At 46.0% G+C, this 72,089-nt stretch overlaps 13 non-coding genes across 13 annotated transcripts; 11 read left to right on the forward strand and 2 right to left on the reverse strand.

The window, feature by feature from the left end:
• Positions 1 to 24,232: 24,232 nt before the first annotated feature.
• Positions 24,233 to 24,307, reverse strand: Trnas-cga. Its single transcript has one exon. It is a non-coding gene; the product is annotated as a tRNA-Ser (tRNA).
• A 226-nt stretch (positions 24,308 to 24,533) lies between these two features.
• Positions 24,534 to 24,608, reverse strand: Trnas-cga. The gene has a single exon. It is a non-coding gene; the product is annotated as a tRNA-Ser (tRNA).
• Positions 24,609 to 24,758: 150 nt separating this feature from the next.
• Positions 24,759 to 24,833, forward strand: Trnas-cga. The gene has a single exon. It is a non-coding gene; the product is annotated as a tRNA-Ser (tRNA).
• A 226-nt stretch (positions 24,834 to 25,059) lies between these two features.
• Positions 25,060 to 25,134, forward strand: Trnas-cga. The gene has a single exon. It is a non-coding gene; the product is annotated as a tRNA-Ser (tRNA).
• A 226-nt stretch (positions 25,135 to 25,360) lies between these two features.
• Trnas-cga lies at positions 25,361 to 25,435 on the forward strand. Its single transcript has one exon. It is a non-coding gene; the product is annotated as a tRNA-Ser (tRNA).
• Positions 25,436 to 25,962: 527 nt separating this feature from the next.
• Trnas-cga lies at positions 25,963 to 26,037 on the forward strand. Its single transcript has one exon. It is a non-coding gene; the product is annotated as a tRNA-Ser (tRNA).
• Positions 26,038 to 26,263: 226 nt separating this feature from the next.
• On the forward strand, positions 26,264 to 26,338 carry Trnas-cga. Its single transcript has one exon. It is a non-coding gene; the product is annotated as a tRNA-Ser (tRNA).
• A 226-nt stretch (positions 26,339 to 26,564) lies between these two features.
• On the forward strand, positions 26,565 to 26,639 carry Trnas-cga. The gene has a single exon. It is a non-coding gene; the product is annotated as a tRNA-Ser (tRNA).
• Positions 26,640 to 26,865: 226 nt separating this feature from the next.
• Trnas-cga lies at positions 26,866 to 26,940 on the forward strand. Its single transcript has one exon. It is a non-coding gene; the product is annotated as a tRNA-Ser (tRNA).
• A 226-nt stretch (positions 26,941 to 27,166) lies between these two features.
• Positions 27,167 to 27,241, forward strand: Trnas-cga. The gene has a single exon. It is a non-coding gene; the product is annotated as a tRNA-Ser (tRNA).
• Positions 27,242 to 27,467: 226 nt separating this feature from the next.
• Trnas-cga lies at positions 27,468 to 27,542 on the forward strand. Its single transcript has one exon. It is a non-coding gene; the product is annotated as a tRNA-Ser (tRNA).
• Positions 27,543 to 27,768: 226 nt separating this feature from the next.
• Positions 27,769 to 27,843, forward strand: Trnas-cga. Its single transcript has one exon. It is a non-coding gene; the product is annotated as a tRNA-Ser (tRNA).
• A 226-nt stretch (positions 27,844 to 28,069) lies between these two features.
• Positions 28,070 to 28,144, forward strand: Trnas-cga. Its single transcript has one exon. It is a non-coding gene; the product is annotated as a tRNA-Ser (tRNA).
• The last annotated feature ends 43,945 nt before the right edge of the window (positions 28,145 to 72,089 follow it).

A 72,089-nucleotide genomic window follows, 5' to 3' on the forward strand; every position in this document is an offset into this window, starting at 1 on the left:
AAGAAGAAACAAAAGCCTGCAACACGCAGCAAAAGCGAAGAAAAGACCAGTGAAATGGAAACTAACACTGGAAAAGGAAGAGGACGCTGATAATCCATCATATGGGGCAGGAATGTATTAAAAAACTTTGGAAGCCATTTCCAGTAACTTAAAAATTTTCATTTTTGAGGAGCATTTTCTCAAAAACTGCCAACAGTATATCAATGAAATTTATACACAATATTGTTTACTTCTTTTCCTTCATTTTTATAACAAATTGTAAAAAAATATTGTATAATTCAAAAGTTATACAAGAAAAAGTGCAACATTTTAAAGAAAAAATGAACATCCGTTTAAAAAAATTGTAAAACAAAAACCAATAAATATTTCTTAACATGGCATTATAACTTTGTAGAGAAATATTCATTGAACATGTAGTACAAATTTCAGACTAATATGTTTAATCGTTTTAGAAAAAATGTTCCTTCTATTTGCTAAAATTAACATGGAGGAGATGGATCGTTCCGCCCCCCCTTAAGTCAATTCATTTCAACGAGTTTCGGTCGAGCCACGATAGCAGGCGGAATTCGCAAAACCTTCTCGGGGATACAATCATTGCAACAACGTTTACGTCTTTTAAAACCGTCGAACATCAGCAGCAGCAGCACGCAGTGTCTCTATTCTGTATCGGTAAATTACCTAAGATTTTCCTTCTAATACTCATATTTATCACCGGGTTATACAACAATGATTATCACATGTCCGATATTTCCGGCACTAATACTTAAGAAGATAATATTGTCTCCGGCATTCCTGGAATCGCAATGAAAGTGGTACTTGAATTTCTCTCGATAGCTGATTGGTTCTCGTATTTGGTGACAGCTACCTTGCGTCTTTTACATCCTCCACAGGAACATGGACCACTTGCTTTTGCTACCAAGTTATTTGTTGTTGTTCTTCTTCCTATTGTTGTTACCATTCCTCACTTACACAATACATGGTGTTTCTAAAGGTTTGTAGCACTTCTTACTTTCAGGTTACAATTTATAAATAGTACACCAAATGAAAGAGCAACTCAAACAGTTTTTCTTACAAGTTTCAATGTGAGCAGCCTTCGTCATACATCGATAGGAGAGTTCTTCCCGAGGCTTGGAGTAATTGTTGCAACCATGCTATTTCCATAGTCGGGTGGATCAGCTGGTAGCCGTGACACACACACACACACACACACACACACACACACACACACACACAGTATCCTTTACGAGCCCCAAAAGGTAAAACTCCCGGCCAATCCAGCAGTCGGGCACAAAGTCGTTTAATCAATTGCGTACTGAGTTATGCCACTGAGGCGGCGTACAATCTAGCTGCCAAATAAAGTTCTGTGGATCAGCTTCTTCCAATTGCGTAAAGAGCCGTGGTTCTATCGCATGAACACAGGAAACACAAGTTACAGTTGCTTCGCCGAGAAAGTAGGGCCCATAAACTTTCCGCCGGGATACGGCATAAAAACACTCAACTGCAATTGTGCCATCTTGTGGAGGCCCCAGAAACGCAAATTGTGTATGTTCACATTTGCATTCAACAGGGTGACAATTACTCAACTACATGAAATGAAATCGTCATAACTTCTGAACGGTTTGCGTGAGGACGTTCAAATTGCACGGTTGTCCGCGGGGCATGGTGGGAATTGTATGGTTTGGTTTACCGATGAAACCGACTATCATTTGGATGGGTTCGTCAACAAGCAAAACTGGAGCATTTGGGGGGCTGAGAATACCCATTTCCCATCGAGAAGTCTCTTCACCCTCAATGATTGACTGTGTGGTGTGAAATGTCCAGTCACGGAATAATCGGTGCGATATTCCTCGATAACACGGTGAACCGAACGGTACGTGAAGGTTTTGGAAGATGATTTCATTCCCGTTAACCAAAGTCACCTTGACTTCGACAGGAGGTGGTTCATGTAAGACGGAGCTAGCCTCCATCGAAACGGGGAAGTTATTTGATTCCACAAAGGAGCACTTTGAGGGACCGCATTCTGACTCTGGGGTACCCAGGGGCCACTGGCATGGGCCTCGATTGGCCGCCATATTCTCCAGTTTTGAACACATGCGACTCCTTTTTGTGGGGCTATATTAACGACAAAGTGTAAAGCAATAACCCCAAAACCATTTCTGGGCTGAAAACAACCATACAGGTCATCGACAGCATCGATTTTCGGACACTTCAGTGGGTCACGCACAATTTCGCTATTGGTCTGCGCCACATCATCGACAATGACTTAGCCACATGGTTGTTTTAAGCTGGAAATAACACAGCCGCGCGGGACTAGCCGAGCGGTGTAGGGCGTTGCAGTCACAGACTGTGTGGCTGGTCCCGGCGGAGGTTCAAATCCTCCATCGGGCATGGGTGTATGTGTCTGTCCTTAGGATAATTTAAGTAGTGTGTAAGCTTAGGGGGGTTGGGGTTGGGTTCGGTTCGGTTGTTTGGGGAAGGAGACCAGACAGCGAGGTCATCGGTCTCATTGGATTAGGGAAGGATGGGGAAGGAAGTCGGCCGTGCCCTTTCAGAGGAACCATCACGGCATTTGCCTGGAGTGATTTAGGGAAATCACGGAAAACCTAAATCAGGATGGCCGGACGCGGGATTGAACCGTCGTCCTCCCGAATGCGAGTCCAGTGTTAAGCTTAGGGACTGATGACCTTAGCAGTTAAGTCCCATAAGAACTTTACAAAAAACACATAAACAACAAGTGGATTATTTGTTGTTTGTGTGTTATTCCCACGTTTTGCTGAAGATTTGAGATGGTCTGAGGACCTAACAAGTTTGTTATCACAGACGGCGATAAGTACAGTTATTCTACATTTTCTGGATCACTGTTCGATTTGCGACCTTGTCGCAGTTTGTGAAAGGAGTGCAGCAATATTCATTTTGAAACATCCTGTATGCGGCCGATACTGCAACTAATAAGCACAATTTTTTTATTTAAGTTACTCTTGTTTCACTAGTCGTTTTTTCATAACGTTTTGTTCGTTCAGTGGTTGCGTTACATGGAAACAAGTGCCAATTATTCTTAGGCATTGCCAGTGTTCACTCGTACGTAAGAATACAGCGCAAAACTCAAAGCTGTTTCATGCGCTTTCAGACGTAAAATAAATGTGTGGCGATGAAGTGCGGCGACCAACCCAAGTTCACTTTACGAGTCACGGAAATTCTGATTATCTTTCTGTATGCACAACATTCGGGGGTTATATGTGGAAGAGAAACCTTCCGAAATGGTTACTTCATTCTCGAATTTCTTCCAGACGAGGCCGTATATATTCAGCAGCCACGAGAAAGTCGCCCAGGATCTGGGCTCCCGGGGAAAGCTACTTGCTTTCCGCTACCGAAAAGTTTCTTCTCGTTCCTGTTGGGACTTCTTTGGTCCGTCTTTCCTCGTCTTGCCTCTGGAACAAGTCGAAGATGGCGGGTCACTTTAATGAGTTTTTCTTTGTTGGCAATGCACTGTTTCCCAGGGTTGTGTATACTTGGCCCTACTGTTCTCCCGGGCTGTACCTTCCTCGCTCCAGCTGTCTCTGCTACGCATTCTGCTGGAAATTTAGACGGACGCCTCCAACTGGAAACTTCGTCGGCCAACCGACTGGCAGGCGCGGCCGCACAAAGACAGTTTTCACTTCTCCGTAACAGGTGGCCGACGATTCAACTCCCGTCCAAGGTACCCAAAGCTGTTTAAGCACTACTTTGCGTTGTCACTGCCTTCAACTAGAAGCTCGGTCCACGAAGAATCCCCATTGTACTAAGTCCTACACTGCTGCTCATGATGAACGCGTGCACATCTTTTAATCACTTTGAGGACTTCATATCTTTTTGTCTATACACCAAATTTAATTGAGTCGTGGCTCACAATGCTTCTACGTCTTTTCGCAATACATGAGACGAAGAGGCTTGCACAGCACGTTCAAACTAGTCTTCGGACTGAAAGACAAACACCACACAGCCACTATGATGCAGTTCCGCGCACCAGTGTCTCGTCGGCATAGCTGTTGCAACTGACATCCATCTGAACCTACTTATTGAATTCAGACTTTGGCTTCTTTTTGCAGTTTTTACTCCTCATACATCCCTCCATTACCTATTTGACAATTCTTCGATGCCTTGGGATATGTGTTAGCTATCACTTTTTTTTAGGCAAACCGTGGCATAAATTACTTTTTAACGTAATTTGATTTAGTACTTCCTCATTAGTTATTCGATCCCCCCGTATAGCGTTCTCCTAGAGCAACATATTTAGAAAGCTTCTGTTCTCCTCTCGTCCGAAGTGTTTATCGGCCACAAAAATGGTTCAAATGGCTCTGACCATTATCGGACTTCACATCTGAGGTAATCAGTCCCCTAGACTTAGAACTACTTAAACCTAACTAACCTAAGGACATCACACACATCCATGCCCGAGGCAGGATTCGAACCTGCGACCGCAGCAGTCGCGCGGTTCCGCACTGAAGCGCCTAGAACCGCTCGGCCACCCCGGCCGGCTTTATCGTCCACGTTTAATATCTGTACAAAGCTACACTCCAGACAAATACCTACAGAAAGTAGTTCCAAACACTTAAATTTAAAATTTATTTTTAAAAACTCCTGTTAATCAGCAGTCCTTTTGTGGGTATAGACAGTCTGCATTTTATATCTACTCTGCTTCGGCCATGGTCAATTATTTTGGTGACAAATAGCAAAACTAATCTAGTACTTTTCTCCTTTCCAACTCCGCTTTCTTCGGGATCACCTGATCCCATTCGACTGCATTAACTTTTTTTATTTTTTTGTCGTGTTCGTATCTTGAACTCTTTGTCAACAGCTCTTCCAATATTTTGACCTCTCTGACAGAAAGTACACTACTCGCCATTAAAATTGCTACACCACGAAGATGACGTTCTACAGACGCGAAATTTAACCGATAGGAAGAAGATGCTGTCATATGCAAATGATTAGCTTTTCAAAGCATTCACACAAGGTTGGCACCGGTGGCGACACCTACAACGTGCTGACATGAGGAAAGTTTCCAAGCGATTTCTCATACACAAACAGCAGTTGACCGGCGTTGCCTGGTAAAACGTTGTTGTGATGCCTCGTGTAAGGAGGAGAAATGCGTACCATCACGTTTCCGACTTTGATGAAGGTCGGATTGGAGCCTATCGCGATTGCGGTGTTTCGTATCGCGACATTGCTGCTCGCGTTGGTCGAGATCCAATGACTGTTAGCAGAATATGGAATCGGTGGGTTCAGGAGGGTAATACGGAACGCCGTGTTGGATCCCAACGGCCTCGTATCACTAACAGTCGGGATGACAGGGATCTTATCCGCACGGCTGTAACGAATCGTGCAGCCACGTCTCGATCCCTGACTCATCAGATGGGGACGTTTGGAAGACAACAACCATCTCCACGAACACTTCGACGACGTTTGCAGAAGCATGGACTATCAGCTCGGAGACCACGGCCGCGGTTACCCTTGACGCTGCATCACAGACAGGAGCGCCTGCGATGGTGTACTCGACGACGAACCTGGGTGCACGAATGGCAAAACGTTATTTTTTCGGATGAATCCAGGTTGTATTTACAGCATCACGATGGTCGCATCCATATTTGGCGACATCGCGGTGAACGCACAATGGAAGCGTGTATTCGTCATCGCCGTACGTGCCATTGGTTACACGTCTCGGTCACCTCTTGTTCGCATTGACGGCACTTTGAACAGTGGACGTTACATTTCAGATGTGTTACGACCCGTGGCTCTACCCTTCATTCGATCCCTGCGAAACCCTACATTTCAGCAGGATAATGCACGACCGCATGTTGCAGGTCCTGTACGGGCTTTTCTGGATGCAGAAAATGTTCGACTGCTGTCCTGGCCTAGCGGTTCTAGGCGCTCAGTCCGGAACCGCGCGACTGCTACGGTCGCAGGTTCGAATCCTCCCACGGGCATGGATGTGTGTGATGTCCTTAGGTTAGTTAGGTTTAAGTAGTTCTAAGTTCTAGGGGACTGATGACCACAGATGTTAAGTCCCATAGTGCTCAGAGCCATTTGAACCATTTTTGAGCTGCCCTGGCCGGCACAATCTCTAGATCTCTCACCAATTGAAAACGTCTGGTCAATGGTAGCCGAGCAACTGGCTCGTCACAATACGCCAGTCACTACTCTTGATGAACTGTGGTATCGTGTTGAAGCTGCATGGGCAGCTGTACCTTTACACGCCATCCAAGCTCAATGCCCAGGCGTATCAAGGCCGTTATTACGGCCAGAGGTGGTAGTTCTGGGTACTGATTTCTCAGGATCTATGGATCCGAATTGCGTGAAAATGTGATCACATGTGAGTTCTAGTATAATATATTTGTCCAATGAATACCTCTTTATCATCTGCATTTCTTCTTGGTGTAGCCATTTTAATGGCCAGTAGTGTAGTATGCCACAGCCTATATTCGATGTCACCGTGAAATAACCACGTGGCTGCAGCAGCAGCAGCAGGGTAGGGTAAGTAAAGTGCGTCAAGATGACGCGGGAACAGTGCAGTCACTGTCATAATGCACAAACGGAGCGAGTTGTCTGACGTCCAAACCGCCACGATCACTGGCTTTGGGGGGGGGGGAAGCATTTCAGAAACTGCTAAGCTTGTAAACCGATTGTCGCCGTGGTCAAAGTATACCGTGCACGGTAAAACGGTGCCATCCAAAGCCGACGCAACTGTGGTGCACCACGGGCCGTAGATGGCACGGGGGAACGACGGCTGCGGACAGTCGCGCAAATGTTGAGCAACTAACAGTCCAGAAGAACAAAGGGGCCACCGATAGTGACTGTCTGCTCAACGACAGCACAGCGAACGTTACATCGCGTGGGCCTGCACAGCTGGCGTCTGGTCCACGCACCGGAGCTGACAGCCGTCCGTCTGCGACGAAGGCTGGAATATGCACTGGACGTCCACCGCGTGGAGGCAGGTGGCCTTTCCACATGAATCACGTTTATGCTCGATTGGACAGGTCGCCTTGACGGTTAACGGCGAGAAATGTGTTTTTCCAAAGCTGTTTCACAGAGGAAGACTGCACTGTAGTTCCTTCTCTAGATTGTCGTACGGATAACAAAATGGTAGATATCGAAATAGACGACAGAGGGATAGAGAAACAATTAAAATCGCTCAAAATAGGAAAGGCCGCTGGACCTGATGGGATACCAGTTCGATTTTACACGAGTACGCGAAGGAACTTGCCCCCCTTCTTGTAGCGGTGTACCGTAGGTCTCTAGAAGAGCGTAGCGTTCCAAAGGATTGGAAAACGGTACAGGTCATCCCCGTTTTCAAGAAGGGACGTCGAACAGATGTGCAGAACTATTGACCTATATATCTAACGTCGATCAGTTGTAGGATTTTGGAACACGTATTATGTTCGAGTATAATGACTTTTCTGGAGACTAGAAATCTACTCTGTAGCAATCAGCATGGGTTTCGAAAAAGACGGTCGTGTGAAACCCAGCTCGCGCTATTCGTCCACGAGACTCAGAAGGCCATAGACACGGGTTCCCAGGTAGATGCCGTGTTTCTTGACTTCCGCAAGGCGTTTGATACAGTTCCTCACAGTCGTTTAATGAACAAAGTAAGAGCATATGGACTATCAGACCAATTGTGTAATTGGATTGTAGAGTTCCTAGATAACAGGGCGCAGCATGTCATTCTCAATGGAGAGAAGTCTTCCGAAGTACGAGTGATTTCAGGTGTGCAGGGGAGTGTCGTAGTACCGTTGCTATTCACAATATACATAAATGACCTGGTGGATGACATCGGAAGTTCACTGAGGCTTTTTGCGGATGATGCTGTAGTATATTGAGAGGCTGTAACAATGGAAAATTGTACTGAAATGCAGGAGGATCTGCAGCGAATTGACGCATGGTGCAGGGAATGGCAATTGAATCTTAATGTAGACAAGTGTAATGTGCTGCGAATACATAGAAAGATAGATCCCGTATCATCTAGCTACAAAATAGCAGGTCAGCAACTGGAAGCAGTTAATTCCATAAATTATCTGGGAGTAGGCATTAGGAGTGATTTAAAATGGAATGAACATATAAAGTTGATCGTCGGTAAAGCAGATTCCACACTGAGATTCATTGGAAGAATCCTAAGGAAATGCAATCCGAAAGCAAAGGAAGTTGCCACGTTTGTTCGCCCACCGCTTGAATACTGCTCAGCAGTGTGGGATCCGTACCAGATAGGGTCGATAGAAGAGATAGAGAAGATCCAACGGAGAGCAGCGCGCTTCGTTACAGGATCATTTAGTAATCGCGAAAGCGTTACGGAGATGATAGATAAACTCCAGTGGAAGACTCTGCAGGAGAGACGCTCAGTAGCTCGGTACGAGCTTTTGTTAAGGTTTCGAGAACATACCTTCACCGAAGAGTCAAGCAGTATATTGCTCCCTCCTACGTATATCTCGCGAAGAGACCATGAGGATAAAATCAGAGAGATTAGAGCCCACACAGAGGCATACCGACAATCCTCCTTCCCACGAACAATACGAGACTGGAATAGAAGGGAGAACCGACAGAGGTACTCAAGGTACCCTCCGCCACACACCGTCAGGCGTGCGGTAGCGTTCTCGCTTCCCACGCCCGGGTTCGATTCCCGGCGGGGTAAGGGGGTTTTCTCTGCGTCTTGATGACTGGGTGTTGTGTGTTGTCCTTAGGTTAGTTAGGTTTAAGTAGTTCTAAGTTCTAGGCGACTGATGACCATAGATGTTAAGTCCCATAGTGCTCAGAGCCATTTGAACCACACCGTCAGGTGGCTTGCGGAGTATGGATGTAGATGTATATGTAGAAATGAGAGAAAGCAAACAGCTTGCAACAATATAAGCAGCGTAGAGGCCTGCAGGGTGTGTTAGTGGCATTCACTGGGTGACCTCATCATTCTGAAAGGCAGAATGGATCAACACAAGTATGCACCTATTCTTGAGGACCATGTCCAACCCTACATGCAGTTTGGTTTTCCTTCGCACAATGTGAGCCGTGCTGAGTGGATTGTATTTTTTTTTTTTTTTTTTTTGGGGGGGGGGGGGAGGAGACCAAACTGCGAGGTCATCGGTCTCATCGGATTACGGAAGGATGGATAAGAAAGTCGGCCTTGCACTTTTCAAAGGAACCATCCCGGCATTTGCCTGATGAGATTTAAGGAAATCACGGAAAACCAAAATCAGGATGGCCGTCGTCCTCCCGAATGCGAGTCCACAGCCGTGCTGACCCCGGCACATGCATTGCTTTAAAACTTGGCTGTTACTCTGCGTTCGGTTTCCCGCAGTTATTGCGGTTATGCCGTGGTTCCTCCTCTTTCTGCGTGTGGCAGCAGCGGTGTGCATCGATATTTGCACCGTATACCATCTCAGGTCCGGTGTTTATAGTTCCGGCTTGGCGGTGTGCAGCCAGTCGGTCGGTTGTAGCGGATCAGCAAGCAAGTCTCCACGCGGCGCGGTCGGCCGGGCCCGCTGGCGGTCTCTACGCAGTGTCGGAGCGTGTGGGCGCTGTTCCGAGTGCTGCGGGGTTCGTGGCTCACCGCCCCAGGACATGAAAGTTGAGTGGTGATTCAATTACCGAAGCCACGTCTGTTCACATTGTCCCGTTGGTCGGTGGTTCGCTGTTGGTGGTATTCCTGGGAGCAACAGCGAGTGTTCGAGTTGGTGAAGATTTAGCCGCCGTGTGGTGGAACTAACAATATTTGTCGATTTGAAATTCAAGTGCACCAGCGGAATTTTCTGCTTTGTGGCTGTTAGTGTTCCGGTTACCTGCACTGGTCGCTGACGTAAATTCAGGCAGTAGACTATCCTTTCCTCACCTGTCGTCGCTGTCCCACATGGTGTGTAGTTTTTCACAGCTTAATGTATATTTGGTTGTGGGCGGCTGTGTCTGTAACGCTTTGGCTTTGGAATCCTCGTATACTGGTCGGTGGTTAGCAAGTCGTCTCGTTGTTGGGTCCCTGACTGCCTCTTGGTTGTGTTGCCGGCGGATCGAGAGTAGTTGGGCCGACTTCTTGTCTCATGAAGCGAACATTAAGATTTCAAGGGCAGACCGAGCCCCCTGGGAACTTCTGAGCAGCGTTGCCTATACTGCCATTCTTATTGGCGTTTATTTGTTCGTTTGTAATTGCTCATAGCCGATTGTTTGAACTTGTATGCTTGTAATTGTGTTTTTAAAATCAAAGGCTTTCCGCCCGTTTAAAATTTATAGTATCGTTTTTTAAAAGCATCGGCCTTCAGCCGCTTTAAGTTTTAAGGATCTTACTTATCAAGATAAGCTGTGTCCCTTCTGCCTGTTGAAAATTTATTGTAGTTGTGTTGTTCTTAAAATGATGGGCCTTCAGCCGCTTTAAAATGTTGGATTCTTACTTATCGAGTCTTACATCACTTGCGCTTAAATACTATTTAACCTTAAAAGCTTTGGGCCTTCTGCCTTGGAAAATTGGTTGCAGTTTTTTTTTTAAACAAAGGCCTTCAGCCGTTTTGAAGTAAGGTTTCTTATTGATCATAAAGCTTGGGCCTTCTGCCTGTTGAAAGGTTATTGTAGTTATCTTGTTTTAAATTTATGGCCCTTCAGCCGTTTTTAAAAACTTTATCTATCTGACTGGTCAAGTTTTACATCGCTTGCGCTTAAATACTATTTTAGGTTAAAGCCTAGAGCCTTCTGCCTCTAAAAGAAAAAAAAAAGAATAGCAGTTGTATTTAATTCATGGGCCTTCAGCCGTTTTAGCATTAAAGACGTTTTCAGTCGATAGTCAAGCTTAGAAGTTGTGCTGTAATGTTTGGAGAACTAAATAAAGTGTTATGTTTGGAGTGTAACTGACAGCCGCTCATTCTGGCCGCCTTCCACAATTCCTACCACTTGTGCAGTCCTGCGGGTTCAGCACGGCGTTTCACGGTGGTTTCTACAAGCAGGAGAGTGCAAGTGTCACACAGCTCGCTGCTCGCTGTGTCCCTGCGTTGTTCGAAGAGCCCGTGCTCCACTGGTCACCAAACTGCCCGGATTTAAACGCAGCCGACAATCTGTGGGACCACCTGAATCGGTGTTCGCGCCACGGACCCTCGGCCGAGAAACCCAGCGCAGACGGCCGCGGCGCCTGAGTTGACGCCGCTCCACATCCGTGTCGGTACCTGGGAGAACCACATTGACTCTCTACCTGCACGCCTCGCAGCGGTCCGCACTGCACAAGCTGGTGATTCAGGCTACTGGCGGGCGATTACACGAAAGTGACTGGACGGTGTATATAACTTCCTCATATTTCAGCAGTGATAAGCGCTGGGCTGTTGCCTAAAAAAAAGCAGCAGCAGCAGAACCACCACCACCACCACCACCACCACCACCACCACAATGACAACTAGTAGAGACAAAGGTGGAAAAATGGGCCCCTGCTGGTATTATGTGCCCCCTACATATTTGGAAGTACCTGTCATGTTTTCGCTGTCATCAAAAGTTTGAAAGGTTAGTGTTTACTTGAATAAAACTCAAATTTCTAACATGCTATTAGTAAAACTAAGGTAAGGTACGTATTTGGCTTGCTGTTGGGATACCCTTTTACGTTAATTAACGTCGGTTCCGAACCAAACTAACCGTAGGCAAAATCGTTTCTCCCAAGATGGCGATGGTGGATATATGGGCCGCTTTTGCTGCTGGTATTATGGGCCCCGTAAAATCAATCAGATTTTATGGGACCATTTACAAATACTGCAACTCTTTATGTTTCAGATGCCTCGAACACATCTTGTACTCCCAAAAAAATCGACACGGTAATAGTGGGACAAAGCAAATATGGAAAATGCTATTGTAGCTATTAAAGAGAAAAAAATGGGGTTGAAAAAAGCGGTTAAAGTGTACTCTGTCCCTCGTTCTACGCTCCAAAGGCTTTCCACCGGTTTACCACAGGGACTTGAGGACGAACTGGTTAAATATCTTCTCATTATGGAATCCAAATTCTACGGCCTTACCAGAAATGACGTCAGGCGCATGGCCTACCAGCTTTGCACAAGAAATAAAAAAGTTGGTGTTTCTGTCCCTGATGTTGACGACGCTGTATGTCTATTTTGTGAAGGAATTTTTTTCGAAGGACACAAAAGGTGAACTTTGGGTCCAGTGTATAGCCTGCGAGATGTGGGCTCACAACGAATGCGCTGGATGCGAAAAAGATGCTTCTGTGTGTGACTACTGTAAATAGGCTAGGCGTAGGCTGTGAAAATCATCCCACCAGTAGACTAATTAACAATGTTCCGAGTGTATCTTTCTTTCATTATACAGAAAAATTTAATAAAATTATTTTTTTCAAATTTTTGGTTCTTTATATTTCAAATTATCTTGGGGCCCATATTACCAGCACAAATTCTTGACGCAACAGAATGCAGAGTATCAGGAAAAAAATAAAATTTTGTTTTAAATATTAAAACGTTGAACCAAAACATGTAACTATTGCAGGACATACTAGAGAAATGTTTTATGTTAATTTCAGGTGATTATACTAAAAATAAAAGGTGTTATATAAAAAACAGAGTGGGGGCCCATTTATCCACCTTTACCTCTAGTATTAACTTTATAGTATTTTTGATAAGACTATTCACTTGCATTGTCTCGACATACATTGAAATAATTTTCAATTCTATTAATACTAACTAATTATTATCTGTCATATTAAATTTTTTATTTCTTAGTTAACTATGATGTAAATAAATTCTGTATGGGTGAAACCCTGCTCCGCATAAGACAGAACCTGAAGAGCCTAATTTTATTCAGTCAAATAAACATAGAACGTGGGATATTATTACTGAAATATCCCAGTAAAATTTTAAGGGGGCTTCTTGAGAAACGATTCGAAATTTCGTTACAAAAAAATACTGTCCCAAATTCCGTAGTGGACTGCGAAAAGCTCTGCCAGTTTCAGCGCGAACTGCTCTCTGCTGCAGGCCAAGAAGTGATCAGTGAATAACGAGTGTATTCGTGTTACGTGTGCGAGAGAGAGAAAGAGATTGTGGAGATGATCACGTCTGAAAACAGCTGAGCTAACGGATCTGAGAGTCGGTGAAAACAGCGAACGCCAAGGGTGCAACACTGGCTGTGGTTCGCGGCTCGACTGCTCGTAAGTCAGATCGCTCACTGGCGCGCGTGTTCCACTCTGGTGGTAATCCAGCAGCCGGCAACTCGGCCGGGCCACGCAAAGCCGGCGCGGCTCTCCGCGATGCTGAAACTACTAGCAGCGAGTCGCTAGCTGGCGCAGCCCCACTGCGCTCTGGCCTGCTCTACGCACACACTGGGCCCCTACGGTCATCAAGCGCGCCGCACTGCCGCCCGGTCTGTAACCACTGTGGCGGGGGCGAGCAAACACTCCCCTCCCCTCCCCTGCCCCCACCCCCACCACCGTAAAAACAACTGCCGGCGGCGGCACAGGTGCGCGCCGGCCAAGTTGGCCCGCCATCAGCTCACCTCACCTCGCCTCGCCACGCCTCACTCTCGGCCGGCTTTGCACAAAAATTCCGCTCGACAGACTTCATTACTTCGCCCGCCGCTGCTTTCAAATGAAGCGGCAAGCGGTCCCGAGTTTCCACGGCAAACAGCCACGCCCACCCGACCGTCTACCACTGCGGTCCGAAAAGGCGAGCCCGAACGGACCAAAAATTTGCCTTCCCGGTTACCAGAGACTGGTGCTGGCTCTAAAGTCTGTTGACTTTTGCCCATTGTGTAAGTGAATATCAAACACTCAAAATCGACAATGAAAGAACTACCGAAGTGTCTACAACGCTCAAATGTATCGATCTGCCGTTCTGAACTAAAAACGAAATCGAATGAGAGACACACACGCATAAAGGAATTTTACTGAGCCGCATTTTAGTCTGGTATGGTGCGAAAAGTTTGTTATCAAACACCCGACAAAAACATTCCATTTCTACTTTACTGAAACACGGGAAATGTAATTGCTTTCTCGTTCAATGCGAGTTTGACACCCTTTCATTCCGCGGTATAACAAATTTGGTGCTTCTTATTTTGACATTCCAAACCACCATTCAAAACCTTTACTTTTTCTTACGAGCGGCTCGGTCTCCACACTTGGGAGACCGACCACTTAAAGGAATACTGCGCCTAGGATGGTGGTTGGTGGTTTGGGGGAAGAGACCAAACTGCGAGGTCATCGGTCTCATCGGATTAGGGAAGGATGGAGAAGGAAACCGGCCGTGCCCTTTCAAAGGAACCATCCCGGCATTTGCCTGGAGCTATTTAGGGAAATCACGGAAAACCTAAATCAGGATGGCCGGACGCGGGATTGAACCGTCGTCCTCCCGAATTGCGCCTAGGAAACCGGCCATTTATGGCGTTTTATAAAGCGTTACAGACAAGCATTAATTGACGTATCTTCTGGAGTAATACCGGTACGTACTAGAAAAGGGCCGAGCATCAAGATTCATTTTTCACGTTCACTTCAGTTATTTGAAAGATTACGAATTATAAGATGATGATGATGAGAGAAAATATAACAATCCTCCCAAGACAAAATGAGGGGTAAGTTTTTGAGCAATTTCTTTCTCTAGAGCTTCCAAAATCTCTTGCTAATTCAACAAAAATAACGGATTCCCAGAAGAATTACAGCAAACTGCAAAATTGTGGAAGAATTACAGCAAACAGCAAAACCTAACGCACGAAATTACGTCAGTGCGATCCTGTTGGCTCAGCCATTCACGGCAGCAGTTGTTATCTGCGCTGATACTCCTTTCGAAATAAGACAGCACCAGTCAACGGGCCAAGTCGCGAGACGCCCGTACGCTGTTTTCGAGTACGTTGTTTAGTTCAGTTTTCGAGAGATATGTGGCTGGCGCGTCTAAAAAATCGCGGCCACACCTATACCCTTGCGCCGTGTTTTTTAGCACAAACTTAAAATGTTAATCGTTCCCAGGAAACCGACGGCAATTGAAAACGCTAGAAAATTTAAGTAATAACTTAACAGTATTTGATTAAAGACAGCGCCGTCAGTAATACAACTCAACAATATATTTTCTCCATCCTTGGGCTACATAATTCTGGAATTATTAACACATAAAAGAGTTTTCTATACTGCCCGTACCTTTCTTTTTTTTCCGACCACGCAGTTGTAGAGAGCACAAGTTAATCGTTTCTTGTTTCTTCAATTTTATGATCTCTCACAGGAGCCGAAAATACAAATGAAACTCAACAGTACCACCTAATCAGTGAAAAGAACAAGAACAGTAGAAAAGTACAGAGAGGTTAATGGCGAGACTCCGCTGACTATCTCATCTCACATCACGAGACCAGACCAGACCAGACCAGACCAGAACTTTTTTTGACAATCCAGCATGGATCGAAATGTACACGTTCTTTCCTCAGTTTCCTGAGGTGAATTGCGTAACACTTAAGGTAGTCTTTTACACCTATCTCCTCGAATTTCCAAAAAGACAGTGCATTTTGTGTGTATGGTTAAAGCTCCACAGCATATAAGGTACGATAAAAAAATAACAAAGTTTTAGTTCTTCTCAGTTATCTATGCAACTGCATTTATTTTGTCATCTTAAAAGTACTTCCAATGACAAATGACACATTGATGCCAGTGTACCGAAGCGCTTCAGGATGGGAAATTCCTTGTATGGCGTTTAGTTCTCTCTGTAGTGCTGACAATATGTCGTCGTTCCAAGGTCTTTTCAGATTTGTAAATAGGACGAAATCGCTGTGTGTGGTTGCGCTGGGAACGAGGGAGGGGGTGGGGGGAGGGTGCGGGGGGGGGGGGGGCGGCAGTGGGGGAAGGAAGATACCCGTGAGATGGAAGCAAAGTAACCAGTTGTTACTGGTCAAAAATTTACGAGTAAGGAGTGACGTGTGAGCAACTGCATTTCTGCTAATTGATTTGGCGTAAATTCCGCAATTTTTTTCGGGATGCCCGCACAAACGACGAAGAACCTTCGGGTCGCACTCGGTATTCGACATTTCCATTGGAACGGTTGGGATTCAGTTTTGTAGTCATACTCAAACCTCTTTCGTCATTGACGACGTTGAAAAAAATCAACCAACCAGTTACAAAACATAGGTTTATTAGCAGTTGACCAAGGTTTCGATATTTGTAAAAATATCTTCTTCAGAAGGAGTGGGCCTTGTTAAATCACATGGTGGTAAATTACATTAGCTCAAGCCGAGCGGCACTTGTCATATATAAAATCTTTCGTCATTAGTAATGGCTGCTTTCAACAATTCTGGATCGTTGTACATTCATCCAACCACCCACGCGCACTTTCAGCACTGTTTTCAATCGAAAATGAACAACTTTTGTGAAAATTATACTGTCACACGTCTCATATTAGGAAACTGGAAAAGCCCTTTACAAGACCCAGATGAGACGTAAAAATATTCAACATCGTCTCTGACGGTAATTTAGGGAATTCCTGCAAACATTTTTTCCACATTTTCGACCATGCCATATGTTGCTGACATCAAAGGACTTTGAGAGGAAACGTTTGTACCACTAGTAAATACGTTTTGTTTACAAAAGATTTGCCAAAACCACCATTCATTTCTAGCTTGCTACCGAACTTCATTTCGTTCTGAAAGCAATATTTAATGTAAATTACCTGTTTCATCTTACCTCAGAATTATACGTTTCTCAACATTGTAAAACAAGTGCAATATGTTCAACATCCAACAATATGCCGGTACCAATGTCAAAATATATCACGGAAAAGCATATCAACATAACAACAAAAAATTTTGACAACTCTATGTACAAAAATTGCAATTTTTTAAAATTCCCATTTTCAATTAAATGTGGTAGTTTTCCACTACAATTTCCTTCTCCCTTGTCAAGACAGCCACTTTCACGAAGAGCTACGTCCTACGTTCGACTAGGTTGGTAGCAGTGTGTCGAGCACGAGATGTTCTATGTGCGCCGAACAAGCCACTGTGGAACCTTTCCGCCATATTGACGCGGCTTTATTAAATTTAAGCTCTGCTCCCTTTACAATAAATCAATGAACACCATCCGTTCTCGGGTATGGCCGTTCAGCACCAATAATACCTTCCATTTTCCACTTTTCTGGCTCAGGTGCGTATGTAAAATTAAAACTTTCTCGTCCGATACCTCCACTATCTTTAATGAACACAGCACTAAATACTGTGTAAATAATACGTATCATTCTGTCTAAATTGTGCTGTACAAAGACACGGAATAATTATCTTTTGGATCAGGTTTTAAAACTGGTAGAGACCTTTGTGTAGCTGGACAATTCTCTTGAATGTAATACGTGAAGCCAAATGCAATGAAAGGGATGTTTCACAGTGCGGTGGAACGTATCCGTATCCGCATAAAATCAATGGGAGCGTTGACGACAGAAAGCGTATAGAATTTTAAATATCCAATTTACCGAAAGCTCTAGAAATATGACAGAGGAACAAAGTGCGCCATAGGTTTCTACCAACAATAACGACTGTGGAAGAGGGTTGATGTTAAAAGAGGAAACAGACGTTTCCTTCTTATCTTCAGCGGCAGACGCATCATTTAGTCTGGTGACGTGACAGAAAGAAGCATTTACGTAACGGCTATGTAGAGTCATTGTAAAATTTTTTTCAACAGTCACAACGCACAGTTCGGTTCACCTCCCCTGTTTTGATGTTAAATACTTTACTCGTAGTTTGTTATCGTAGTGAGATATAAGACTTACAGGGTACATTTAACGATGTGGAAAAAAAGTCCCCCTTATAAGAAGATACGACTGAACACAGAGTTGTGAGTTGCCTGACCTCAGTTCTTGTACATTATTTTAACAGTATATGGTGTACGGCGATTGACCTCGACGAGATAAGCAAGTCAAATGTGTACACTGGAGTTACACTCCTGGAAATGGAAAAAAGAACACATTGACACCGGTGTGTCAGACCCACCATACTTGCTCCGGACACTGCGAGAGGGCTGTACAAGCAATGATCACACGCACGGCACAGCGGACACACCAGGAACCGCGGTGTTGGCCGTCGAATGGCGCTAGCTGCGCAGCATTTGTGCACCGCCGCCGTCAGTGTCAGCCAGTTTGCCGTGGCATACGGAGCTCCATCGCAGTCTTTAACACTGGTAGCATGCCGCGACAGCGTGGACGTGAACCGTATGTGCAGTTGACGGACTTTAAGCGAGGGCATATAGTGGGCACGCGGGAGGCCGGGTGGACGTACCGCCGAATTGCTCAACACGTGGGGCGTGAAGTCTCCACAGTACATCGATGTTGTCGCCAGTGGTCGGCGGAAGGTGCACGTGCCCGTCGACCTGGGACTGGACCGCAGCGACGCACGGATGCACGCCAAGACCGTAGGATCCTACGCAGTGCCGTAGGGGACCGCACGCCCACTTCCCAGCAAATTAGGGACACTGTTGCTCCTGGGGTATCGGCGAGGACCATTCGCAACCGTCTCCATGAAGCTGGGCTACGGTCCCGCACACCGTTAGGCCGTCTTCCGCTCACGCCCCAACATCGTGCAGCCCGCCTCCAGTGGTGTCGCGACAGGCGTGAATGGAGGGACGAATGGAGACGTGTCGTCTTCAGCGATGAGAGTCGCTTCTGCCTTGGTGCCAATGATGGTCGTATGCGTGTTTGGCGCCGTGCAGGTGAGCGCCACAATCAGGACTGCATACGACCGAGGCACACAGGGCCAACACCCGGCATCACGGTGTGGGGAGCGATCTCCTACACTGGCCGTACACCACTGGTGATCGTCGAGGGGACACTGAATAGTGCACGGTACATCCAAACCGCCATCGAACCCATCGTTCTACCATTCCTAGACCGGCAAGGGAACTTGCTGTTCCAACAGGACAATGCACGTCCGCATGTATCCCGTGCCACCCAACGTCTTCTAGAAGGTGTAAGTCAACTACCCTGGCCAGCAAGATCTCCGGATCTGTCCCCCATTGAGCATGTTTGGGACTGGATGAAGCGTCGTCTCACGCGGTCTGCACGTCCAGCACGAACGCTGGTCCAACTGAGGCGCCAGGTGGAAATGGCATGGCAAGCCGTTCCACATGACTACATCCAGCATCTCTACGATCGTCTCCATGGGAGAATAGCAGCCTGCATTGCTGCGAAAGGTGGATATACACTGTACTAGTACCGACATTGTGCATGCTCTGTTGCCTGTGTCTATGTGCCTGTGGTTCTGTCAGTGTGATCATGTGATGTATCTGACCCCAGGAATGTGTCAATAAAGTTTCCCCTTCCTGGGACAATGAATTCACGGTGTTCTTATTTCAATTTCCAGGAGTGTATTTATCTAAAGCGTTCGAGTAATAGTCCCATACAGCCGAAATAAGTCAAACGTGTTAATAAGTCAAACGTGTTCGACAAGGAATAAATTTTTGCTCTGCAAAGGTGCTTTGCTACAAGGTTTCCATTAAAGCTGCTGCAAAATTATGTCCCCAGTCTCGGAAGCGTAATAAAATTTTAGTTCCAGAACAGATTTTTTTTAACGTAACTGTCGTACATGTTTGTCAAACGTTAGTACCGTAGCGACAACTGATGAGTTTACATCACAAACACGTTTTTCATGTCGCAGCCGCATCCCAGCAACACCGCGTACGTCTTTCTGCCGGCGGCACGATCTCCATTGTATTATTTTACCTGACCGACGATGCCAAGCTGATTCCTTAATTCTCTTTATAATATGAGGATAACGTAAGGCGGATTCTGTTTTAGTAAGGTATGGTTTGATCATTTTCTAAATTCGTTATTATGTGCCGAAATACAAAGTTTGACGACATTTTTATGTCATCATATCACTGACGGGAGTTAAAGAAAGAAACTTCGTAATTACACAGTTTCTATAACACGAGAAGGAAAAAAATCTACCGCATTAAATTTAAAATCATTATCTCCGTTGTTATTATTTAGGGAATATTTTATTCTCGTGTAGAAAATTCTGCGTTATTAGAAGGGTACTGTGCTATAGATCTTCAGGCACCCCAAAGCCGCTACTTTTGTTCTTCTGACTAGAACCTACAAAGACACATTACTGGGTATTTCCAATCACGTCTTAGTCTTTTACTAGTTGGTTATCGCGTACTGTGCGTGCACTGAAACTCCAGATTTGCCGATGTTTGTCACATGGGGTTGACACTGACCATATGATACTGTTTGTGCGACCGTAACATATGTGAGGCAGCTGGCAGTTGTCTACGCTGACGTTTAAGCCTTTCAAAGAACATGTTACCAACAGGCGCAGATTTTTAAGCTACTTATATCAGTAACGATGTAGAAGTCTTACTCTGTATTATTTTTGGCGCTTTCAGATTTATGTATTAACGTTAAGTAAGTTTTGAAGCAATATTTATAATTACGCACAGTTGTATGTTTAGTTGAGTAGTCCTCAGTGTCGTTGCTTATTAGAGTTGTTCGACAATATCCTCACACTTTGTATGACGTCATATTACCTGTTATTTGGTCTGCATCAGGTCTCCCGTTTGAAAATGGCTAATCCCACAAACACATGGTGCTGGTTGTAACATGGCCTGCAAAACGTATTCATTCAAGTTCAATAGTAATGCTCCGTCTCTAATAAAATGGTTTCATCGAAAATAGAAGTAACTGTCTTACGCAGAAAGGTTCTCAATGTTACCCTAATTATTCCGTAACTAATGGCGTACTTTTGCAGATGACGGGAATTTCAGCAATGACCACAAAAGGATGAGAAAATCCTTCTTAATTAACAGCCAGGGATATCGAAAGATACATATTTGTCACTAAATTCTGTGTACAGACAAGAAACGACCCAATAAGGCCACGTGAGAACGAACAGACGGCAGGGAAGATGTATTTCTGCTGTCACGTCCGCGCACAGTCCCCAAACACTCAGAAACACGAACGATGAACGCCCTAGAATTCCTGAGATTTGACGAAGAAGTGATTCTCTCTCTCTCTCTCTCTCTCTCTCTCTCTCTCTCTCTCTCTGTGTGTGTGTGTGTGTGTGTGTGTGTGTGTGTGTGTGTGTGTATTAACGATGTTATGATATTGAAAGTCTCTGTGTCAAGTTTCAGCGGTGAGTAACAAGTGAACACACGTCTTACTTCAGAAAAAGGAAAAAAAGGTCTCCGTTGACGTTTTTTTGGTAATCGCTGTCCCATCTATGTATATTATTTCGCTACAATAATCACGTTTGCCGCACGTACTGCACTGCGGGAACATAATCATCTACTGACGTGCAGAAATGCACTGCGATCGTTAATCACTTAAAGAAGATAGTGTTCCAAATGGAGTAGTCACAAAACTGGACTTTCATATCCCGAAAAAGTCTGGGGTTTAGTGGGTTTGTAATACTTAGTATATAACTAATACTTAATGCGTAAACTGAACAGTCCTGAACATCAGTTAAAGCTTGACTCTTAAATCTGTTATTGGCGCTGTTTAAGAATGATTTACGACTAATGATGCACCCAGGGATATTCAGGGTTGTACAGAATTTTAGTTCCCCAAAAAATCGTACCGTGTCTCTTATTGCAAAAGCTCCTGTGAGTCGAGGACCGGTCTTGTAATCAGACCTATATCCAAAACTGGACACCGGATTGGATTCGAACTGTCGAATGTAACACATAATGAGATTAATATTTCACACTGTCTCAATTGCTAGCTCGCCTTTTAAGGTTTTAGACATGAATACTACATAGCGATATTGGGATGTGTGAACTCTGTCGTTTTGAAATTTGTCTTTTGTTATTGTTAAAATAGTGACAGTTCAGAAATTGGTAAAGTAATTAGTTTAAAATGACGTTTGAAGAAAGTGTCGTAAAATTGGAAATTTCACCTATTTTACATTGGGTGATTTTTCTTTTTGCATTTTCATAACGGTGTAACTCAACAAGAATGGTTCGAATCGCTTCATTCATGTTTTGGTAATCTGTTGCCACGAGAAAAGACAGTTTACAACTGGACTACAGGAGCTCGTCTAGGTCAAGCTTCTGTCAGCGATGAACTTCGTGAAGTCTATCAAAATCAGTTGCTAAAAAGACTAGTCTGTTTCGCGGAACATGACTGAAGGGGGTTGGGTATAGAAGCATTCTTGTGCATTTCGTAAACTTCAGTACAATGGATTTTGCACGAACATTTAGCTGCGAAAAAGATCAGTTGCGAATGTAATCCCGACGATTTGACCCTATTTCAAACAGAGGGTGGTCGTCCGTTGGTTCCAGGAAGGGCTCCACGAGTTCGGCGAAGGAAATGCCAAATCCGTAAACCAAGCTCGGATATATTCATACCGGCCGAAAAACAAGCAGCTGTAACTGGTGGGGTCTTCCAAGATGAACCGAAAGTAAGGAAGTGGTTTGTTGGTGGGGAACGTGATCGCTTGTTCAGACATGTCGAGAACCTGCTATATACGATCGAAGAATTGTTGATGCCGAATGATGTACATCGATTTGTTTGCCGTAAGTCATCAATGACATTAGGGAAAAGAGCGGAAAACGTGGAATCATTCTTGATCGTGAGAGCGACAGCTGTCGCACAGCGTCGGTATTCGTACCAGCTGTCGTCTGTGTTTAAATTTTTATCATATCGAGAATACGTTCAACTCTTCCAGAGCTATGCTTTTGTGGTACCAACATCGACGCGGAAAAAATGTATCCGGGATTGGTTCTACCGCGTGCGAAAATGTGTAAATTTGAAAGGAAGAAGCACCAGCAGAGTGTTTTTCTTTGATCCAGAGAGAGCGCCTTTGCCTAGGCGTGGCAGGTGGGAGCACGTGGCAGGGGGCGACACGTGGGCAGAGGAGGGGGCGGGGGCGGTGGCGGGGGCGGGCCTTACCGAGAAGGCCTTGAGGAAGACGAGGCACTGGATGATGCCCTCCATGGTGTCGCCGGTGAGGCAGAAGGTGCCGGTGAGGTGGCGCCCCTTGCGCCCCACGGAGGCGGCGCCGATGCTGGCCGAGACGACGGCGCCGCTGCCGCCGGGCAGGGGCAGCCCGACGCCCACGCCCAGGCCGAGGCCGCGCCGCGACTGGCTCATCAGCCGCTCCAGCGGCTCCATGGCGCCGAGGCAGCCATCAGTTGTCACCGCGCTCGCACGCGCCGCTACACGCACCGCGCCGCTATACACGCACCGCTCAGCTCGCGCTGGCGCACGCACCGCCGCTACGACACCCACTGCCACTGCCGCCGCCCATGACCGGCGCCCCTGCAGCCCCTCGCGCCACTGAGCTGGCGCCGGCCCGGCCACGGCGACGCAGACGCCGCCGGCGCCCGCCGCCCCGACGCCGGCCGACCGGCGCCGACGCCCGCCGACGGCCGCGGCGCTGCCCCAAACCTGTTGCTCGCCGCACCGCCCTATCTGTCCTGCGAGTACCAGGTGATTCGCCGGGTACTGTCGTCATCTGTAGCGCAAAGTTACTGCGACACACGCGTGACCTTGTTCGCTCTCAGACAGTCTGCGACTCTCAGATAGTACTCTCAGTAGCATTCACACTAGGAGCGAATATTGGCTGACAGCTACTGTCTGAGTGCTTTCTATAAGTACCTCAGTGTCTTGCGAATGCAGATCTGGAAGCGTTTGCACGCAGCAGGGTTAGAGTGGCTGTGAGAGATAAGAGATCACTCTCTGCGAGATTTTTCAATCTTCGACCTACGCGTGAGGGAAAAGATTGCGATTGAAGAGCGTCGGTCTGCAGCTGCACCTTCAACACAACTGAAAAAAAAAAAAAAAAGTTAACGACCGTGTTCGTGTTGGATAAGACACTGGATTACACGGCGATATAATTTTGGAACACGCAAGAATCTCATTGTAGAGATTGGGAGATCCGCAACAACGCTCGAAATTTTACGAGAACGACCACGATAGAGTTGGAAGGAATACTCCTAACAATAGGATCACAGTTGCCAAGCGAGACCTATTATCTTTAAACCGATTGGTATTAAAGACAGATTGCGTCTGATACTAAGATTTCTAGCATCAGGTAAGTTTATTCTCATTAATATTTGGTACAACAGCAATTACGATAGAATAACATTACCTATAATCATTGAAACTCCAAATACGGCGGATATCTGATAAGTGAATCACTTATGGACATACATTAATTATAATGTTTTTATTCGCATTGACTTCAGGAACCACTCGTAAACTCCTCAAGGTTTGTTATTCACACCCAATATAAAATATAATCAATAAATAGCACGCCATAAAATTAACACATACAACTCTGAAACTTCCTGGCAGATTAAAACTGTGTGCCCGACCGAGACTCGAACTCGGGACCTTTGCCTTTCGCGGGCAATTGCTCTACCAACTGAGCTACCGAAGCACGACTCACGCCCGGTACTCACAGCTTTACTTCTGCCAGTACCTCGTCTCCTACCTTCCAAACTTTACAGAAGCTCTCCTGCGAACCTTGCAGAACTAGCACTCCTGAAAGAAAGGATATTGCGGAGACATGGCTTAGCCACAGCCTGGGGGATGTTTCCAGAATGAGATTTTCACTCTGCAGCGGAGTGTGCGCTGATATGAAACTTCCTGGCAGATTAAAACTGTGTGCCCGACCGAGACTCGAACTCGGGACCTTTGCCTTTCGCGGGCAATTGCTCTACCAACTGAGCTACCGAAGCACGACTCACGCTGGCTAAGCCATGTCTCCGCAATATCCTTTCTTTCAGGAGTGCTAGTTCTGCAAGGTTCGCAGGAGAGCTTCTGTAAAGTTTGGAAGGTAGGAGACGAGGTACTGGCAGAAGTAAAGCTGTGAGTACCGGGCGTGAGTCGTGCTTCGGTAGCTCAGTTGGTAGAGCAATTGCCCGCGAAAGGCAAAGGTCCCGAGTTCGAGTCTCGGTCGGGCACACAGTTTTAATCTGCCAGGAAGTTTCATATCAGCGCACACTCCGCTGCAGAGTGAAAATCTCATTCTGGAAACATCCCCCAGGCTGTGGCTAAGCCATGTCTCCGCAATATCCTTTCTTTCAGGAGTGCTAGTTCTGCAAGGTTCGCAGGAGAGCTTCTGTAAAGTTTGGAAGGTAGGAGACGAGGTACTGGCAGAAGTAAAGCTGTGAGTACCGGGCGTGAGTCGTGCTTCGGTAGCTCAGTTGGTAGAGCAATTGCCCGCGAAAGGCAAAGGTCCCGAGTTCGAGTCTCGGTCGGGCACACAGTTTTAATCTGCCAGGAAGTTTCATATCAGCGCACACTCCGCTGCAGAGTGAAAATCTCATTCTGGAAACATCCCCCAGGCTGTGGCTAAGCCATGTCTCCGCAATATCCTTTCTTTCAGGAGTGCTAGTTCTGCAAGGTTCGCAGGAGAGCTTCTGTAAAGTTTGGAAGGTAGGAGACGAGGTACTGGCAGAAGTAAAGCTGTGAGTACCGGGCGTGAGTCGTGCTTCGGTAGCTCAGTTGGTAGAGCAATTGCCCGCGAAAGGCAAAGGTCCCGAGTTCGAGTCTCGGTCGGGCACACAGTTTTAATCTGCCAGGAAGTTTCATATCAGCGCACACTCCGCTGCAGAGTGAAAATCTCATTCTGGAAACATCCCCCAGGCTGTGGCTAAGCCATGTCTCCGCAATATCCTTTCTTTCAGGAGTGCTAGTTCTGCAAGGTTCGCAGGAGAGCTTCTGTAAAGTTTGGAAGGTAGGAGACGAGGTACTGGCAGAAGTAAAGCTGTGAGTACCGGGCGTGAGTCGTGCTTCGGTAGCTCATTTGGTAGAGCAATTGCCCGCGAAAGGCAAAGGTCCCGAGTTCGAGTCTCGGTCGGGCACACAGTTTTAATCTGCCAGGAAGTTTCATATCAGCGCACACTCCGCTGCAGAGTGAAAATCTCATTCTGGAAACATCCCCCAGGCTGTGGCTAAGCCATGTCTCCGCAATATCCTTTCTTTCAGGAGTGCTAGTTCTGCAAGGTTCGCAGGAGAGCTTCTGTAAAGTTTGGAAGGTAGGAGACGAGGTACTGGCAGAAGTAAAGCTGTGAGTACCGGGCGTGAGTCGTGCTTCGGTAGCTCAGTTGGTAGAGCAATTGCCCGCGAAAGGCAAAGGTCCCGAGTTCGAGTCTCGGTCGGGCACACAGTTTTAATCTGCCAGGAAGTTTCATATCAGCGCACACTCCGCTGCAGAGTGAAAATCTCATTCTGGAAACATCCCCCAGGCTGTGGCTAAGCCATGTCTCCGCAATATCCTTTCTTTCAGGAGTGCTAGTTCTGCAAGGTTCGCAGGAGAGCTTCTGTAAAGTTTGGAAGGTAGGAGACGAGGTACTGGCAGAAGTAAAACTGTGAGTACCGGGCGTGAGTCGTGCTTCGGTAGCTCAGTTGGTAGAGCAATTGCCCGCGAAAGGCAAAGGTCCCGAGTTCGAGTCTCGGTCGGGCACACAGTTTTAATCTGCCAGGAAGTTTCATATCAGCGCACACTCCGCTGCAGAGTGAAAATCTCATTCTGGAAACATCCCCCAGGCTGTGGCTAAGCCATGTCTCCGCAATATCCTTTCTTTCAGGAGTGCTAGTTCTGCAAGGTTCGCAGGAGAGCTTCTGTAAAGTTTGGAAGGTAGGAGACGAGGTACTGGCAGAAGTAAAGCTGTGAGTACCGGGCGTGAGTCGTGCTTCGGTAGCTCAGTTGGTAGAGCAATTGCCCGCGAAAGGCAAAGGTCCCGAGTTCGAGTCTCGGTCGGGCACACAGTTTTAATCTGCCAGGAAGTTTCATATCAGCGCACACTCCGCTGCAGAGTGAAAATCTCATTCTGGAAACATCCCCCAGGCTGTGGCTAAGCCATGTCTCCGCAATATCCTTTCTTTCAGGAGTGCTAGTTCTGCAAGGTTCGCAGGAGAGCTTCTGTAAAGTTTGGAAGGTAGGAGACGAGGTACTGGCAGAAGTAAAGCTGTGAGTACCGGGCGTGAGTCGTGCTTCGGTAGCTCAGTTGGTAGAGCAATTGCCCGCGAAAGGCAAAGGTCCCGAGTTCGAGTCTCGGTCGGGCACACAGTTTTAATCTGCCAGGAAGTTTCATATCAGCGCACACTCCGCTGCAGAGTGAAAATCTCATTCTGGAAACATCCCCCAGGCTGTGGCTAAGCCATGTCTCCGCAATATCCTTTCTTTCAGGAGTGCTAGTTCTGCAAGGTTCGCAGGAGAGCTTCTGTAAAGTTTGGAAGGTAGGAGACGAGGTACTGGCAGAAGTAAAGCTGTGAGTACCGGGCGTGAGTCGTGCTTCGGTAGCTCAGTTGGTAGAGCAATTGCCCGCGAAAGGCAAAGGTCCCGAGTTCGAGTCTCGGTCGGGCACACAGTTTTAATCTGCCAGGAAGTTTCATATCAGCGCACACTCCGCTGCAGAGTGAAAATCTCATTCTGGAAACATCCCCCAGGCTGTGGCTAAGCCATGTCTCCGCAATATCCTTTCTTTCAGGAGTGCTAGTTCTGCAAGGTTCGCAGGAGAGCTTCTGTAAAGTTTGGAAGGTAGGAGACGAGGTACTGGCAGAAGTAAAGCTGTGAGTACCGGGCGTGAGTCGTGCTTCGGTAGCTCAGTTGGTAGAGCAATTGCCCGCGAAAGGCAAAGGTCCCGAGTTCGAGTCTCGGTCGGGCACACAGTTTTAATCTGCCAGGAAGTTTCATATCAGCGCACACTCCGCTGCAGAGTGAAAATCTCATTCTGGAAACATCCCCCAGGCTGTGGCTAAGCCATGTCTCCGCAATATCCTTTCTTTCAGGAGTGCTAGTTCTGCAAGGTTCGCAGGAGAGCTTCTGTAAAGTTTGGAAGGTAGGAGACGAGGTACTGGCAGAAGTAAAGCTGTGAGTACCGGGCGTGAGTCGTGCTTCGGTAGCTCAGTTGGTAGAGCAATTGCCCGCGAAAGGCAAAGGTCCCGAGTTCGAGTCTCGGTCGGGCACACAGTTTTAATCTGCCAGGAAGTTTCATATCAGCGCACACTCCGCTGCAGAGTGAAAATCTCATTCTGGAAACATCCCCCAGGCTGTGGCTAAGCCATGTCTCCGCAATATCCTTTCTTTCAGGAGTGCTAGTTCTGCAAGGTTCGCAGGAGAGCTTCTGTAAAGTTTGGAAGGTAGGAGACGAGGTACTGGCAGAAGTAAAACTGTGAGTACCGGGCGTGAGTCGTGCTTCGGTAGCTCAGTTGGTAGAGCAATTGCCCGCGAAAGGCAAAGGTCCCGAGTTCGAGTCTCGGTCGGGCACACAGTTTTAATCTGCCAGGAAGTTTCATATCAGCGCACACTCCGCTGCAGAGTGAAAATCTCATTCTGGAAACATACAACTCTATTACTCGAAAATATTTAACAATCTTCCGAATTTACCTGACGATCTAAAACAAGAATTTCCCGAGTTGCAAAACGATTACTTCCAAACACGACTTCAATTGCTTTTCTATGTTAATTAATCTATGCCATAAAATTACTTTTCTCTGATTCCTTGAATTGTTGAAATTGTTGTAAATTTCTTCTGTGGATTTGTTAACGACTCCAGCCTTTTCAGCCACCAAACTTCGCTTCTTATTTCAGTTCCTATAGTCCAGTAACTCTTACATTCCATAACCCTGGAGTGCCCCCGTACAAACTAATTAAATACACCAATTCCTCCTAAGTCCATTTCCCAAGTAGCTTTCTTCATCACTTCCTTCTGACAAATCGCTCACATTCACTTTATCGTACGTGTCCATCGTGAGAGTAGCTTGAAGTGTTTCAGCAGTCCCTCTAAACGTTTGTAGAACACTTAGCTGCAGTGTCTACGTGGCGCAATACCTAACGCGCTAGTCTGGCATTTAAGATAACTCACAATGGGGCCTCCTAGGTGACAATTTTTTCATTTATGATTTGTATATTATGTATCTAAGATGTTTTTATAATTTATTTGCTGCGTTGCATTGTTTAAGTATAGAACTTTCGAAATAGGCTAACTGTTCGTCCTGTGAGTGTAGGAGGTAGAACTAGGCGACTGTTTCCCTCAGAAACAGACCACGGCCACACGTTGTAGCTCAAAACACGCGGTTTCTTGAGTACTTTCATTTACCCGAGGTTGAAAATACAGCTTCAGTTATAAATTTCTTTTATCATTACGACCGGTTTCAGGCTCTCATAAGCCCATCCTCAAGTGTCGCAATTCTGTTGTGGACGTGTAGTAGGCGCGGTGTGCTACCCGTGAGCGCAGAACAGGGGGAAATTTACTACTGAAGCAGTATTTTCAACCTCTGCTATAATGCTCAGTTGCGAATGCTCTTCCAACAGGATTGCTTGCACTTTCATTTAATGTGCGCATGAGTACTGCGAAAAATACACTGAAGCACCAAAGAAACTGGTACAGGCACGCTTATTCATATACAGAGATAAGTAAACAGCCAGAATACGGCGCTGCGGTCGGCAACCTCTATATAAGACAAGTTTCTGGCGCAGTTTTGGCAAGTTATCAAGATTTAAGTGAGTTTGAACGTGGTGTTACAGTCGGAGCACGAGCTGTAGGACACAGCATTTCCCAGGTAGCGATGAGGTGAGGATTTTCCCGTATGACCATTTCACGAGTGTACCGCGAATACCTGAATATCAGGAATCCGGTATAACATCAAGTCTCTGACATCGCTGCGGTCGGAACAAGATCCTGCAAGAACGGGGCCAACGACGACTGAAGAGAATCCTTCAGCGTGACAGAAGTGCGACCCTTCCGCAAATTACTGCAAATTTCTATGTTGGGCCATCAACAAGTATCAGCGTGTGAACCATTAAACGAAACATCATCGATGTGGGCTTCCGGAGCCGAAGGCCCACTCGTGTAGCCTTGATGACTGCACGACACAAAGCTTTACGCCTCGCCTGGGCACGTCTGCACCGAGATTGGACTGCTGATGACTGGAAGAATGTCGCCTGGTCGAACAAGTCTCGTCTCAAATTGTATCGAGCGGATGGACGTGTACGGGTATGGAGACAACTTCACGAATCCTTGGACCGTGCAGGTCAGCAGGGGACTGTTGAAGCCGGTAGAGCCTCTGTAATGGTGTGGTGCGTGTGCAGTTGGAGTGATTGGGATCCCTGATACGTCTAGATACGACTCTGATAGGTGACCCGTACGTAATCATACTGTTTGATCACGTGTATCCATTCATGTGCATTGTGCATTCCAGCAGGACAATGGGACACCCCACTCGTCCAGAATTGCGACAGGGTGGCTCCAGCAACACTCTTCTGACTTTAAACACTTCCGCTGGCTACCAAGCTCTCCCGACATGAACATTATTGAGCATATCTGGGATACCTTGCAACGTACTATTCAGAAGTGCTGTCTACCCCCTCGTACTCTTACGGATTTATGGATAGCCCTGCATGTCACGGTGGCAGTTCCCTCCAGCAGTGCTTGAGACGTTAGTCGAGTGCACTCCACGTCGTGTTGCGGCACTCGTCCGTGCTCGCGGGGGTCCTACACGATGTTAGGTAGGTGTACCAGTCTCTTTGGCTCTTCATCGTATTACCAAGATGTGGTAGCGTATAACGTGTGATATCCGCAAAAAAATCCAAGACGGATTAGGGTCGCTCAGCAGCCACCGACACCGAGTACTCTCAGATCTCTCCGAAACGTTCGTACAGTTTCTGTTGTCTGAAAGCCGTGGCGAGCAGCTCTCTAGAGAGGTCTAAACTCCCGGAACGTGACTTCGTTAGATCTTTCCCCACTCTCGGACATTGCTGGTGAGCTCAATCTCGGCACTGTTCGCACGGCACGTATTATTCGCAAAAAGTCGCCAACGGAAAGACTCTCACGTCTCTACACAAAAGAGCCAAAAATTCACGACCAATTGTTTAGTAGTGTGTTGATCCGCCTTTGGGAGCCATACGACGGCGATTCTCCGTGGCATGTTTCCGACACGTCCACGGCAGATAGTTCGGGGTTATGTGGAAGCACATGTATGCGCCCTAGTCATCCTATTCCCGTAAATTACAAGTCGGTGGTTTGTGAGCGCGGACCTGGCGGCCGAAGGTGTTCCTGATATCTCACACCACATTCTCATCATGCGAATTTGGTGGCCAAGAAATCAACGTGCGTTCGCTGTCCTAATCGTCAGAGTAGCGTAGCACGATTCTGGTCTTGTGAGATGGACAGTTATCCAGCTGAAAATGTCGTCGCCGTCGGGGAAGGCATCAAGCATGAAGTGATGCAGGTGATTCGCAATAGTGTTCCACAGCCGTCATCGTACCTACGATTACTACCACAGCTCTCACACAAGCCCCATCCGAAAGTCCTCGTCATGTCGTCATACTGTCCTCGCCAACCTCCGTCTGTTGTGTGGCGCATGTTTCGAGCAGTCGTTCGCTTGGCCAACGGCGTATCCGGACACCGCCATCGACCGGATGTAACAAGAAACGTGATTCATCAGACCACGCGCCATGTTTCCACTGACTCACGATGCTGTCTCCGTGACCCTGTACCCACTGCAACTGTTACTGGCGTAGTCTCCTGTGGGTCCCCACGTTTAACAACATGCGATGAACAGTGTGCTCCGAAACGCTTGTCCCAGCACCAGCACTGTTCTCTTTTATCAGATCTGCCGCAGATCGCCTCCTCTGGTTCATAGAATAACGATGCATGGTGTGATCACCGACATCCATTAACCGATAAGCGAAAGAAGGAGAAGAAGCAGCCTCCGACCACGTTCTGCGATGGGGCGTGTACTTCTTAATACCTTGTTCAAGGAAGACCCTGGCTTGCTGCCGGACGTCTAGTTTACAATTCCACGAAATTTCAATTGTGCACTTCCAGTCACCTTCAGGTAATACTTCAAAGACTGGGGCAACACGCTCGATGAAGGTGACTCGCAAGTGCCCAGACGAACAGTTCCACAATTTCCAAAATGCTCCTTTCTAGACGTCGGGCCGTTAACAGTCTGCCTTTCTTACAGTCTCCTACGTTAGTTAACTTCGACATTTGCGGTCCATATCGTCCGTAGATGGATTCCTCATTCGTCTTTGCTCCGTTCATGCTTTCTTTACTTGTTGAAGCCACAGCAAGCAGAATCAGTTATACAAGCTGCTACCTAGAAGTTATCAGAATGTACGGTTAACAGTTGGAGTCTAGCTAGTACGACGAAACGCCGCCAGGTGGTATCTTACACATCCTTTGGGAGTTACACTACTGGCCATTAAAATAGATACACCACGAATATGACGTGCTACAAACGCGAAATTTAACCGACAGAAAGAAGATGCTGTGGTATGCAAATGATTAGCTTTTCAGAGCATTCACGCAAGGTTGGCGCCCGTGGCGACACCTACAACGTGCTGCCATCAGGAAAGTTTCCAACCGATTTCTCATACACAAACAGCAATTGACCGGCGTTGCCTGGTGAAATGTTGTTGTGGTGCTTCGTGTAAGGAGGATCACGTTTCCGACTTTGATAAAGGTCGGATTGTAGCCTATCGCGATTGCGGTTTATCGTATCGCGACATTGCTGCTCGCGTTGGTCGAGATCCAATGACTGTTAGCAGAATATGGAATCGGTGGGTTCAGGAGGGTAATACGGAACGCCGTTCAAAAATGGTTCAAATGGCTCTGAGCACTATGGGACTCAACTGCTGTGGTCATAAGTCCCCTAGAACTTAGAACTACTTAAACCTAACTAACCTAAGGACAGCACACAAGACCCAGCCATCACGAGGCAGAGAAAATCCCTGACCCCGCCGGGAATCGAACCCGGGAACCCGGGCGTGGGAAGCGAGAACGCTACCGCACGGCCACGAGATGCGGGCACGGAACGCCGTGCTGGATCCCAACGGCCTCGTATCAGTAGCAGTCGAGATGACAGGCATCTTATCCGCATGCCTGCAACGGATCGTGCAGCCACGTCTCGATCCCTGAGTCAACAGATGGGGACGTTTGTAAGACAACAATCATCTGCACGAACAGTTCGACGACGTTTGTAGCAGCATGGACTATCAGCTCGGAGACCATGGCTGCGGTTACTCTTGACGCTGCTTCACAGACAGGAGCGCCTGCGATGGTGTACTCAACGACGAACGTGGATGCGCGAATGACAAAACGTCATTTTTTCGGATGAATCCAGGTTCTGTTTACAGCATCATGATGGTCGCATCAGTGTTTGGAGACATCGCGGTGAAAGCACATTGGAAGCGTGTATCCGTCATTGCCATACTGGCGTATCACCCGGCGCGATGGTATGGGGTGCCATTGGTTACACGTCTCGGTCACCTCTTGTTCGCACTGACGGCACTTTGAACAGTGGACGTTACATTTCAGATGTGTTACGACCCGTGGCTCTACCCTTCATTCGATCCCTGCGAAACCCTACATTTCAGCAGGATAATGCACGAGCGCATGTTGCAGGTCCTGTATGGGCCTTTCTGGATACAGAAAATGTTCGACTGCTGCCCTGCCAGCACATTCTCCAGATCTCTCACCAATTGAAAACGTCTGGTCAATGGTGGCCGAGCAACTGGATCGTCACAATACGCCAGTCACTACTCTTGATGGACTGTGGTATCGTGTTGAAGCTGCATGGTCAGCTGTACCTGTACACGCCATCCAAGCTCTGTTTGACTCAGTGCCCACACATATCAAGGCCGTTATTACGGTCAGAGGTGGTTGTTCTGGGTACTGATTTCTCAGGATCTATGCACCCGAATTGCGTGAAAATGTAATCACATGTCAGTTCTAGTATAATATATTTGTCCCATGAATACCCGCTTGTCATCTGCATTTCTTCTTGGTGTAGCAATTTTAATGGCCAGTAGTGTTGTTGCTCAAGCGGTTTTGTACTAGGTGGTCGGGTTTAGTTTCTATGCGCATTTCGCCACTCTCGTGTGCTGACGACAGCGGCTGTCTGGCAACAACGTACGTGCATAAACTTCTGTTTCAGATTCGGGATAACCGCCACATAAACAGACGACTTCCAGAAGCAAGTATTTGGGGAAGATGCCTCAGGTCACAGTCAAACTTATGACTGTTTTAAACATTTTCAATATGGCAGAAAACCGTCGACGATGACCCTGTTCAGAACGGCCGTGAACTGCCACTGCTCTTGAAAATGTCGCTGCTGCCGTGAATAGAGTGCTACAAGACCGCAGGCAGACCATCCAGGTGGGATGCCGTGTCGTGGGCAGTCTTACGGCACGTGTGCAGAGGATTCTGACTGACGCAAGTGGCGCACGGGCGATTGGTTCCTCCATCACGACGACGCGAGGTCACACACCGCGTTCATCACGCACGAGTTTCTGGCGAAAAACAAAATGGCAGTGTTCCTCATCTGCGGTATTGGCCCAACCTGGCACCTGATCACATTTTTTTATTCGCCAGAATGAAACTAAAGTTAAAAAGCAGAAGATTTCATGCAGCTGCCGAGATTCTAACAGAATCGCAAGCGGTACTAAACAGGCTCACGAAAAATGCGTTTCAAGGAGCTTCCAGTTCATGGCAAACCGCTGGGAGGTCTTTACGTCCCCAAGGGGGCTGATCTGAAGGTGCAAGTAAAGCCTAATTTCATTTACACGTGTATTCTGGGAACTTCTGTATTGCATCACGTATAATGGGTTCCAAATGTAGATCAGCAGAGTATTAAGCTGATTACCATACTGTTGTGGCTCTGTATCACTCTACAAATGAAAATGAGTTTTAATTTTTGTGGTCCTCTAGATAGGTATCCTCGAGTCCATCCGCATTGGGTCTGTGGAACAAATGAGAAATCTAATCCAGTACAGAGTGTATGACAGAATTGGTGAGGTGGGTGAACATGGCGTGCAGAGATCTGCTGGTGGTATTGATCGGACTGCTGGCTGGATCTGCAGAGTCCCCGCTCTCCGCGTCACGACTCTGTCATGTAGCTGAGGGACGAGCGTGCCCATCCCTCGAACTGCCCCACGAAGAGGCGAGACTACAGCTGCGTCCTCACTTCGCTCATAAAATCTGCGCTTGCGCTCGAAATAAGTGGTCGTTAGCCAGTGGTGGACGAGCTCTCAGGTGTCTGGTTTTACTGTCAGAATTTACTTTCACGGTACTGGTTTCGAGTAAGTTCTGGAGGATCGTTGAAGAAGCCACCATTGCAACTGTCTTCGCTAGACAGAGGTAGCGCCGAGTTGTCCGCGGTTTGACCTTATTAAATTTTGCTTGAAGAAATGGCTTTGAATATAGGTCACTGAATTAGACACTTCCATTTATTACAGCAAAGAAGTCCATAAAAAAATAGAGAGAAAACGTGTTGCTTCAACAGTATCAGAAGTAGCGTGGGAGCTACTATCCCATCCGAGATCCTGAAGGTGAGCAATATTCCCAGGTAGATCAGTGAAACATTTGGAACCAGACCTTTCGCCAATGATTCAGGCACGTCTTAAATGTCACATCCAGAGTTTTTTTTTTTTTGTTGTTTTTTTTTTATGTTAGGTTGACAAGGCAAGCGAATGTTACACGGCAATATCTGAAGAAGTACTTCGTCTCTTCAAATACCATCCTGATATTTTCTAATTGCTTCATTCCAGTGGCGTCCTTTACAGTAAATTGACGTTTTGTTAGTGAGAAACATGTGCGTGTTTTCACCTTTTGGTCATCACGTAGCGAACTTACAAGCAACAACTGTGTAGCACACGCTGGATGCTGGCAAAGTTTTGCTGTCACAGTGTAAATGAATATAAATTGTGTAAAAGTGTGTACAGTGACATATCAACTGGCCATCAAAATCGAAGCATACAGATGGACACCAATGAAAAAAGCCATCCATACTGTCGCAAGCCAGCACCCAGCATTGTGCTAGAAATAATTATGTAACTTCCAGAAACCATCTGAAGACGAACCAAAAAAGGTTCTAAAACCGGCTCATGGAATAATAAATAATTATTCAAAAAAATGATTGGTTGCAGTTTTATGTATTTACGTTCAAATTTATTTATTGCAGCGGTTGCATGAGAACTACTTGGACTTTCTGCTGCCATCAGTCGCGTAAAGCGGTTTCTGTCGGTTGTAGCGCTGGACGCCGCAGCACGGTGTGCTAAAATAGCAGGTGTGTGTGTGTGTGTGTGTGTGTGTATATCAGGGGAGAAAACATTTTATGTTCTGACAATGTAAAAAGAAGTCCATTTTCACTGAATTTCATCGAGTAAGAGCAGGAGACTGTATTAATATTGTAAACGAATACGAACTCACGTTTTAAACAAATGGTAGTTTTAATCCGAACTTGACGTAGGCTAAGGATTTCCTAAGGATATGTTTTGAACCTACGGAGATATGAACCTTTTCAGCCTCTCGTGTGGTTGTACACTATCGCTCAAAAGTTTTTAAACGTCAGTAATTTTGAGGAAAAAATGCATATTGGAAGCAGACATGATCGAAATACTCCTAAGTCAGATCTGGAATAATCTTTCATTGAAACTAAATTCATGCTGTCAAATTTTGATCTCCTCAAAGTAGCCTCCTCTGGCTTTAATCACTACTCTGCATACGCGAGGCGTTCTCGCTGTCAGCTTCATCGGGTTTTCCCGGTGATATGGCGCCATTTCTACTGTAGTCTGGTCCCGGGGTGACGAACGTTGGCAGTGGGCCTTGATTCAACTACTCTATCAAGTGATCCCAAAGCACTTCACTTCAATAGGATCACAGTCGGGGGACTGGGGGGGACAGATCTTATTTTTCAGTTCCTTTCTTTTTTTTCTAAATTTGCCAAATACGCTTTACACAGTTTTGAAGTGTATTTAGGGTCGTTATCTTGCAACAGGACGAATCCCTCGCCAATCAAACGTCTTCCACATGGCTCTTCATGGTACTGTAAAATGCGATGGTAATCATATTTCTTCATTTTTCCGTTCATTTGTACAAGATCACCAGTCTTACTGTCTTCAAAACATACCCAAACCGTGAAAGAACACCTCCCATGTTTTGATGTTGGAGATAAACATTGGTGTAAGTTTCGTTCAGCTGGCATAAGGCGAATAAACTTGCGTCTCTTTGCTCCAAAGACCTCAAATTTGTATTCGTCAGTGAAAAGTACATTTTTCCACTGATTTACTCCCCAACTTTCATGCTGTCTTGCCCAGAGTAGCTCTTCTGTCTATTAATAGCCGTCAGTAATGGTTTCTTAGCCGCCACACGCACGTTAAGGTTCACTGCCTGAAGACGTCTTTTCACAGTAATTACACTCACCGGCTTTTCCCTATTATGGATGAGTTCTGCTGTTAAAACTGGCGCTGTTTTGAAGCGATCACATTCACTTGTGACTACTATATATTTGTCAACGTTTTTTGATGTGACTTTTGGCCTAGACTTTCGAGGTCGTTCCGTATTCTTGTCAGTATCCGCATGCCTCTGCGAGGTGTAATGGACACCTTCCAATACGTGCTTCACGTGCTATTTGTCGCACAGTGAGACCGGCCGCAAGTACAGGAACAACTGCAGAACGATTTCTCTTGAAAGCTCCTTTCTCTGTCCCGTTATCGATATTTACACTGAGCATTCACTGCAGTTCACTCTTTGATATCTCGTACACAACTACATGCCCCTCTCTTACGTGTAACCGTGTTTACAGACTTGTTGACGTCCTATGAACGCCGTCTACTGAAGGAAGATTAATTAGGCCACCACAGTACAAAATTGGCGCCATGCAATGCTTGGAACGTTAACAGCATAGCAAAAACGTGGAACACTACTCTTAAATGTTATATTGAGCATGACACTGGGGAAAGAATATAGCTAATTCGTATATGAATCTGATAACTAGCTTTTGTTTATCCTACTTTCAGGGCTTTCGAAAACTTCTGAGCGATAGTGGATATATTCAGTATCATCTGACGGTTTCGTTTTGCATTCTGAAAATTACAAGAGATGCGGAAGAACCGAAACTTTTACATCCACACAATGTCTTCCAATGGCAATTAAGTCCGTCAACTACCTAGGTAACTTTTAACAGTGCACGCGTTACTAAACAGCGATGGGACCAAGAGCATGTGGCAGCGAAATATGTTTCTAGTAAGCCGCGGCACCAAATATAAGGAAGCACAGTAACAAATACATGAGTAATCTGAAGCTAGATTCTCTATCCTCAGCTTGATTCGTAGTGCAACCATATAAGTTGACAGAACGGTTCGGGATCCTCTCTCTCTGGTAATGCTGATGGAAGCTCGCTCTATTCGCAGCTAAAACGCGCGTGCAAACGCCGTGTTTATGGATATCAGACCCGACAAGTGATGACTCTGAGAATTAGCACAGCGCACGACTCGCAGCGTGCTCCACGGAACGACCGAGCGCCAACAGAACCTAATACGAACAAACGTTTACAAAGCCGATAACCGCTACGAGATAATGACCGTTTCGATACGGCGGCAAATTCATGCGGCAACGTTTGCACTCGCCCAGTAAATCGTGCGTCTCTGTGTTGACGGCAGTGCTAAATTACCTGCACCGAGCTGTCGCAGCGCGCAGAACCGAACTGCAAACACTCGAGAGCCGATCAGATCGGCCGGATGGCGAACGCGAGGGAATAAAGGGCTCGTGGCGGCGGCAACAGGCTGGAGCGGCCGCGGCTGCTGTTGTGTTGCGGGCGTGGCGCAGCAGTCGGCGAACAGTTCTGGCCTTTTGGCAGCAGGGCTGCGCAGCTGGCGGCCACAGTTCCGCCACACACGGAGACCGCGACGCTCGCAGTCACTCCACATTAACAGCTGCACGACGTTCCGGGGCGTAACTATTGTACTTCCGATCAATAGGCCGGCTCCGGCTGTTCACCCCTGACATTTACTGATGAGTCTCACCTCGAGCCGCCGCGTGCCTCTCCCGCTACGCGCGGCTTCAGCCTTCTGGCGGAATTTTTGTGGCGAGGGCCGACATCCGAGAGCCGACCGCAGCCCGAGGTCTTCCTCGCTGCGCGCTTCCAAGCCACACACCGCCTACCTCAGCGCCTCGCTTGGCAACTTCACTCTAAGACAAACAGCCAGATATTCTTAGCTTATGCATTGAAGTACATAATTCCTGTAAAGTCTTCCTCTCTTTCGTATGTTTCTATTCCTCAGACTGAAAAGAAAAGAAAAATAGTAATCGCGAGAAAATAGGGAGCATCATGACGGATACAGGGACTGCCGGCCGCGGTGGTCTAGCGGTTCTAGGCGCTCAGTCCGGAACCGCGCGACTGCTACGGTCGCAGGTTCGCATCCTGCCTCGGGCATGGATGTGTGTGATATTCTTAGGTTAGTTAGGTTTAAGTAGTTCTAAGTTCTAGGGGACTGATGACCACAGCAGTTAAGTCCCATAGTGCTCAGAGCCATTTGAACCATTTTGGATACAGGGACTAGCGACCACAAGGTCGTTCTAGCCACACTAAATACCGGAACACCAAAACCCATCAAAAACAAACGAGAAATACACGGTGTCTGCCAAGTCACTCTCTATTTTTAAAGAGTTATAATTTCTTTATTTATGAACCAATTTTCTTAGAACTAGTTTTGGTAGGAGCATGGCTCCTTGAGGTTGTGTTTAACATCTTTTTTTTTTTCTCGTTCTTTCAGTTCTAAAATGCTGCCTGTGTTGACTGTGGAAGGACGTTATGCAACTCGTTATGAGATCTGGGGATCTGTGGTGCGAGTACAGATGTGGTGGAGGGCTGAACGAGGGATGCATGCAACATTGGATGCAAAAAAGTTCAAAACTGCCGTGCTAAATAGCCAAAAATACGGAGTGTCACCGATGCAAGAAGATCAGGAAGATCATCAACTTCGAGGACACCGGTGAATGTTGCGGAATTCGTGGAATGTTCATACGGGCCGTGAGAAATCAGTGCGTCAAGTATCTCATGGCAGTTATCTTTCAAGTTTACGCAGTTGCAACGATTCTTAACAAAGATCTCACTCTCACGCCGTGGACGCCGCATTATGTGCAGCAATTGTTTCTTCATGGCTGTGACAGAAGAACGGAGTTGGGAGAAATTTTGGAATGACGATTGGCCCGGACTTTTTGAGAACATACTGTCGACTGGTGAGGGATTTGAAAAGAAGCTTAACTGCCACTACCCGGCAGTCGCAAACCCACACCAATGTGCTGAAAAAGCCCAGGGGCCTAAGGAAGTGACAGCATGGTGTGGTATCACGTCATCTGAAGTTGTTGGTCCGTTCTTTCTGCGAAAGGCAATGAATGGCGAAAGATACCCGTAAACGCTGTAAGATCGTGTATGGCCAGTAATTTCACAAATGGTGGTCGCGATTGGCTGCCCCCTCATTTCCCAGGTCGTAGGATCGGCAAACGTGGCGTACATGAACGGCCTGCCCGCAGCCGTCATTTACAGCCTTGCGATTTCTTTCCTCTGAGGGGAGGGCTAAGGAGGTAGTTTTTAAGAGAAAGCCACGGGACTTGGATGATTTGCCAGCAGTACCATCTGATGTGTCAGACAACGTTGCAGGCAGCAGTATCGCACGTACCAGTTCGTTTAAAAAACGCGTAGAGAATTCTGGAGCTTATGTGAAGGTTTAAAATGATGTTAACCACAACCTCAAGACGTGCTGTTTCTGACAAGGGTAGTTCTAAGAACATTGCTTCACAAATAAAGAAATTATAACTGTTTTAAAATAGGGAGTGACTTATCAGAAACCCTGTATATATACTTATAAAAGTAGATACAGATTTGCTTGATGCCTTCGGAAGAGAGAGAGCCTCCGAATTACAAACTAACAATGGAAGTGTAGCCCAGATGTGACTTAAATTGTGTGATTCGATTGAAGAGTTCCTAGATAACAGAACGCAGCATGTCATTCTCAATGGAGAGAAGTCTTCCGAAGTAAGAGCGATTTCAGGTGTGCCGCAGGGGAGTGTCGTAGGACCGTTGCTATTCACAATATACATAAATGACCTTCTGGATGACATCGGAAGTTCACTGAGGCTTTTGCGGATGATGCTGTGGTATATCGAGAGGTTGGAAAATTGTACTGAAATGCAGGAGGCTCTGCAACAAACTGACGCATAGTGCAGAGAATGTCAATTGAATCTGAATGTAGACAAGTGTAATGTGCTGCGAATACATAGAAAGAGAGATCCTTTATCATTTAGCTACAATATAGTAAGTCAGCAACTGGAAGCAGTTAATTCCATAAATTATCTGGGAGAAGGCATTAGGAGTGATGTAAAATGGAATGATCATATAAAATTAATCGTCGGTAAAGCAGATGCCATACTGAGATTCTTTGGAAGAATCCTAAGGAAATTCAGTCCGAAAACAAAGGAAGTAGGTTACAGTACACTTGTTCCCCCACTGCTTGAATACTGCTCACCGGTATGGGATCCGTACCAGATAGAAGAGACAGAGAAGATCCAACAGAGAGCAGCGCGTTTCGTTAGAGGATCATTTAGTAATCGCGAAAGCGTTACGAAGATGATAGATAAACTCCAGTGGAAGACCCTGCAAGAGGGACGCTCAATAGCTCGGTACGGGCCTTTCTTGAAGTTTCTAGAACATATCTTCACCGAGGAGTCAAGCAGTATATTGCTCCCTCCTACGTATGTCTGGCGAAGAGACCATGAGGATAAAATTAGAGACATTAGAGCACACACAGAGGCATACCGACAATCGTTCTTTCCACGAACAAATCGAGACTGGAATAGAAGGGAGAACCGATAGAGGTACTCAAGGTACCCTCCGCCACACACCGTCAGGTGGCTTGCGGAGAATGGATGTAGATGTAGATGAAAGAAATAGTATCAACAGCAATGGAGAGATTTACACAAAATAAATTTACAGCAGACGGAAATGACCCACCATGGTACATAAAACAGGCGAGGACATTATTGCAGAAGCAATGGAAACAACGTGCCAAATTTATAAAAACGCAAAATCCTCAAGGGAAGTAAGTTTTATGGAAGCTCGATATTTAGCACGAACGTCAACGTGTGATGCTTTTAAATAGTTTCGACAACTGAAGTCTATCCCGAAATTTGGCAGAAAAGCGAAAGAGATTCTGGTCGTATGTGTAGCACTCCAGCGGCAAGACACAATCAATACTTTCACTGCGCTAAAGCGAGGTTAATGTTACCGATGACAGTGCCACTAAAGCGGAATTACTAAATACAGTTTTACGCAATTCCTTCACCAAAGACGACGAAGTAAATATTCCACAATTCGAATCAATAACTGCTGCCAATATAAGTAACTTAGAGGTAAATATCGTCGGTGTAGCGTAGCAGCTTAAATCTCTTAATAAAGCCAAGGCCTCCGGCCCAGACTGTGTACAACCTAGTTTGCTTTCAGGACTCTTAGTTTGCTCGCTCGAAGAAGGGTCCGTACATGAAGACTGGAAAGTTGCGAACTGTCACATCAATAGCCAAAAGAGGGAAACAGGAGTAATCCGCTGAATTAAAGTCCCGTATCACTATCGTCGATTCGCAGAAGGATTATAGAACAAACAGATATCATGAATTACCTAGAGAAAAACGATCTTTTGACACACTGTCAACGCGGCTAAAGAAAATGTCGTTCTTCTGAAATACAACTAGCTATTTATTCTCACGAAGTAATGAGTGATACCGACATAGGCTCTCAAATTATTTCCATATCTCTAGATTTCCAAAACGCTTTTGACGGCGTTCCTCACAAGCGGCTTATAATCAAAACGCGTGCCTATGGAATACCGCTTCAGATGAGCGACTCGAGTCGTGATTTTCTGTCAGAGGGGTCAGAGTTCGTAGGTCCTGACGGAAAGTTATCGAGTAAAAGAGAAGTGATTTCTGGCGCTCCCCAAGGAAGTGGACCTTCTGCTGTTCTGCATCTATATAAACTATTCAGGAGATAATCTGAGCAGCCTTCTTAGATTGTTTGTCGCCCAGTAAAGTCATTAGAAGATCAAATCTAATACGAAATTGATTTAGGCAAGATATCTGTATAGTGTAATGGACTCTAAGGAATAAAAGTGTGAAGTCATCCATATCACATTACAAATAATCCGTTAAATTTCGGTTACACGTTAAACCACACAAATCTACAGGCTGTGATTTCGACTAAATATGTAGGGAATACAATTACAAATGACTTAAATTGGAACGATCAGATAAATAATGTTGTGTGGAAAGCAAACCAGAAAGACTGCGTTTTATTAGCAGAACACTTAGAAGATGCAAGAGGTCTACTAAAGAGACTGCCTACGCTGCGCTCGTCCGTCCTCGCCTAGAGTATTGCTGTGCACTAAGGCATCAATATCAGACAGGACTGAGGAAACACATCGAAAAAATTCAAGAGGAGGCAACTCGTTTCTTTCTCCGCCTCGTGATGACTGGGCGTTGTGTGATGTCCTTACGTTAGTTAGGTTTAAGTAGTTCTAAGTTCTACGGGACTGATTACCATAGCTGTTAAGTCCCATAGTGCTCAAAGCCATTTGAACCAACTCGTCTCGTATTATCGCGAAACAGGCGAGAGAGTGTAGCGAATATGATACGCGAATTGGGATGGCAATCATTAAAACAAAGGGTTTTTCGTTGCGGCGAGATCTTTTCACGAAATTTCAATCTGCGAAGTTCTTCCCTCAATTCGAAAATATTTTGTTGACACATGATCGTCGTAATAACGTAACAGAAATCACAGCTAGGACGGCAAGACTACAGTTTTCATTTTTGCCGTGTGCTTTTCGAGAGTGGAGCAGCAGGGAAATAGCGTGTGATACGATGACCCCTCTGCCAGGCACGTAAGCGTGAATTTGCGGAATAGTCATGTAGATGTAGAGCTGCATAGAAGTTGTCATCAAGAACAAGAGGCGGATACAGAGATACCTCATGAAATATTCGACCTTCCGAGTTGCACATTATTCAAGCATCCGGCTTAACGACTTCATACGTGAACATACTTGTGGAGCCTGTGACAGTCAATGTATGTTGAACTGTAAAAACAGCCAATCACTGAAATTTAAACATATTACTAACGATTCGCTCAGTAGACTTAGTTTCACCGTTGCCTGACAATGTTGTCACTTAGCTGCTCGCCGGCCGCGGTGGTCTAGCGGTTCTAGGCGCTCAGTCAGGAATCGCGCGACTGCTACGGTCGCAGGTTCGAATCCTGCCTCGGGCATGGATGTGTGTGATGTCTTTAGGTTAGTTAGGTTTAAGTAGTTCTAAGTTCTAGGGGACTGACGACCACATATGTTAAGTCCCATAGTGCTCAGAGCCATTTTTGAACTTAGCTGCTCAGTAGTGTTGTTGGGGGTCCTACCCATTTACGCAATGTTCCATCGTAGATCTATATCTCCATGGATACTCTGCAAATCACATTTAAGTGCCTGGCAGAGGGTTCATCGAACCACATTGACAATTCTCTATTATTCCACTCTCGTGTAGCGCGCGGAAAGAACAAACACCTGTATCTTTCCGTACGAGCTCTGATTTCCCTTACTTTATCGTGGTGATCGTTCCTCCCTATGTAGGTCGGTGTCAACAAAATATTTTCTCATTTGGAGGAGAAAGTTGGTGATTGGGATTTCGTGAGAAGATTCTGTTCCGGCGAAAAAGGCTTTTCTTTTAGTCATGTCCGGCCTAAATCCTGTATCATTTCTGTGACACTACCATATTTCGCGATAACACAAAACATGGTGCCTTTCTTTGAACTTTTTCCATGCACTCCGTCAGTCCTATCTGGCATGGATCCCACACCGCGCAGCAGAATTCTAAAAGAGGACGGACAAGCGTGGTGTAGGCAGTCTCCTTAGTAGAGAAGAACTCTGCTTCCGAGAACTACACTTTTCCAACGAGCATAAAGTTCAGTGAAATACGGCACGCAAAGAAGGGAATTTCGTCTCCCCGCCCGCCTTCCTCACTGTCGGTATCTTCTGGGGTGGAAGACGTTATTGCGATTCGTAGTCCTCAGGCTTGAGGCGAATTGGTGGTCGAACTGGAACCAGGCAGTGTTCTGCTCACCCGAGGCCAACCAGCCGGTATGCTGAAGTACCCACACGGCACTTGCGCCGGCGCATCAGGCTGCAGGTGGTGGAAACGGCAATGGCCGCGCACGTACTCCGCAGCAATGGGACACCACGGGCGATGCCACCAGCAGAGCCGCGCTGCACCAGCACGCAGTTAACTCTGAACGGGGATTGCTCGAAGCATACACGGGGCGCTGATGACCCTTTTACCTGCTGCACTGAACTGATCACGTTTCACTCCGACCCTTCTCTCATGCGTCGATGGGAAGACGAGCGGCTGGAAGCGACAGGCAACAAACTCCACAACTTGGCCATGGCGTACCTCCTTCCAGCCACGCAGATCGGATGAGGTCATTCTCACTCGACTTCGCATAGGTCACAGGCGGGGCGGAAGAGAAATACAGGACCACACAACTAACTTGTGACGTCACACTAGTTGCCTTGTCCGCCACAGATCGCATCGCTCAGCTCCGTGCAGGGTCCACGGGAAATCTACAAGTCAATGAGAAGGTCTTACTTTAGTCGTGTGTTACAGCGAACTTGCATATACACTACTGGCCATTAAAATTGCTACACCGCGAAGATGACGTGCTACAGACACGAAATTTAACCGACAGGAAGAAGATGCTGTGATATGCAAATGATTAGCTTTTCACAGCATTCATTCATACAAGGTTGGCGCCGGTGGCGACACCTACAAGGTGCTGACATCAGGAAAGTTTCCAACCGATTTCTCATACACAAACATCAGTTGACCAGCGTTGCCTGGTGAAATGTTGTGTAAGGAGGAGAAATGCGTACCATCGCGTTTCCGACTTTGAAAAAGGTCGGATTGTAGCCTATCGCGATTGCGGTTTATCGTATCGCGACATTGCTGCTTGCGTTGGTCGAGACCCAATGACTGTTAGCAGAATATGGAATCGGTGGGCTCAGGAGAGTAATACGGAACGCCGTGCTGGATCTCAACGGCCTCCTATCACTAGCACGAGATGACAGGCATCTTATCCGCATGGCTGTAACGGATCGTGCAGCCACGTCTCGATCCCCGAGTCAACAGATGGGGACGTTTGCAAGAGCTCTGAGACCATGGCTGCGGTTACTCTTGACGCTGCTTCACAGACAGGAGCGCCTGCGATGGTGTACTCAACGACGAACCTGGGTGCACGAATGACAAAAAGGCAATTTTTGCGGATGAATCCTGGTTCTGTTTACGGCATCATGATGGTCGCATCCGTGTTTGGCGACATCGCGGTGAACGCACATTGGAAGCGTGTATTCGTCGTCGCCATACTGGCGTATCACCCGGCGTGATGGTACGGGGTGCCATTGGCTACACGTCTCGGTCACCTCTTGTGCGCATTGACGGCACTTTGAACAGTGGACGTTACATTTCAGATGTGTTACGACCCGTGGCTCTACCCTTAATTCGATCCCTGCGAAACCCTACATTTCAGCAGGATAATGCGCGACTGCATGTTGAAGGTCCTGTACGGGTCTTAGGTTGGTTGGTTTGGGGAAGGAGACCAGACAGCGTGGTCATCGGTCTCATCGGATTAGGGAAGGATGGGGAAGGAAGTCGGCCGTGCCCTTTCAGAGGAACCATCCCGGCATTTGCTTGGAGTGATTTAGGGAAATCACGGAAAACCTAAATCAGGATGGCCGGACGCGGGATTGAACCGTCGTCCTTCCGAATGCGAGTCCAGTGTCTAACCACTACGCCACCTCGCTCGGTGTGTACAGGTCTTTCCGGATACAGAAAATGTTCGACTGCTGCCCTGGCCAGCACATTCTCCAGATCTCTGACCAACTGAAAACGTCTGGTCAATGGTGGCCGTCCAACTGGCTCGTCACAATACGCCAGTCACCTCTCTTGATGAACTGTGGTATCGTGTTGAAGCTGCATGGGCAGCTGTACCTGTACACGCCATCCAAGCTCTGTTTGACTGAATGTCCATGCGTATCAAGGCCGTTATTACGGCCAGAGGTGGTTGTTCTGGGTACTGATTTCTCAGGATCTATGCACCCAAATTGCGTGAAAATGTAATCACATGTCAGTTCTAGTAAATGAATATCCGTCTATCATCTGCATTCCATCTCGGTGTAGCAATTTTAACGGCCAGTAGTGTATTTAAAGGCGCAGTAAGGAATTATTAAACTCGTGTGGAATGACAACTCGCCCCCCGCCGGAGGCAGTCGCTGGCACTCGAGGCCTGTACTGTCACGGGCTGCGACGCCAGTTCTCGTCACCAGTAACGACGCAGGATAGGAATGGTCGGCGTTGTTCACGAGCCAGTTGATGACGAGCAAGCATAGGTGCACATACGGCTGTCCGCTGATTTTTGTGATTTTGGGTAAAGATCATGCGATACCCGTGCACCCGATTTCTGAATCTTCCCCGTTGCATGAAAAAGTCGCGCAATAGTAGAGTGATCACAGTCCATCACATTTTCGAGTTCTCGAGTACACTCACGTAGATCATTGTGGATTAGTGCCTTTAAACGATCTTCTACAAACGCTGAAGGCCTTCCAGAACGTTGACAGTCACTTGTGTCAAAATGATCCTCTTTGAAACGAGAAAACCATTTTCTTGCCGTCTTGTGTCCAATGGCACTATTCCCATAAATGGCGCAAATTTTTCTTGCTGCCTCCACTGCTGTCACTTCTCTACTGAACTAAGACACAAGAATATGTCATAAATGGTCCGATTTCTCCACTTGGCACTTCATTTCGTAGTGTCCACAGTTCTGCTCACTATCTCCAAATGATACAATGTAAACTCAAACACCGAAGTGAAGTACAAATAAAAAACGACAGCCGATAAATAAACCCACAGCAACCGGAATATCAACACGTAAAACAAAGACGCTACGAACTTACGCACCAAGCTAATAAATGGGGATCGTTGGAAGAAAGACGAGGCAGCTCTTGCGAAACCCTGCTGGGTAAATTTTGACAGCCTGCATTCGACGGAAACTGTGCAAGCATTCTTCTGCTTCTGTGGTACGTCTCACGTGGCGCCCGCGAGGAAACGGCCCCATACACGAGTGGAATAGGACGGAAAATCGATAATAATGGTAGGGAGTACCCTCCGTCGTCAACAGGCGATTGCGGAGTATAGACAAAGTGGACAACGAACGCTGGATACAGCCGCTCGGTATGTTCCTACAGCAGGTGGCTAATCCAGGTACGTAGGTGTCTGCAGTTATCTTTTTTATCAAAACTTCCGACGATCCTGCACCCTCTGACGTGTTCTTCATTTTTTGAAGCATCTTCTCCAGCTCTTGCTCGGCAGTCCTTGGTGACCGCCATACTACCACTTGCCAGGTCCCAGCCACGTCACTGGAGCGAAACCCTCCTGAATGACACCCGACTGATCCCTTGCAGGCTTTAACCATCCAGCCTCCGCTGTTTCAGAACCTGATACATCCCACCACGCACGACGATCTGACTGACCACCATCAGAGACGTGAAAGGTGGATGTGCTTCTTGGGAGATATCGAATTCGCATCCGGCCTCCACCAAACACACAGACGTATCAACATTAGTCTGAAGATAGGCAGTAATAGAATCCAGCACCATTTATCATGAAATGTGAAAATTATTTCACCATTCACCCGAAACTAATATTAGTTGGGCCATCCTAGTTGGAAGTTAGTGGGAATATAAAAAAAGGGAGGAAGGTTTATCTGTTTAGCAAGAGTAATAGAAGGCAGATTTCAGACTACCTAACAGATAAAAACGAAAATTTCTGTTCCGACACTGACAATGTTGAGTGTTTATGGAAAAAGTTCAAGGCAATCGTAAAATGCGTTTTACACAGGTACGTGCCGAGTAAAACTGTGAGGGACGGGAAAAACCCACCGTGGTACAACAACAAAGTTAGGAAACTACTGCGAAAGCAAAGAGAGCTTCACTCCAAGTTTAAACGCAGCCAAAACCTCTCAGACAAACAGAAGCTAAACGATGTCAAAGTTAGCGTAAGGAGGGCTATGCGTGAAGCGTTCAGTGAATTCGAAAGTAAAATTCTATGTACCGACTTGACAGAAAATCCTAGGAAGTTCTGGTCTTACGTTAAATCAGTAAGTGGCTCGAAACAGCATATCCAGACACTCCGGGACGATGATGGCATTGAAACAGAGGATGACACGCGTAAAGCTGAAATACTAAACACCTTTTTCCAAAGCTGTTTCACAGAGGAAGACCGCACTGCAGTTCCTTCTCTAAATCCTCGCACAAACGAAAAAATGGCTGACATCGAAATAAGTGTCCAAGGAATAGAAAAGCAACTGGAATCACTCAACAGAGGAAAGTCCACTGGACCTGACGGGATACCAATTCGATTCTACACAGAGTACGCGAAAGAACTTGCCCCCCTTCTAACAGCCGTGTACCGCAAGTCTCTAGAGGAACGGAGGGTTCCAAATGATTGGAAAAGAGCACAGATAGTCCCAGTCTTCAAGAAGGGTCGTCGAGCAGATGCGCAAAACTATAGACCTATACCTCTGACGTCGATCTGTTGTAGAATTTTAGAACATGTTTTTTGCTCGAGTATCATGTCGTTTTTGGAAACCCAGAATCTACTATGTAGGAATCAACATGGATTCCGGAAACAGCGATCGTGTGAGACCCAACTCGCTTTATTTGTTCATGAGACCCAGAAAATATTAGATACAGGCTCCCAGGTAGATGCTATTTTTCTTGACTTCCGGAAGGCGTTCGATACAGTTCCGCACTGTCGCCTGATAAACAAAGTAAGAGCCTACGGAATATCAGACCAGCTGTGTGGCTGGATTGCAGAGTTTTTAGCAAACAGAACACAGCATGTTGTTATCAATGGAGAGACGTCTACAGACGTTAAAGTAACCTCTGGCGTGCCACAGGGGAGTGTTATGGGACCATTGCTTTTCACAATATATATAAATGACCTGGTAGATAGTGTCGGAAGTCTCATGCGGCTTTTCGCGGATGATGCTGTAGTATACAGAGAAGTTGCAGCATTAGAAAATTGTAGCGAAATGCAGGAAGATCTGCAGCGGATAGGCACTTGGTGCAGGGAGTGGCAACTGACCCTTAACATAGACAAATGTAATGTATTGTGAATACATAGAAAGAAGGGTCCTTTATTGTATGATTATATGATAGCTGAACAAACACTGGTAGCAGTAACTTGTGTAAAATATCTGGGAGTATGCGTGCGGAACGATTTGAAATGGAACGATCATATAAAATTAATTTTTGGTAAGGCGGGTACCAGGTTGAGATTCATTGGGAGAGTCCTTAGAAAAAGTAGTCCATCAACAATGGAGGTGGCTTACAAAACACTCGTTCGGCCTATACTTGAGTATTGCTCATCAGTGTGGGATCCGTACCAGATCGGGTTGACGGAGGAGATAGAGAAGATCCAAAGAAGAGCGGCGCGTTTCGTCACAGGGTTATTTGGTAACCGTGATAGCGTTACGAAGATGTTTAATAAACTCAAGTGGCAGACTCTGCAAGAGAGGCGCTCTGCATCGCGGTGTAGCTTGCTCGCCAGGTTTCGAGAGGGTGCGTTTCTGGATGAGGTATCGAATATATTGCTTCCCCCTACTTATACCTCCCGAGGAGATCACGAATGTAAAATTAGAGAGATTAGAGCGCGCACGGAGGCTTTCAGACAGTCGTTCTTCCCGCGAACCATACGCGACTGGAACAGGAAAGGGAGGTAATGACAGTGGCACGTAAAGTGCCCTCCGCCACACACCGTTGGGTGGCTTGCGGAGTATAAATGTAGATGTAGATCCTAGGTACGCTCTTGATTACACTACGCATTCGACCAAGCTGTTGTCAAGTACGAGGGCGTGCTGAAAAGTAATGCCTCTGAATTTTTTATTCTGGTGTAATGTCGGTTGACGTATTACTTGTCACGCGTATTACTTGGTTGACGTTTCCGCTCCGCTTACGCAAGTTGCTATCCTCTGCAGTTAGAGGGACAAGAGTTGCAGAGTGTAACGTAAGTATATCGGTACGTGAGGCATAGCCCAGAAAACTGAAAGCACGAATTCGAAGAGCTGGTCCACACATGAAGCACCTTCTCCTTCAGCATGAGACATGAGCGGTGCGACATCTTCAGCAATCACACGCCGTGGGTTGATAGTCATCTATCACCCTCCAATCCACTCCCGATTTGCGCCATCCGTTTTTCATCTCTTTCCAGAAGTTGAATAACACCTTCGAGGACTTCGCTTTGACAATGATGAAACGGTGTAAGCAGAGATAAAGTTGTGGTTCCGTCAGGAAAGTCAAACATTCTACAGTGACAGTACTAACGAACCAGTGTATCGTTGGGAGTACTGTGTTAGTCGTCATGTTGACTATGTTGAGAAGTAAATATGTAGAGATGAAGAATAAAGACGTAGAATGTTAATAACGTTTCTTTTATTTAAAAAGCTTTAAGAGCTTAAAAAATTTGCAGGTATTAGTTTTCAGCTTTCTCTCGTACTTATATGAACTATTTATTATTATTTATCATAAATAAAAAATATTACCCATATTACAATATTATTTTGAACCTTAGGGACACGACGAATAACACACAACCTTATTCAAGTATGTATAGTGACCACTCGCAAACAGGAATTTATACAATTTGTGCTTAAATCACCTACTTGTAACTACGTTGGTTTAGAATGGTGGACAGGAACTACTGAGAACAAACTCACTGCACGCGCGCGCGCGTCCCTGTGTGTGTGTGTGTGTGTGTGTGTGTGTGTGTGTGTGTGTGTGTGTGTGTATTGTCCTTAGCGTCGGTCAGTTTAAGTTAGGTTAACTAGTGCGTAAGCTTGGGGACCGATGACCTCTGCAGTTTGGTCCCATAAGACCTTACCACAAATTTCCATAGCGTCGGTCAGTTTAAGTTAGGTTAACTAGTGCCTAAGCTTGGGGACCGATGACCTCTGCAGTTTGGTCCCATAAGACCTTACCACAAATTTTCAAAAGGACGATCAGGGGGGTACATTTCCCATAAAAAGAGATTAAGTTGGTGTAACGTGAGTGCTTCTTTGTTGAATATCGATCTCAGGGAAGTGCCATAGCCTCTCGACATTACAGGTAAATCCCTCATCAACCTAAAGGTTGGTTAGAACACCAACGTGCTTTAGTATGCATGACCCTATTAAGAGGTAGTACGTAGTTGCCTTCCTCTGCCAATGAAATGACTTCGTCACCCTGTTGTAGAGGTACCTGTCCTCTAACGTGGACTCGAAGCCATGGCGCAACGATGCATTATTCATGTTAAAAACATTGCCAGAGGTGACAGCAACGGTAAGTGACAAGTGAAAATCCTAAGACTGATCGAACCCGAGGTTTTTGGCTCACTTCCCTTGACTTCGGTCTGCTGACGTATGATGATTTGTCTATCCCACAGTATTTCCTCGAAACCAGAGGTGCACAGCGCCAGGCCGTCGTTGTTTGGTGCTGCTAGCAAGTAGCAGTTGTGGGGAAACAAAGAAATCGCCAGGTCCACATGGAATCACAATTCGGTTTTACAGACACTATTCTGTGGCACTGGCCCCTCACTTCGCTTGCATTTATTGCGCGTCTCTCGACCAACGAGAATACCCAAGCGACTGGAAAAAACCGTAGGTGACTCCTTCCTGTATGTAAGAAAGGTAAAAGACGGACTCGAAATATTACAGACCAATATCTTCAACGTCGGTATGCTGCAGAATTCTTGAACACATTCTGAGTTCGAATGTAACAAATTTCCTTGAAACAGAAAAGCTTCTTCGCACGAACCGGTACGGATTTAGAAACCATTGCTCATGTGAAACTCAGCCCGCCTTTTTCTTACAAGATAGTCAACGAACCGTGGATGGAGGCCAACAAGCAGATTCCATACGCCTAGATTTTCGGAAGGCGTCTGACACGGTGCCCCAGTGCACACTGTACATGAAGACCCGAGCACCTGGTTTAGGTCTACAGATATGTGACTGGCTGGACGGCTTTTTAAGTAATAGAAGAGAGAAGGGTGTCGTCTGGAGTGGTCCAGGGAAGTGTGACACGACCGCTCTTACTCTCTCTCTATACATAAATGACCGGCTGGACAGGGTGAGCTGTAACTTATGCCTTTTTGCTCATGATGCTGTGGTGTACGGTGATGTGTGGAAGTTGAGTGATTGTAGGAGGACACAAGACGACTTGGAGAGAATTTCTAGTTCGTGTGATGAAGGCAGCTTGCTGCAAATTTGGAAAAATGTAAGTTAATGCCGATCTGTAACGTTCGAATACAGCATTAGTACCGTGCTGCTTGACACAGTCATGTCGATAGAATGTCGAGGTGTACGGTTGCAAAGGGCTGTGAAATGGAATGAGCACTTCAGGTTGGTGGCAGGAACGGCGGATGTTCGACTTAGTTTTATAGGGAGACTTTTCGGAAAGTGTAGCTCATTCATAAAGCAGACAGTGTATAGAAAGCTATCGCGACCAGTTCTAGTACAGCTGAAATGTTTTGAGTTCCCCACCAGGTCCAATTAAAAGAGACATGGAAGCATTTCAAAGGCGTGCTGCTAGATTTATTACTGGTGGGTTCGATCAATACACACTGTGGGGTTGCTTCGTGAACTGAAATGGGAATTCTTCAGAGGAAGCAGACGCTCTTTTTCCAAGGCACTACGCCGAAATTTAGTCGACTGAAGAACGATTCTTCTGCCGGCAATGTAGATATCGCGTTAGAACCAGGGAGATAAGATGCAAGTGATTAGGGCTTGTCCGGAGGCATGCAGATAGTTGCTCTCCTCACTCTAATTTGCGAGTGGAATGGGAAAGGAAATGAGTAGTAGTGGTATGTGTGACCCTGCGTAGTGTGTATGTAGATGTAGGCACACAAATGCGATCTGGCGGTATACCAGGAGCTTATATGTTGAACATAACCGCCAAGGAAGCCTGGAGAGTCACTCTACAGAAATAGTCGCTGTTGATTCTAAATGGAAATGTACCCTATTAATATGATGGAATTTCATTTTCCAGGAGGCATGAGAGTCTCAAATTTACCATCAATAAGGATAGAAGCTGAAGCAATGAATTAAAATTTATGCCACATCCGCGACTTGAACCGTCGTCTGGTGCTTACTACACAGGTGTGCTAACCGCTACACCACCGTAGCATCGCGGCTACTGCACCTGTGCAGACTACCGAAGTCCAATCCAGTGCCCTCCCTAACCCAAACTGGGCTGAAAGGGTGAACTCAAGTTTCGTGTTAGGGAGGGCATAGTTGACTTGTTAGCACACCTGCCTAGTAAGCAGGAGACCCTGGTTCAAGTCCCGGTCATGGCACACATTTTAATTAACTGCCTCGGCTTCTATCGTTATTCAAGAAAATGTACCGGTTAGTATGTTCTGCTGGAACCAGAATTAGGAGTCGCATAAAATGTCAACACGGGCCGCCCATCGGTTAACAGACACCACGAAGGGAACTCGCCGCCCCCTGCAAGCCGGGCTTCCAGCAGGGCACAAACAACGCCGGGCCGCCCCCCACCACGCAGTCGCAGACGAGGCACGTGACCCGCCAACCATTAGCGCCACAAAGGAGACCTAATGACCGACCGCACAGCTGCGCAGTAGTAGTAATGTTGACCAGCGCCACCGGGGCCGGCCGGCTGTTCGGGCTTTTTTACCGGCCGGAGCGCCGCCCCTCCCTGCTACGTGCACAGCGTGGGGGAGCAGCCGCGAGGTGCGTGTGGGCGGCGGTGACGTCACAACACCAAACTGCGCCCTCTCATGCGCCGCAACATTCCGCCAGGGCCGCCGTGTGCCTCCGTCTCGTATCCCGTAAGTTTCTCGCTATAGTGGCCCGCCCGTCCTTCAGTCATGGAAGCTTCAAACAGCACATGACCTTTTCTGCTACAATGGACTGAAGTACTGAACTACTACTACGCCAATGGTGATACTACGATGCTAACCGTGATCACAAATTAGATGTGGACCAGAAATGTCCTCGCTAGAACGACAGGGCTACAGTTCAGGTGTCATCCGTTTCTTTTAAGGAAATAAAAATAATGAACTTTTCTTAATTTGTCTATAAGAATAGTTCGTACGAAACAGAGATGACCCAGAAATTTCCATCATTTCTTTTTCACTGAAGGAAAAAAAAATGTGCAGTGTAGAAAATAGCAAAAGAAGATTTAAAACTCTTAAGAACATATCTTGCGCGCGCGTGTCTGTGTGTGTGTGTGTGTGTATGTGTGTGTGTGTATGACAGAGACAGAGAGAGATACCAGATGAAGCATTTGCAAGTACTGCATTTGAATTTAATTTGTGTAACAAGCCATTTTTATATTGGTGTATTAGAAACTGTTTGAATTTATAGTGTCAGGTCGCCAATAAGAAATCAAGAAAATTAAAAATTTACTGTTCCAACAGACGTGCGTAGCCGAGAATTTGATCGAGCACGCGCACGGCAAAAGCTTCGTGCTGCAACAGTGATAGCGACCCACTCAAACCGTTTGTGACGCAACAGACGTTTCTCGTGCTAAGATACTAGCTAATGATCGACCACCGCTAGTCATCGGATCAACTGCATGGACTTTTCCCCTAACTGCACGCCAGCAGAAATAGCAACACTTTTTCTTTCCTCGCATCCCTAACTTTATGATGAAATAACCTTGTGGAAAGAATAAATACGTAACACCCTGACTCCTAAATTTAGTTGGATTCTTCTCAAAACGGTTCAAACACTGCAGGAAACTTGCTTTTTCCATTCGATAAGGTCAGCATACCACAAATATGGCACCCATTTTGTGTAAAATTGTCTCACAGTTTACTTTTAATGCGAAATGTACATTACTCTCTGTCTCGACGTGATCTCTACTTCGTCTTTGACGATCGATCGCGCTGTACGATGATGCTCACTTTCTACATGTCTTCATCTATAAGTAGTTTTCAGAAGTCCTTAGCGAGGATCTTCTTCAATAGAAGTAGCGGTTAGGTTTGAATTCAGCCACCAAACTCCCTAATTGTTGAAAATAAAGGAACATACTGCTAACCAACATACACAAAAAATGGATGACTGTCCAACGGCCATAAACTGTGGAAACAAACAATTTTATGGACAACATAGTTAAAGTTCAGCCATTTGAACGAATCAAGCATAATTTTAGTTTAGCGTTTTAGGTCGAGTGCGGAATTTTGTCTGGAACATTTTTAGAGCATTTTTTATTAGGTTGCTTTCTTGACTATAGGTCTGCTCAGTACAAATTTTGCAACTGATTTTAAACTGAATTCTCAATGAGCTAGAGACTTTAAATTTTAAACTGGATGGCAGTGCGATACTAAGTCGCTTTCTTATCCGTCTATTCAGTAGCGGTGGAGACGTAGGTGAAAAATATCCGTAACACCTGACACCTTGGCTTCCCTGCAGAACCGGCATGCTGTGAAAGTAGTATCGGAATGTGTCCTAGGTACTATGGGAACGGACGGGCATGGCCGAACAGACACGGGATGGGTATCACTTTCTTGTGTCTCTGTCAGTTCAGTACAAATTTTGCGGCCGTTTTTAAAGTAACTTCCCGATGACCTACAGGCAGCTCAGAACCAGATGACAATACAGTTCTTCTCATTGTGGTACATTGTGTACCACTGCCATTTCCCCCTTTTCCTATTCCAGTCTTGAATGGTTTGCGGTAAAAAAAACGATTGTTGGTAGCCCTCCGTGTCAGTTCTGACCTCCCATTTTCACCTTTGCAGTCTTTTCACTATGTATATTAGGAGGAAGCAAAATATTGGTTGACTTAGGTGAAGAACAACTGAAATAAACCTGAAGTTTATCACGTGTTTCTGATTTAATCTTATCAAAATGTTCGAAACCGATTGAAAAATTTCACACACACACACACACACACACACACACACACAGGAGCAACAGGCAGAAAAAATTCTGTAAATAATTTTTTTTTAATATACCACGTCTTTAAATCAGACTAAAATGTATTAACTGATTTCCCCTAGTCCTGTACAGATTCCCAGTCCTACACAGATGGTTCTGAAAATCTGCTATTGTGAACTTTTAACAGCTACGAAAATACTTTCAAGGCTTAAAAGGAAAAACGTTGGGCACATGGAAGACATAACTGATGCATGAACGGTTAACCTCCTTTCTATTATCTATTGAATGCATCTTACAATTTTCATTTTAAATCTTGCAAGTATTTTTATAGGCATAAAAAAATTCACTATCACAAAATTTCATGACTATCTGCATGGTGTTAGGAATTTGTATGGTGTTACGAGAAATTATTTCGTACTTTTCAGTCCGTTTTAAAAACGTGGTACGTTAAAAATCCATTTTTATTAAAATAATTATTTCGGATTAGTCTGCTATTGCAGGCAGTCTTTCACGTCTTGTCATCTAATTCATGCCCTGACCAAGACATGGCAGAAGTTTACTACTCCATATACTAGAGGGTTTACATGCTTAGGCATGCCCTACCAGTCGTGTCCTCCTTTTTTGCTTGCACGAGGAAGGCAGGCAGAAGCGTGTAAGTGACGACATATGTGGGAGGATGTACTGAGAATGATGGAAAGCTGATGTTTGTGGATGAGCAAGGACAATGTTATACTCTATATTGTAATGTTTTAAGGCTGAGTCCATGTGCAGTTTTCGAGAAAGAAAAAAAACTGATGTTCATCTATATACATACTCTGCAAGCCACCATACGGTACATAGCGGTGGTTACCCTGTACTACTAGTCATTTCGTTTCCTATTCCATTCGCAAACTAAGCGAAGGATAAACGGCTGTCTATATGACTCCGTAGGAGCCATAATTTCTGCTATCTTTGTGGCCCTTACGCCAAATGTCCATTGGCAGGAATATAATCTTTCTGCAGTCCGCTGCTAATATCGGTTTCTAATTTTTTCTCGATAGAGCTTCGCGTAAATAATGTCTTCGCTCTAGGGAGTCCCATTTGGTTTCACTAAGCATCTCCGTTACACTCACGTGTTGATAGAACTTACCGGCAACAAATCTAGCAGTATGGCTCGTAACCGCTGAGAAGTGTTCGTTTAATCCGACCTGGTGGATATCCCAAACTGTCGATGTCGATGTGAATTATAGCGGGAAGGCTTAACCTTGCCTTACAATAGCTGAGGACAGGAATTCGCCCTGTCAAAACAGGGGCCGAGCGGTTCTAGGCGCTTCAGTCTGGAACCGCGCGACCGCTACGGTCGCAGGTTCGAGTCCTGCCTCGGGCATGGATGTGTGTGATGTCCTTAGGTTAGTTACGTTTAAGTAGTTCTAAGTTCTAGAGGACTGATGACCTCAGAAGTTAACTCCCATAGTGCTCAGAGCCATTTGAACCATTTGTCTCAACAGGTTCAGCATGGAACGGAACTCCAATATTTACAGCTCATCTCTACGGATGATATTATAAGCACAACAAAGGTACATGCAGCAAAGAAAATACGAGTGATTCCACTCACATACTGAGTATTTGTGAAATTTTCTGCTCGCACTAAAAACCAGCTACGGAAGTAAATCATTAGTATTTGAAACACAAATGTAGAAGTGACAGAGACCGAGTCGATTGGGAGAATTTGGTCGGGTAGGCACCGGGTCTACCGCTTTGATTACGCAGAGTTGCCGGCAGGCATCGGCATCAGGGGAGCGCGGGCTGGGAAGAGCTTCCCCGCGGGCCGCAGGGAACGGCCTGCAGGATGGGGCGGTGACGTGTGCGCTGCGGTCCGGTCACTTCCTGCCGGCGGTCTGGAAGGGGGGCGGGGGGAGCGGGGTAATTGATTCGCGTCCATTAGTAGGCCGCGTCGAGGTGAGGCGGTCACAAATTACCCGCCGGAGCTGAGATTAATCCCGCCCGCAGCGAGTCAATACCAGCTGCGGGGACAGCGCCGTCCCTCCAGGAACACGCCTCTGGCTACCTGCTGCTGCTGCTGCTGCTGGCCCACGCCTGGGGTCTCCTGTAGGGACTCTGCATCCAGCGTCACCCCGCCTCACGCCGTCCGTCACATAAACACACACGCTGTACTCACTAAGGCGCCTTCGATATGATACATATAAGTTAGATGTAAAAACACAAGTACTTTTGATTTCTTCATATGCGATTCCACAGCCTCGTCTAAAGGTTGCAGCTATTTTGTTCACCGTAGGCTGTCAGTTTTATTCGTTTAATGCACCGTGCGTCTTAATTACATTACTGGCCAGTTTCCGCCTTAGGCCATTATCAAAGGGCTGCAATACAGCGTGTCCGGAAATTTCCGTCTCAAACTTCTGGAACTTGTAGAGGAGAGGTGGTTTAATATTTTGAATAGGAGCTCATGTCCGAAAACGTCATCCAGCGACACTACAGAGCGTCACAGGCGCCACCGCCTGTAGATTTATGTACATACACGGCGACTCCGTGATAATGTTGTAACGCCGGAAATGCATATCCTCCTATTTCCATCTATTGTACTATAATTTGTTTTCCTTATTTTTGCTACCTGAATATATATTTCTGTGTCTTTACATATTGTAATTGTTTTACTATTTGTATATATATATTTATGCATTTATGTCGATGTATAATTGGTTTGTTGTGTAAAGATTATTTGTATTTTTACGCTGGGTCTTGCCTAGGGAAAACTGTTATCGAACGATTACATCGATAGGTCGTGTGAAGAATCAAAGTGTGTAGGATCTTTGGTAGTGTTAACTCTGCCGCGTGGAGCGCGGGCAGAGCATGGGGGAGTCTGGCTGGAGTAGCGAGTGGAGCAGGTGTGTTGTGTGACGCTCCCGCGAGTTGCCGCGCTTTCGGGGTTTGGCAGCGTGTAATTGCGCTCGACTTGCGATAATAGTTTCTGACACGGTGTCGCGGACGGGAAGCATTAGCTGGCGCATATCAAGAGCCCGTTTCGTCTGGTGACTGTGTTGAGAAGAAGGCGCGCCAACATCCAGCTTCTGCAACAGCGACGGCCGACAATGAGTGACTGTCGCCACCTCCTCGATCGACGGCTTCAAACCTTCAATCAACCAACAAGGAAGACCAGAAGCACGTAAAGTTTTAGAACTGTATGGCAGACCTCAGCTTTTCAAATTGTTCCATTTGCCTCACAAAATTACAGCAACTTAGCATGAACCTTTGTTGCTCATTGTCCCAATTGCATTACCAAGCAGGGTCCCTTCCTTTTCCGAAATGAACCCGAGTGTCGTTGAAATTCAGACGCCAGCATTAAAGTACAATTATTGCATTTCACTGCTTTAATTTCAAAGTTCAGTTTAAGTATTCATAGCTGGCTACAATATTTAGATTACGCAAGCACAAATTAAGAGTGCGAGTTTTGTTGCCGTATTTTAGCTTACCTGTGACTGCAGCTCAGCTTGGTACGTACTAAATTTTACTATTGTTAATTGTTCGGAATCATTTAATTCAAGTTCAAAGCTAAATCTCTTATTTCTAAATTGCGTAGATTCAAGTAGCTTTTGAAATGATTGTTGAGGTAGCCCAAGACTAACCTTATTTTATTGAATTTCGTAGTGCTTCATAAACAAAGCTCACTATTAATTTCAGTCACAAAATTAACTTTCAATTTTCCGGTTTTATTAATTCTTTTGCTAAATTAAGTCAGAGTGTAGCGAAATTTATTACTTCTGACAAACTTTCAGTTTTCACACTACACGTGTCAACCTTCAGTTGCCACGCTTCTAGTGCTAATTATATGTGTAATAACCTTTCTTTTTCAGTTACTATAGTAATTGTCCTTAGGACTGGCGACCGTAATTTCCCCCAAATCTCAAATATCTAATTACCGCTAGTTAATTGTTAACGTAACGGCCGCACATTTACTTTCTTCATTAACTTTACCCCTTTTCAAAATTAATTTCCACCAGTTTCATTTGCATTTTTCCTTTCATTTAGATGTAACCCTTTCCTCCCTCTTTACCGACAGATTAACTTCGGTGACGATTGCTTTTCCCAAATTTCCATTAGGTACACGCGGTTTAATTTTTCACTGTCATTAAGGTCGATAAGTGAGGGGGAGGTTACAATGTAACAACTCTCTTGGATGATGGAGGAGGATAAATGTATTAATTTCTTGTATGGGACCCTGGTCCGCAAACGATCGAGTGGAAAGTTGTAAGCGAAAACAGTTCTGATGCCTCTGACAGTTGAATACATGTACCACTACTAAGACTGTAGGGCAGGATGCATTCAGAGGTGATAGTATGCAAAACAATGTCCAATAAACATGGGCTCTAAAATGCATACCTGAGGACTTGTGCTCTCCTTTATTGAACAAGTGCTTATAGTTCTTAACGTATGCATCTTGTTTTGGTCCATAATACGACGACTGAAAATTGCCTACCCTACAATCTTAGCAACAACAGTACCAGAACATGTATTCAACTGTCAGAGGTATCAGAACGATTTTCCCTTATAGCTTTCGACTCGTTCATTTCTGGTACACGGACCCTTACCTCCAATTGATAAATTTATCCATCATCCTTGAAAGTTTGTATTATCACACAATCCCACAGTATAAACACTGAAGAGCCAAAGCAACTCTTACACGTGCCTAATATCGTGTAGAGCCCCCACGAGCACGCAGAAGTGCCACAGCATTACGTGGCATGGACTCGACTAATGTCTGAAGTAGTACAGCAGGGAACCGACATCATGAATCCTGCGGGGCTGTCCATAAATCCGTACGAGAACGAGCGGGCGAAGATCTCTTCTGAACAGCACGTTGCAAGGCATTCCAGATATGCTCGATAATATTCACGTCTGGCGAGTTTGATGGCCAGCGGAAGTGTTGAAACTTAGGAGAGCGTTCCTGGAGCCACACCGTAGCAATTACGGACGTGTGGGCTGTTGCACTGTCCTGCTGGAACTCCTCAAGTTTGTCGGAATGCACAATGGAGATGTATGGATACAAGTGATCAGGCGGAATTCTTACGCACCTGAAACGTGTCAGAGCCGTATCTAGAGGTATCAAGGGTCCCATATGACTCCAACTGCACCCCCACATTATTACAGAGCCTTCACCAGGTTGAACAGTGCCCTGCTGACATGCATGGACCATGGCTTCATGAGGTTGCCTCCATACCGGTACACGTCCATCCGCTCGATACAACTTGAAACGAGATTCGTCCGACCAGGCAACATGTTTCCAGTCATCAACAGTCCAATGTCGGTGTTGACGGGCCCAGCCGAGGCGTACAGCTTTGTGTTGTGCCGTCGTCAAGGGCACACGCGTGGGTCTTTGGCTCCGAAAGCCCATATCGATGACGTTTCGTTGACTGGTTCGCACGCTGGCACTTGATGGCCCAGCACTGAAATCTGCAGCAACTTGCGGAAGGGTCGCACTTCTGTCACGTTGAACGAGTCTCCGTTCTTGCAGGATCTTTTTCCGGCCGCAGCGATGTCGGAGATTTGATGTTTTACCGGTCTCCTGATATTCAAGATACACTCGCGAAATGGTCGTACAGGAAAACCACCACTTCATCGCTACCTCGGAGATGCGTGTCCCATCGCTCGTGCGCCGACTATAACACCATGTTCAAACTCACTTAAATATTGATAACCGGCCATTGTCGCACCGATCTAACAACTGCGCCAGACACTTGTCGTCTTACAAATGCGGTGGCCCGCCCGGCTAGCCGTGCGGTATACCGCGCTGCTTCCCGAGCGGGAAGGCGTGCCGGTCCCCGGCACGAATCGGCCCGGCGGATTAGCGTCGAGGTCCGGTGTGCAGGCCAGCCTGGCGGATTTCCATCTGCCTCGGCGAATGCGGGCTGGTTCCCGTTATTCCGCCACAGTTGCACTATGTCGGTGATTGCTGCTCAAACACTGTCTCCAGGTACGTGTACTCCATAATTACTCTACCACGCCAACATTGGTGTTACACGCGTCTGGAATGAGACGCTCCTGGAGCGGTCCACTGGGGGCCGAACCGCACAATAACCCTGGGTTCGGTGTGGGGCGGCGGTGGGGTGGGTGGATTGCTGTAGCCTGTTGTGTGGTTGTGTACCACTGAGGGCTACGGCGGGGACGGAGCCTCTCCGTCGTTTCTAGGTCCCCAGTTCAATACATACGTATATACGCGTTGCCGACCGCCGCGCCGTGTTCTGCCTGTTTACATATCTCTGTATTTGAATATGCATGTATACCAGTTACTTTGGTGCTTCAGGAGCTGGTGCCAATAACTTTGACGCTCTGTAGCGTCGTCGGATGACGTTTCGAGGCATGGGCTCTTATTCAAAATACTACGTACCCAGTCCCCTCCACGTGTCCTAGAAGTCTGTAACAAAAATTTCCGGACATCCTGCATAGTTTCAAAAGCACAGTGAATTGGTAATACATATATTAGAGTATTAAATTACGCTAGCAGGGGGCATAGGAGACCCGCCTTCGTGAGCACTTGCTCGAAGCAGACGGTGAAAATCCATATAAGTCAACTTTTGTGGAACATCTCAAAATCGAGAAACACCTTATTCCTCCTCCATCTTTACTTAAGAAGGAAATTCTGCATATACTTGACAAAATTAACATTTTAGAAGAGTTTGAAATATGTACACATTCCTACCTAAAATCCAGATATTCCTGAATGATCAGTTTGCATTGAAAAACAGACACTATTTCCACTGTATAGGAACTCTTCTAAAATGATACAAATTAGACCATTCCTTTAGATATTAATTCCAGCGATAGCTTATATGGAACTACGTAAAAGTCTTTGAAATGTATTATATGAAAATTCCTGTGTATTACCTTTGTTATATATTATATATGCTTTTATACATGTTCCTTGCTTCCAGCGCAACAAAAAATGTTTGTGATATCTTATGAGACTTAACTGCTAAGGTGATCAGTCCCTATCCAGCACAACAACTTGACTATATTCATCAATTTGGTGCATTTACTGTAAATTATCAGTGTGTGATTATAAGGACCACATACAATAATTTATGTACATTTTGAACATGTTACAGCACAACGCTTCTGTGAATAAAATATTGCCATCTGCTAAACGTATGGCCAAGTTTTTATGATTTATACTACCGAAATTTTGTATTCTTCTGAAGATAACACTAATTTGCCAAAGCCGGTAGAGCAAAATAAAAATAACTGTGCAACTGATAAGTGAATTTTATTCTGAAATATGTGCAACAATTAAGTAACTGACGGTACTTCTGTGTGGCAATAGACACCATCCCCGTGGCATTCCTTCACACGAATCCACGTTTCCTTCTGTTCTGAACAAACCACTGGCCGAATCATCTAACATGTATATGACGCGATGTTGCAGTGATGTGATAGAATATTGAATTTCCTATACTTTCCATTTACACAATAACGAAATAAAATAAGAAATTAAACAATTACTTAAAGGATTTACAGTTAACAATTTTAGTTTTACATTCTAACGTAATCAGCACGATATTTGAGAAGGTTATTAATATGCAACACGACTGAAAATACGTTTCATTTTATTACTTCTATTGCTAATTTATGCATGCTGAGTGTCTAAAACATAAGAAATTCACATTAATCCCACATCACACAGTTTTCTCGTTAAATTAAACAGCCGTATCGTTCTGTTACTGTTATGTGAAAACTGAAACAGATGTAACGCCCACTGTACACAGACCTTACACATAACTTCAAACCTCTACGAAATTTTTTCTCGCTGACAACATCTACAAAATGATGAAAGGAAAAATATTTATTGCTCGTTAGTCTGCCACTGCTCATGCAACCAAAGTATCGCGTGAGCCCTGACATTATTTATTACTTCCGAACTACCGACTGTGTTCGCCATACATTTTACAGGCAGTATGCACATGTACCACCGAACGTAAGTGCAAAGTTATATCATTGCACGACACATAGTTCAGGGGAGACGTGAAAATCTGCCACATCATGCATGACGTTAACATTTATTACTTCTTTAATGCTGACTCTATTGGGAATACATTTCGCAGACAGTATCCACATATGCAGCTGAATGTGCCTACAATATTGTATCACTGTGCGACAAACCGTTCCCCGGAGATACGTCACAAACATTCAGAACAAGGCCAGACACCGCGTCGTATCGACGAGGACGCACAGCTATACACAAATACCCAGTAACGTAATATTTTAGAGCTCCTCTGGTAGCCTTCAAGTCCATTTCTGTGCGAAAAAAGATCTTTAAGTTTCCGCAAAGTTCGTAATTCTTTGTATTGTTAATAATGTCACACTAACTACTGTCTAACAACAAATTTATGCATATAGTCAACGGAATAGCTATTGTTACATTATGCTTCTTCTTCTTCTTCTATACGGAGGTATCCCTCTCTACTCGGCATCGCGTCCCTCGTGTTGTATAATGTGCACACCAGTGACTCACTCAGCTTTAACATTGCACTACCCGCCATCTTTTTCACCACCACAGTCACTCGCTCCGGATCTTATCAGCAGTCACTTCTATGACATTAAACAAGCTGACGCGGTTGTTCATCTCTTTCCGTGCCTGCACTGCGAGTTGACAAGGCGCGCTATTTTGAACTGTCGTCCATGTTAGTCTTGAGACTAAAAAGGCTGCGAGGTACGCTGGAACCCCTGTCAGATTCTATACCGATTCTGATGAATTAACGCCTCTTTCAACAACAAAACACCGTAGATCCTCGAACAAAAACTGTGCCTGTGGTTGGAAGAACGTACACATCACACTCGTCTACAAGAAAGGTAACATACGTGGTCCACAAAACTAACGTCCAATATCTTTCACATACACCTGCTGTACAATCTCAGGAAAGTTCTGGGCTCAAATCTGATGAGCTATTCCGGGCAGATTCACCCCTCTATGCCATCCAGCACGTATTCCGAAAATATCTGTCATGCGACGCCCAACTTTTCTCACGAGACATCCTGAAAACCGGGCTGCCCAGCGAAGGCAAGTATTTTTGACGTCCGTAAGCAATGACTCAGTACCACACCTATGTTTACAATCGAAAGTACGATCGGCTAACTTATTAGGAAACATTTGTGACTGAACGGTCGATTTCTGAGCATAGAGGTCTCGGCGTGTTGTACTGGATGAAGGGTCAGCGAGAGGTATCCTCAGGCTTTCCACCAGGAAAGTGTCTTGGGTCCCTTGCTATTCACGCTAAACAGTAAAGACTGAGCAGACAACATTAATAGTAAACTCAGAATTTCTTGCAGATGGCCGCAGGTATCTACCATTAAGTCTTATCGGAAAAAAGTAGCACAATTCTTCCATAGGCAGATTGTTGTGTACTGCACTTCTGACCATATTGTTTTATCGCAAGAGCATCGCTTCCGTAACAGCAGTGCGTCAGTTTGAGTAGTTTTAACATAAAAATTTATAAATTTCAGTCTAACAAATTTTGCCAAACATTTCTGAGCTAATGTATTCGACAAAGACGTTATCCTCTTTGCATCAAATGTTATCTTTGTACTTCACCGCTCTACACATGGCGGGAAGTTCTGGAATAGTACAGGCAAGTAGTGTTTGTGATGCGGTAGGAAGCAGACACAGTAGTCGGAATTGATGGCTCAAGGAAGCAGATGAATGTTACGTTTTTTAGTTCGATGTTTGAAGAGTTACAGTTCAAATATTCAGACGTGCAGATATTTATTTCATTTCGTAGTAAGAACAGCCTTCCAGAATCCTAGAATCTGTAAATTCCCTTCGTATAAATCAGGCCTTAGAACGTTTCCAAACGTCAATAAGGAGCCACAAAGCCAAAATAAAGAAAATCAGCTACGTAAAAAAGTGTATTTTAGTAGAGTGAATATCGCCGTGAATGGCCGGCCGAAGTGGCCGTGCGGTTAAAGGCGCTGCAGTCTGGAACCGCAAGAGCGCTACGGTCGCAGGTTCGAATCCTGCCTCGGGCATGGATGTTTGTGATGTCCTTAGGTTAGTTAGGTTTAACTAGTTCTAAGTTCTAGGGGACTAATGACCTCAGTAGTTGAGTCCCATAGTGCTCAGAGCCATCGCCGTGAATGCAACTCCATCCAGAATAATGACAAACGTTCGTCCTATCGAGAAGTCGTTGTACAGACATTACTGAATTGGTATATTACCAGTTACATGATAGCATGAAGCAAGAATCGAAATGAAAGTTAAGAATACCGTAGTTGTGAAAATTGACGAAACTTGGGTGGTTAGTTTAAAAGATGGGGGGGGGGGGACCAAACTGCTAGGTCATCGGTCCCTCGTTCCGATTAAAATATTTCCACAAGAGTGGGAGTAAAATAACTGAGACATACAAAACACAACTGGAAGAAAGGAGAAAACCACAAGAATGACAGAAGGGCAACGAAAACTAAAATGGACAAAATCGGACAAGAAAACCAATGAGAGACGCAAGAAACATGTAGAAGAGATCAAAACAAGAGAGCGGATTACCATGGCTGGCTGACCATGAGAATAAGCCAGTCACTCTGCAACACATTAAAACCTCCACCATAAAAGCACTAGGGGGGAGGCCACAGAGGGACAAAGAACATGCGCTAAAACTTACATCAAATGATAAAACCCACCCTCACGAATAAAACGTAACAATAAAGCTGCTGTTGAGGCATTGTCACCCAACACCGCAGGTAGGGTGCTGGGAAAGTGAAAACTCCGTCGCAGAGCGGCTAAAAGTGGGCAGTCCAGCAAGAGGTGGACGGCCATCATTTGTGAGTAGCAGCGACACCGGAGGTGGGTCCTCACGGCGGAGGAGGTAACCGTGCGTCAGCCACGTATGTTCAGTGTGGACAACTGATTTCCTGCGAGAGGACCGCATAGAAGACTTCCACACATTCGTAGTCTCCTCAATGACACGCAGTTTGTTGTGCGTGCTGTTATGCCATTCCGTCGCCTGTTTGGCCAGCCTGTCGGTAAATTCGTTGTCTGGGATTCCGACGCATCCTAGGGTCCACACAAACACCACTGAACGACAGGGCCGGTCTAGGGCATAGATGGGCTCCTGGATGGACGCTACCAAAGGATGGCGAGGGTAGCACTGGTCGATAGCTTGTAGGCTGCTCAATGAGTCAGTACACAGGAAAAATGACTCGCTAGGGCATGAGCGGATGTGCCCAAGTGCACAAGATATGGCCGCTAGCTCTGCTGTGAAAAAACTGCAGCCATCTGGCAAGGAGTGCTGTTCAGTATGTCCTCCATGAACATACGCAAAGCGTAAGTGACCAACAGCCATCGAGCCAACGGTGTAAACCAAACCGTCACTTTTTGCTGTTGTATTTGACCACGAGCGGCACCTGTGCTACGTCCTCAATATGTTGCAAGTGTCAGCCGTGAGCAGTACAGCATTCTGTGTAGTTACGAGTGCATTATGTTGGAGCCAAGTGGATACGAACGTCGGAAAATTTTTGATGCTTGTATGGTCGGTGCTTACGTAACCAAGGCGGGCGAAGTCTTCTGGTGTTTAAAGGGGCACCGTATCGAAGATTTACACAAGCGGAAAAACGTTATCCGGTAAGGCAGAACGCGGACGAGATCAGGTGTTGGGTGATCGTGGCAGACGGTCATTGGAGAGAATTGTGACGAAAATAAGAGAACGGCAGCTGGAAACGTCACTGCAGAAATGAATGCCGCATACGCGAATCCTGTGAACACCAAAACAACCCGAAGGGAGCTCCAAAAGCAGGGAACGAAAGGGCGAGATGGAATTCCATAGCACTCATCAGTCACGCAAATACCCACAAAAGAAAAACGTAGTGCCGAAGCCACAAAACGTGAACTGTGGAGCAATGTAAGCATGTCATTGGTCGGATGAGTCTTGTTCCACACTTCTGCCAACTTCTGGCGCAGTGAAGAATGACGGGGGTTCGGCGACGATTTTGGCAGCCTTGTCGCGGTATTCCACGGGCCCCATGGGAACTCTGCACGTCCGCGTTACTGTCAAGGATTATGTTACCATTTCGGCTGATTAGCTCAGTTCCATGGTACAGTGTTTGCTCCCCAATTGTGATGCTTTGTTCCAAGACGACAGGGACCCTGTTCCCACAGTTCGTATAGTCAAAATGGTTCAAATGGCTCTGAACACTATGGGACTTAACATCTGAGGTCATCACTCCCCTAGAACTTAGAACTGCTTAAACCTAACTAACCTAAGGACATCACACACATCCATGCCCGAGGCAGGATTGGAACCTGCGCCCGTGGCGGTCGCGTGGTTCCAGACTGAAGCGGCTAGAACCGCTCGGCCACACTGGCCGGCAGTTTGTATAGTCCAGAATTGGTTTTGTGAGCATGACTGTGAACTGTCACATCTCACCTGGCCACCAGAATCACTAGATCTCAATATTATTGGAACTCTGTGGTGTATCTTCGAGAGAAGGGTGTGTGAAGGGTGTCCGCCTCCATCAGCATTACCTGAACTTGCCACTATTTTGCAGGAAGAATGGTACAAGATTTCCTTAAAAAACCATACAGGACCTGTAATTATCCAAGAGCCAAGGAGTTCCCTACACCGAATTACGCATGATAGTGTGCTGTGTTTGTGGTGTTTCTTCCATACTTCTGTGCACCTCGTGTATTGGCGAATGTAAAACTGCCAACTGTTTAACCTGCCTCCTATTTAACGACGTTCATCACAGAAGGTAAGAAGTGATTTCGGTATAATCACTGAAACCATATCGCTGCTACACGATTCTGCAGACTGGGACCTGAGGCCGAGCGTGTAAGTCAAGTGAGGAGTCATTTCCAGCCCAAACCGAAAGGAGGAAGAAGGAAAGGCATTTACAGCGAGGACTGTAGCGTCTGCCACCTATTTCGCTTCGCCTCATAAAGCGTTCTCTCCTCGCAGCACGTAAGAGCTTGTTGAGTGTCGGAGTAGCATCGTGAAAGGACAGGAACTGCTCTCGACGAATTTTATTACCCCTTTAACGACAAACCCGTGCTTCCAGGAGCGGAGCGAGGTAATTTGCTGCCGGCTAGGGAGGACTTCATTTAAGGCGGCGTCTACGACGCGCTCCGGTTCCGCGGGGCTCGCTATCGCGTCGCTGGCGAACGCCGAGGCGAACACGTCCCAGCGTCAGCCACAGTGCACCGCGTAACAGCGTCTGCAGCGAAATTCCTCCCCAGTTCCTCCAGACCTATGTAACGTTTAGGAAGCTTTGACTATGCCGTGGAGTCTAGGCTCTGAACGGCTCTGTTGCTTAGCAGACCGTGAATCTAGTTAAACCAAAAGAAAACTAAACGGTTCCAGTAATACCGTAAGAAGTACCCTGTGAATCAATACTTGTCCTCAGTCTTACATACCTTCGGACTGAAATTTGAGGTTTCTTCTCCACGACCATCGGTACGTCCCCGACCTATTACTACGATACTCATGTTGAGTAAATCAAGAACAGCGACTGTCACCGTTCAGTCGTTCTTCGGATCCGAAGAGGCTCGCAGAGCGTAATAAGTAACAGAAAACTATTGGTCGACCGGAACAATAAGGTTTGCAAGTACACATTCCATATCTGAATTACGTATACGAAAACCTATCACAAAATTTAGTGAACTGCAGCATAAAGAAAAACTCTGAATCTCAAAGAAAGTAATTTAGAATGTATGTCAAACACAAGGAAATGAGTTACGTTCTTTAAAAGGAAAGTTAATCCTACTGACCTTGGCAGGCCATGCAATACCGACTAGCCACCATGTCATCCCATATCATATGCGGTATTCGTATGCGGTATGGAGACGCATGGGTTCACCACAACGCTGTCCCGTCCGTTGTCAGATTCGCACACCTTGCAGCCGTTGACTGACAACCGACTAATTCCTCGACTTAAGCGTATCTCGTTCGAGTTCTCCCAACAAGGAAAAATCCCTGGCAGTACCGAGCAATGAACCCGGGGAAGGAATTAGACACGCTGACCACTTATCTACGGAAGCAGAAGTGGATAATGATTACGTACGTAAAACCTCAGCTTCCCCTTCCGTCATCAGTAGACTACATCAGTCCAACCTGCGCCTGTCATAATGACCCAGCCACACTTATTTTATTACACGCCTCATCTAGCCCCCAGGATTTAGATAGAGACCGGATCTACTCTTCCGTTACTGATTCGTGTTTGTATCAGGTGAGGAGGTCGTACGCGTGCAGGAGCATTACGTCTGCAACAGATGATTGTCTTTGTGTGTAAGCCTCAGAAGGTCATCTCAGTACCACAAACCAGTTGTGCCTTTTTTTAGAAGTACTAAAGGCCAAATTCTTGGAGACGCCCTTAACCTGCCATCACCACTATGGGTCAACTGGGCGCACTATGCACGTAGTCTTCTGGATGGCATGAGGTGACCAGCCACTGTATGAAATGCAAGCGGCAACCCGTCACACTAGGTCATATTTAACAGATACTGGTACGATCGCTAGCTATGTGAAATGGAAGAAATGTATTCGTAATTGCGAATACTGTTTGACTGCAACTGACAATTTATTAGTGACAAATGAAAATTTGTGAAGGACCGGGCCTCGAAACCGCCGACAGTCGAAGAGGGACGTAATGTGTAATAGCACCTACTTGCTTCCCATTGTTGCACAGCAATCCGGGGATGGCGATTGCATCTTTCAACACGATCGAGCACCTGTTCATAATGCACGGCCTATGGCGGTGCGGTTACACGACAATAACACCCCTGTAATTGACTGGCCTGCACCGAGTCCTGACCTGAATCTTACATAACACCTTCGGGATGTTTTGGAAGACTGACTTCGTGTCAGGCCTTTCCGATCGACATTGATACCTCTCCTCAGTGCAGCATTCCGTGAACAATGGGCTGACATTTCCCAGGAAACCTTCCAGCACCTGATTGAACGTATTTCTGCAAGAGTGGAAGCTGTCATCAAGGCTAAGGGTGGGTCAACACCATATTGAATTCCAGCATTACCGCTGGAGGGCGCCACGAACTTGTAAGTCATGTTCAGTCAGGTGTCCGGATACACATAGTGTATTATGATACGAGACCACTAATAAAATGGTTCAAATGGCTCTGAGTACTATGGGACTTAACATCTGAGGTCATCAGACCCCTAGAACTTAGAACTACTTAAACATAACTAACCTAAGGACATCACACACATCCATGCCCGAGGCAGGATTCGAACCTGCGACCGTAGCAGTATCTAAATAGTGAGGCTGAGTGTCAAACTACAGTCGAACTACTTACTTCTAAAGTTTGTTTACAATAATATTGTTCAAAAACATACATATACCGGTTGACAGAAATAAAATTTAAATTCAGGCGCCGCCCTTCTTGGCGCATTATTATAGTGTGACTGCGAGCAGAATACGTCACATCCG

The sequence above is a fragment of the Schistocerca piceifrons genome, chromosome 7, assembly GCF_021461385.2.
Source record: "Schistocerca piceifrons isolate TAMUIC-IGC-003096 chromosome 7, iqSchPice1.1, whole genome shotgun sequence".
NCBI classification, from domain to species: Eukaryota; Metazoa; Arthropoda; class Insecta; order Orthoptera; family Acrididae; genus Schistocerca; species Schistocerca piceifrons.